At 34.3% G+C, this 52,126-nt stretch overlaps 4 protein-coding genes across 4 annotated transcripts; 1 reads left to right on the forward strand and 3 right to left on the reverse strand.

The window, feature by feature from the left end:
• Window positions 1-10,144: 10,144 nt before the first annotated feature.
• LOC145600842 (uncharacterized) lies at window positions 10,145-12,354 on the reverse strand. The gene is made up of 4 exons (XM_081656701.1): window positions 12,242-12,354; window positions 11,835-12,127; window positions 11,639-11,755; window positions 10,145-10,276 (listed from the first exon to the last, which is right to left on the reverse strand). The coding sequence occupies exons 2-4, from the start codon at window positions 12,045-12,047 to the stop codon at window positions 10,145-10,147; spliced, it is 462 nt and encodes a 153-aa protein (XP_081512827.1). The 5' UTR covers window positions 12,048-12,127; window positions 12,242-12,354.
• A 12,611-nt stretch (window positions 12,355-24,965) lies between these two features.
• On the reverse strand, window positions 24,966-31,349 carry LOC145601694 (uncharacterized). The gene is made up of 8 exons (XM_081657753.1): window positions 31,213-31,349; window positions 30,651-30,940; window positions 28,645-28,716; window positions 27,376-27,443; window positions 27,034-27,190; window positions 26,744-26,824; window positions 26,556-26,645; window positions 24,966-25,500 (listed from the first exon to the last, which is right to left on the reverse strand). Exons 2-8 carry the CDS (start codon window positions 30,909-30,911, stop codon window positions 25,381-25,383), a joined length of 849 nt encoding a protein of 282 aa, XP_081513879.1. The 5' UTR covers window positions 30,912-30,940; window positions 31,213-31,349; the 3' UTR covers window positions 24,966-25,380.
• A 1,610-nt stretch (window positions 31,350-32,959) lies between these two features.
• Window positions 32,960-43,434, forward strand: LOC145601152 (putative apyrase 6). Its single transcript, XM_081657103.1, has 8 exons — window positions 32,960-33,891; window positions 37,305-37,417; window positions 39,623-39,730; window positions 40,900-40,954; window positions 41,485-41,670; window positions 41,921-42,018; window positions 42,131-42,327; window positions 42,697-43,434. Exons 1-8 carry the CDS (start codon window positions 33,264-33,266, stop codon window positions 42,959-42,961), a joined length of 1,650 nt encoding a protein of 549 aa, XP_081513229.1. The 5' UTR covers window positions 32,960-33,263; the 3' UTR covers window positions 42,962-43,434.
• A 745-nt stretch (window positions 43,435-44,179) lies between these two features.
• LOC145602392 (salicylic acid-binding protein 2-like) lies at window positions 44,180-46,929 on the reverse strand. Its single transcript, XM_081658584.1, has 3 exons — window positions 46,531-46,929; window positions 44,831-44,971; window positions 44,180-44,645 (listed from the first exon to the last, which is right to left on the reverse strand). The coding sequence occupies exons 1-3, from the start codon at window positions 46,912-46,914 to the stop codon at window positions 44,319-44,321; spliced, it is 852 nt and encodes a 283-aa protein (XP_081514710.1). The 5' UTR covers window positions 46,915-46,929; the 3' UTR covers window positions 44,180-44,318.
• Between the last annotated feature and the right edge of the window lie 5,197 nt (window positions 46,930-52,126).

Consider the following 52,126-nt stretch of genomic DNA (forward strand, 5'->3'; position numbering starts at 1 on the left):
AGGATGTAGAAATTGTTTTAGAGATTAGAATGATTTTGGATCCGATACCATGTCACGAAACAATTTTTCGTAGTTTCATTAGAGTGTAGAGCAGAGTATATATACAACCTAGCAAATAGATTAGGGCTCATGAGATAGGCTCGATAACTATACACTATACACAATAATAGACCCTAACATAAAGGCTAAATTTAAAGGAAAATAAATGCTTAAATAAATGAATATAATCTTACAAGAATATAAGAGTTAAGATGAATGAGCAATTGAACATGAACCAAAAAAGAAACCAAAAACCATGTAGTTTAAATGTAAAGAACATGCCTAATCTTCACATCCAAACTAGAAAAAAATGTACTTCAAAATCAAAACACATGTTCATAACTTATTCAAAATTTAGAAGAACACGTGTTGTATTGAAGAAAAAAAAAAAGATGAAATGAACATATAACTATAGTTCAAAGCTAGTTACATATACTTCAAAACCAAAGAACATATGTTTGTTGTTATTTTGACCGGGTGCATCATGAGCACTATGCACCCGAGTGCACCAAATAATTAATCTGCCATAGCCTATACAATAATGGAAATAGATTACGGGCATTCGATAATGTGTAAAAAATAAAAATTCAAAGGGCTTTATCACCGTACGTGCTCTAAAGGTGCATTTTATTCACGTATTTCACAGTTTATTTACACTTATTTGAATTTTCATGAGCTTTTTGTCAAAGCAAAACTTACTTAATTTATCTAAACTTATTTCAATTGTAAATTGATGTGGATGATCCTTATATATTATTTCCTATTAATTAGAACTTATACTTTTTTTTTTTGAATAGATCTGGACTTATATAATAACTCTTAGCTCATTCATCAAACTTAATTATTCCAAAATAAGCCAATACAACAAGATGGACAAAACATAAGCTAATTGATGAAGAATGAGATAAGTCTTATAAATACTCAACGAATTCTTTTTCCTAGCTAAATTCCATATGGTACAAGAAACCCTTTAATTTTTTTTAAACCTCCTTTAAGTAAAAAAAATTAGTGGTCCTATATTCCAATAGAATAATAAACTTTAATAAGGGTAAGATAATTGTAATCTTTTGAACGAAGTTGTTATCTAGTACCAAAGGCTGATTTTTTACAAAGCACCTTCAACTAAGTTGATCCCCACTCTTATTATTTTTGTGGACATGAAAGAATTATGTAACACCAACAAGATCTTACCACCGCAATATATCTTAGTTGGATATTATTGCCTACGGCTGATCAGAATCTAATCAGAATAAAGCACTTGATCATGATTCTTAAGCTCAACGTTTTTCATTTTGTCATTATCCAACTATTTTCGTATTTTTATTATTTTGTTAATTAATTTAAGTAAATAGAAATAGCATACGCATGTTTGAATAGGTCAAATAATTGTTGTAGTAAAGGCCAATACGGATTAATGTCTCAGCTGTAGAAGGGATGTAATACATTAGTGGCGGGCTTAGAAAATATATATATATATATATATATATATATATATATATATATATATATATATATATATATATATATATTGTCTCTCACTCGAATACTCGATATAGAGTGATTCGTCCTTTAAATATATGGAGATGAACCTAATTTTCTTGAAGTTTTCTCAAAGGTGTAATTACTTGACAAAAAAATCAATACTAGTAGAAAAAGAAAAGGATGCGTAGGATGTTATGGTTGTGTGCATTTATTGCAAAATTAATTTATGCGTTGAAATGAAACTTGTAAAAATTTAAGTTGAAGCAGTACGTATACAACAGTATAGCACTATTTACAGCAATCAGACACTCCGCGTGAAAAAGAAAAACTGTAATAAAAGGTAAAATTATGTTAACATCAACAACAATCAAATTTGTAGCCGAGTCATCAACTTCATACAATTATTACCATATATTGCTGCTCCCATTATGTAACGTTAGTTTCATTTTTGTTGTAACTCTTGTGGGTGACAACATATTGGATACTCTTTTAAGTCTTGTCACTATTTACATTTTTAGAGGGTTTATGTTACGGGATAAACAGATTTTTCAACTCGCGTTGTAGACTTTATGTTCGTCTTTGTTTTTTAAATTACATTGGACGAGAAGAGAGAGGTGATGGTGGTGTACTGGTGTTGAATTGAAGGAGGGCATACAGTGAATTAGGGTGGAGGTACTGAGACAGTGGGGCTGGAAGGGTTAGCCAACGCCAACCCTAAAAAATATGAGGAAAAAGATTTATTCCCCTGCATATGTTCATTCGTGCATTGATATACATACTTTGTACTTCGTATGATGCAATGTTAATTGCTCCGTGTTTTTGTTTTGTTTTTAAAGTGATTGTTTTCATAATTTTCAAACTGATCATACAAGTTTATAGATTTTATTTCCTTTTTTTTTTTGAGAAACATTTTATTTCCTACTTTACAAAAACAGTGAAGATATGCACGCTTTTAAAATATTGGAAAAAGAAAAATCTTCTATTTCTAATACATTTTGTACTTGTATTTCAATGCAAATTTTGTCAATAACTATCTTTTATAAACAATGTCATTTAAATACCGTTCAAAAAATAATTGTCATTTGAATAACTACAATTTTTTTTAATTACTACATTTTTTTTATTTTTTCTTTGGCGTGATAATATACCTATTGATACTAAAGAGTAAAGACTAAAGTAGTGATTAGTTGGTTCCAAACAAACTAAGTATCAATCACTTCTTAATTAGTGTTAATTAGAATTTTGGCTTTGTTTGCCCTCAAAAAAAAGAAAAAAAAAAAAAAAAAGACACTAGGTACTCCGTAGTGAAATACGCTCCTTCACTATACAATACAACCGGAGCTAGGTACAACCATACTAATATTTTTTGCTCATATGAAAATATGTAACTTAATTAATCAAGGGGGTGTTTGGTATAAACATTGTTAATGAAACAAAAAGGATTCAAATAAATAGGGGAAAGGGTAATGATAAACGTTAGCCTTACTATGTGTTTGGTATCCTAGTAGAATGGAAACAAGTTGAGTAGATTGTGTTTGAGTAAGGAAACGTATTTTGTTTCCACTAGTTTGTCAAGGGTAACAAATAGGGGGATTTTGTTAACCTTAGAAAACGGTATTTGTTACTTTAAGCTCATACCAAACAACTAGAAATGGAAACACTTTAATTGAATCCGTTTCATACATCTAAAATCATTATATCAAACACTCCCTAAAGGTAAGACGCTCGAAGACAAACCTTGATTTTTTTTTTTCCTTATAATAATTTTAAAATCAATTTTTCTTGAAGACAAACCTTCAAATTGTGGTAGCTAAGATGTCGGTACAAAAAGGTAAAAAAAATTAAAAACGACATCTACCTGTATTAATTTAATTAATGGGTAATTTGGTATGTTTAATCCTTTTTTAATCCAGAAGTTGGTTGCTTAGAGATCTTAACTTTGATTCATCGGTTGTGGTAGAGTGAAGAATGTCACACCCAAAAAAGAAAGCGTAGAATCTCAATCCAATTTAGGTGCAAACTTTTTGGACCACCAATTTCCCATGCTAATCCAAATCCCGCTCATAATTTTTTGACATTATCAAAGTTTTGATTAGTATTTCGTATATATCTACAATGCTAGATTGCTAGGGCCATGTTAAAATTAATAAGAGTATAAAATACCCTTCATACTATATGTCTTATCAAAATGAGCTTATTTGTTTTTAATTGTTTATGAATAATTTACTCCTTAGATAGTGAATGAGCAATCGAACTTAACATAATATAAATTGACTTAGCTATATAATACAAATAAGTTATTTCAATCTAAAGTCTAAACATTAGCAATCTTTTATTAATTTTTTTTTTCTTTGACAAGGACGAAAAAAGAGCATAACTCCCAACTGATATGGCACTAAGGGACCGTTTGATTGGGGTTAATCATCAAAGGGAATGAGAATCGACTGCCCTCATTCCCTTTGTTGTTGTTTGCTAGACCATTTTCTCATTCCCTTTATCTTCTTCATTCCCCCAAATCCCTCTAAGTTCATTCCCCACCCCCCATGTATTTCCAATCCCATTATTTAGCCACCATTTCACCACCATACCACCATCCTCTTACTACCCACACCATCGGAAAATTAGCCACCGCACCGCCGCTCTTTCCCCAACTTCACCGCACCTCCTCCGACTGTTCGCTGCTCCTCCACCGCCCTTCCCCTCCCTCGTAAAACTTCCCCTAGCCCCACACAAAACCCTAAACACTATTCTCTCTTCCCATAAAACCGTCAACGACCCTCCCACCACCCTCAAAACCCTAGCACATAGGGTTTTGAGGGTGGTGGGTGGGTCGTCTGACGGTTTTACGGGGAGGGAAGGGAGTTTTTGATTTAGTTAGGGTTTTACGGGACTGGGGAATTTTTACGGGCGCAGGAATTGCTTTACGGGGCTGGGAAAGTTTTACGGGGTGGGGGCAGTGGAGGGGCAGCGAAGAGTGATGAGGGAGGTGCGGCGAGTGGTAGAGGGAGTGCGGCGAGTGGTGAGTTGGTTGGGTGGTGACTGAAATAGGTGGGAATCAAAAGATCGACATGGGTGGTTGTGATGTGGTGATTTGGTGGTTGTGTGGACTGGTGGCTTATTTTCATTATTTTTCAAAACAAACAACATGGCAAATGTAAGGGTTGTTCATTCCATTCTCTTTCTTTTCCTTTGATCATTCCATTCCGTTTACCCTGTGCAAACCAAACGATCCCTAAAGGTAATGCAATGAAGAAGTTTTACATTTTCACCATCCTATCTAACACAAGAAAATACGGAGTAAATGTTAAACACCATATTTGAACTACTTAACCCCTTAGTTTTACTTAGTTTTTAACTTTGCTTTCTCATATTTCTTCTTTTAGCTTCTCAGATCATTCCTTTCTTTTTAACTAGGCCATTATCTTATCATTGAATGCTAGCATATGGTTTAATGGTTAGTGTGTGACACTTGATATTTGGAAAAACTAAGGAAATTAAATTTACCAGCCTGCAAGTATTTTTACAGCCTTGCTTGTGTAATTTTACAAGTTTTTATTCAAGAACCTTTGACAATTATGTTTTATTTGCGCAGAATTAGAGGTATTTATTTGGTCTGGTTGTTGAATAACTTATTGAGGATTTAGGGCTTTGTAGATCACTCTCATTATCAATTTTTGATAATTTCGTTCATTTATCGTTGAACTTTGTTGTTATCGTTTGTTACGTGTGTGTGTTAAGGGTAGAAAATTACGGAATACCCCGTATATGTTTATAAGTGCGTGGAGAAATAAAGAATAGAAGAAGCCACATTTAAAAAAAAAAAAAGGAAAAATAAAGAAAATAATAGAATCAGTAACTTTTTCCGTAGTAATTTTTGACCTTTGACCTCTTTTATGTCGTTGTATGTGATAAAATATATAAAACGATTCTAAAGTTCAACTATCAATTTAAGCTTTTGGTTGACTTAGGCCCTGATCACTTTATATTAAAAAAAGAATATTCAGTAAAAATAATTTCAGTTCAATAAAATTAATTTCAGTCAAGTAAAAATAATTTTAATTCAGCAAAAATAATTTCAGTTCAGTAAAAATCAGTAAAGTTAAAGAAGAATTATAATAGAAATTTTTTCATTTCAGCAAAAATAATTTCAGTTTAGTAAAATTAATTTAATTTCAGTAAAAATTATTTAAGTTCAGCAAAATTATTTCAATTCAGTAAAAATAATTTCAACTCAGCAAAAATAAGGTGAAGTGAACGGGGCTACAGTCATTTAACATGGTATCATAGCCAACGTGATAAGTGGGTCACGAGTTCAAATTACATCTATTTTTATTTTTTAGTGGAATATATCACGCTGAGCATGCGGGGGTCTATATTGCATCCACATTTTAAGTTCAAAAGGCGCAAATGTGAAGGGATGCGATATACTCGAGTATATAAAATGATCTTGAGTTTCAATTAATCATCAGCTTAACTTTTTTATTGTGACTTGTGATTATCCTCTAATAGTATATCGTATACACCCATGGCTAGAGGTGGTGCAGTGGTGTAGAGTATCTAGCACATATATTGTGTTGTTCTATGCAAAAAAATCGACCAAAATTCACAATTAATATTAATTAGGTAACTCCTTGTCAAACATTACGCATATATAACTAATAAATAGAGATAATAGTAAATCAAAATTTACATAAGAAAACAAAGTTATAGTGGGATTAGAATATTGTTCTGACAGTATAGTATAAACTTCCTCACTGTCCATAATAGCACGCGTGATAATTGAGATCAATTGCAGCATATTGAAATTTGACTAACAAGGATAACTTCACTGCACTCACATTGTAGGGCATATCAAAGATTCGACCTAAATTACGTTTCTATACCATAATAAGTGGCCTAGTTTGCCTAACTAGAAGAAAAACAAAAAGCAGTTTTATGTCCATATAAATTCCAATAAATTTGGCTCGCAAAACCCTATATATACACCTCATTTGCGTATATCACAATTGAGTACATATGCGTGTTTAAAAGAGTTCAAGGATAAGAACGAGTTTCAAAAATAAGTTTACTAGTTAAGGGTTCGTTTGCCATTTTTTTTTTTTTTTTTTCAAATCCATATGATACATGTTATATAATGCATCCAAAAATGTCAAACTTATTAATATTATGATAATTTTAATAGAAGTGAAAACGCATTTTTCTTGTTTTCTGTTTTTGAATTTTTTATTTTTTTTTTTGAGAAAAAAGAAAACAAAAAACGATGTCAAACAAATCCTAGTTACTTTGGTGATATGAAATAAGATCAAACTTAACTAATTCTTATACTTTCAAAAGAAATTGAATTAACTCCTGTATTAGTGTTATTTTTTTCTTATTAGAGAAAGAAACTCTAAATTTTGGTTGTGTTTTTTGTTTTTTTTTTGTTTTTTTTTTTTTTTGAAACAATATTTTGGCTGTGATTATGACCATAAGTGTAAACAACAAGATTTTGAACTTGCAATTACATAAAAGGTAATTTCTTTCTTATCTAGGTTAAACAGCCAAGATGGTGGTATAATAATAAGGGCCTGTTCATATTTACTGAACTAAGTTGAACTGAACTGAACTGAACTGAACTGATTGGAGCTGAACTGAACTGAATTGAGCTAAAATGAATATTTTATGAGAGAGGGAAATTAAGAGCTGAACTGAACTGAACTGATTGGAGCTGAACTGAACTAAACTGAACTGAACTGATTGGAGCTGAACTAAACTGAACTGAAATTAAGTAAATATGAACAGGCCCTAAGTGCATAATTTATTTTTAAACCATACTAAGAGTGGTCAATTAGTTATAACCTACCCTAGCCCCCTTGGTTTCGACCATGCACGTGCAGATATAGAGCCGATGGAGAAGTGGCAAAAGTACAATGTGGAGAAAGAGGGGGGAAGCTAGATAGTAAGGGCCTGTACTATTCTCATTGACTAAACTAAACAGAACTGAGCTAAACTGAACAGAACTTATTAATTAGTGATTTTTAACTACGGATTAGTGATTTTGATTATTTATTATTATACATATGTGTATATACAAATATACATATTAAAATATTTAAGAAAAATATATTATTGTTATTATTTATTGATTATTATTATTATTTATTGTATTATTATTATTATTATTATTATTATTATTATCATCATTATCATCATTTATTGATTATTATTATTATTATTATTATTATTATTATTGTCTTGTAATAGGAGCTTAAAATAATGAAATTTTGCTTTATATCATTAGCAATATCATTAGACATGAACTGAACTGAATTGAGCTGAGCTGAACTGAACTGAACTGAACTTCAACGTATGAGAACAGGCCCTAAGAGAGTGTTTATTAAAAGGGATAAGAAAGACGGATAAATGAGGTGTAATAATGTTTGTTTTGGTGGATAGAGATTAGAGGAATGACAGGGATAAGGACAACCCCCCTATCCCTCTAAATTTATACTTAGGGGGCGTGGTATAAGAGGAAGGATAAAGGATTTTGATCTTAAAAGACTATTATACACTTATTGAAAGGAAAATAACAGAGAGAAGGGAAGGGTCGATAAGGGTATTTTAGTATATCTGCCCTTCATCCCAATCATATTCCCAATTCTTACCAAACAAGAGACACGCTTAAGTTTATTTTTATCCCTTCCATCAATTCCTTATCCTTATCTTTAGCCCACCATTTTATATTTTCTGTTCCTATTCCTATTCCTCTTGCCAAATACCTCGTTAAGATAGAAGCACGAAGAACCTATTCTGATTTACTGAACTAAATTAAAGCCGAAGAGGACAAGCCCAAAGGCAAGATATAAACAATATATCAATTTTTTTTTTTTTTTTTTTTTACAGAAAAAAGAAAGTGATTTCATTAATAAAAGATAGTCAAATATCACTTACAAACGATTTCTAATAAATCTAAAATTCCAACATACTTAGGGGTCGTTTGGTTCACCCGGGGTAGACGGAATGGAATGAACAAAGGGAAACAATCCCATCAACCCACCACCACACAACCACCCACGTCCGCCTTTTCTAGCCACCATCTGACCACCAAACCATCAGCCACACCTTCGCCGCCCTTCCCCTCACTGTCGCCTCCCATTCGCCAGCCTCCGCACAGCCGTCCCTTCCCCGAAAATCAGCCCCGAAACTCCCCTCCCCCGAAAAACATCATTCACTCCCCGAAAAACCCGCCGTCCGACCTTCCCCCACCCTCGAAACCCTAGGCGCTAGGGTTTCGAGGGTGGGGGAGGGCTGGCCGGCCGTGGATTTGGTTTTTTTTTATGGTTTTTTTCGGGGATGGAAAGAGGCAGCGAGGGGAAGGGGAAGGGAGGCGCAGTGACGTGGCGAGGGGAATTACACTACTAAAAAAACGTGTTTTTGCGACTGCCACAAACGGTCGCAAATATGTGGAAAAACGGTCGCAAACTGAAATTGCGACAGCCAACGGTCGCAAGACGCCAGTCGTTATTTTGATGGTCGCAAAAAAACAAATTTGCGACAATATGGCTGTCGCAATTATTTTTGCGACCGTTTTTTGTATTTTCAACGACAGGTTAGTTAGATGTCGCAATTTTATACTATTGCGACAGGTTTCTGACGGTCGCAAATTTCTGATATTTGCGACAGGCGTATGACGGTCGCAATTTTAGGTATTTGCGACAGGCGTATGACGGTCGCAATTTTAGGCATTTGCGACAGGCGTATGACGGTCGCAATTTTAGGCATTTGCGACAGGCGTATGACGGTCGCAATTTTAGGTATTTGCGACAGGTGTATGACGGTCGTAATTTTAGGTATTTGCGACAGGCCCTAACCGTCGCAAATATAGGGAAGCTGTTTTTATTACCATTTGATTTTACGTTGCCATCCTAACCTGAACTTATAACCTGTTTTTATATTTCATAAATTTAAAAATAATTAAATTAAAATGCATAATTCATACTAATAAGTCCAACTTTGAACAATATTTACAATAACAATGCTCAAGTTAATAATAATAGTAATTAGTTAGTAATAGTTTTATAAGGTAAACTAAAAACTAAGTTAGGCCTATATGAATTAGTAATGGCCTATGTTCTTTCAAAAATAGATAAGGCCAATATGCACAATATAATACTAAGTTAAGGACTATGTTCCCCCCAAAAAAAAGCTAAGGCCTATATCCCAAAAAAAAGCTAAGGCCTATATCCCCAAAAAAAAGCTAAGGCCTATATGAACAATACTAAACTAAGAGCTATATGAACAAATAAACTACGACACTGGAGTCTGTTGACCAACCCCACCACCACTCATGTCCGGGTCATCTTCACTACGAAGCTGAAATGAAGGACCACCTGATCAGTTAGAGAACAAGTTCTGCAACATCGTCTCCATTATTTGCTTACTCTCAATTGCCGCCTCCTCCCGCTCCTTCTTCAATGCTTCCTGCAACTACGTAGCAAACTGTGCCTCCATCTGTGTTTTCATCTGCACTTTCGCCTCCTCTATTCGCTCGGCAACCTCGGCTTGCACACGTTCCTCCAACTGTGAAGCTATAGAAGGATTGTACGTTTGCGAGCTTTTCTCAGAAGAGGGGCTGTAAAACAAACTAGCGCTTGCACCTAGCTAGGCCCTTCACTACACCCTTTTTCCTACCACCAACAACCTCCCAGTATAGCTGGTTAGGGTCCGGTTGTGACCCTTGAGTGGAAGACTCGTCAAGCTTCTTTTGGTAGGCATCCTGTAATCAAGACAAATCATATTCAGCATATTAAACATGTTTATAGGTTCAAATTGCTTAATCATAGACATTTCCATGCATATACAAGGCTATAGGGTCATAACTAGGCTAAAATGGCTTAAATGACCTTCTAACTTACCCATTTTCTTTGTTTTTGATATAAACTAAGATTTTATCAATCAAACATCTCAAATTCAGCATATTAAACATGTTTATAGGTTCAAATTGCTTAATCATAGACATTTCCATGCATATACAAGGCTATAGGGTCATAATTAGGCTAAAATGGCTTAAATGACCTTCTAACTTACCCATTTTCTTTGTTTTTGATATAAACTAAGATTTTATCAATCAAACATCTCATATTCAGCATATTAAACATGTTTATAGGTTTAAATTGATTAATCATAGACATTTTCATGCATATACAAGGCTATAGGGTCATAATTAGGCTAAAATGGCTTAAATGACCTTCTAACTTACCCATTTTCTTTGTTTTTGATATAAACTAAGATTTTATCAATCAAACATCTCATATTCAGCATATTAAACATGTTTATAGGTTCAAATTGATTAATCATAGACATTTCCATGCATATACAAGGCTATAGGGTCATAACTAGGCTAAAATGGCTTAAATGACCTTCTAACTTACCCATTTTCTTTGTTTTTGCTATAAACTAAGATTTTATCAATCAAACATCTCATATTCAGCATATTAAACATGTTTATAGGTTCAAATTGATTAATCATAGACATTTCCATGCATATACAAGGCTATAGGGTCATAACTAGGCTAAAATGGCTTAAATGACCTTCTAACTTACCCATTTTCTTTGTTTTTGATATAAACTAAGATTTTATCAATCAAACATCTCATATTCAGCATATTAAACATGTTTATAGGTTCAAATTGATTAATCATAGACATTTCCATGCATATACAAGGCTATAGGGTCATAACTAGGCTAAAATGGCTTAAATGACCTTCTAACTTACCCATTTTCTTTGTTTTTGATATAAACTCAGATTTTATCAATCAAACATCTCATATTCAGCATATTAAACATGTTTATAGGTTCAAACTGCTTAATCATACACATTTCCATGCGTATACAATGCTATAGGGTCATAACTAGGCTAAAATGGCTTAAATGACCTTCTAACTTACCCATTTTCTTTGTTTTTGATATAAACTAAGATTTTATCAATCAAACATCTCATATAAAGCATATTAAACTAGTTTATAGGTTCAAATTGCTTAATCATAGACATTTTCATGCATATACAAGTAAAGGTGATTATGTTTTGCTTTATTCCTAAAAAAATTATTTCATTAGTTTCCAAAGTTAGATGTGTTACCGAGATTTCTTGTGCCCTCTTGTTAGCCGCAACTTTTCCTTTTCCAGGAACTTCCTTGAAATGGGTCTTTAGGAAGACCTCAGGGGCACTTGGAAGCACTCCACCGGCTTTCTGAGCCTGCACAAATCAAATAACTCTTTTAATGCTTAATGTATGTAACTACTTAAATTTATAATTATATACCATTAAGTATTACCATTTTCTTTGCATGCTTTGATGCAGAGATAGAACCTTGGAAGTGTGACGGCTCAATTGGATTAGACAGGGAGCCGCCCCTCCTGTTCTTCTTAGCTTTTTCTGACCTCTCCTGAAAATCCTTCTCCTTTCTTTTCTCCATCATTTGCTGAAACGTAGTTTGCCCCATCCATTTTGGAACTGACTTGTTTCTGACAGAAGCATTGTATGCCATCTCTTTCAACCTCTTATGTGCCTTCTTTTCATACTCCTCTTCACAAGGGTGTCAAGATCAGCATTCCAAAGGTATAGTTTCTGCAAATTTTTTTAAGAAACAACAAAAATATTATGATTAATAATTTATTGTAAAAAGTAACCAACACACACCAAAGTTAGATAAGTAAATTAAACTTGGGGGTTATATAATACCGTAAACTGGTTCCACCAATGGGTCTTAGTACCCTTGTCAGCCTCATCATAGTTAAGCCATGGTTTGCGCCAATGTGCTTGAAAAATCTCTGTAATGGAGGTGCTCACGGTGTTATCATCGAACCTTAGTACCAATAAGCAAACAAATGAAGTCACTACATACATTTATATGTGAAAATGCAGGAAACTAATTTAAATGGCCAATGTACTTTAGAGTTTTACATGTGAAAATGTACAAAACCATCCACCAATTTTAAATGGAGAAAACTAATTTAAATGCTGAAAACTAATTGAAATGGCCAATGTAATTTTACATGTGAAAATGCACAAAACCATCCACTAAATTCAGAGTTTTGGCATAAATTAACTAAAAAAAAAAAATAAAAAAAAATAAAAAAAAAAAATTCAGCCACTTACCTGAGTATAATGGACGGAAAACGGAGGAGGGTAGGATAGAAGAGGAAACCGGCGACGATAGGCCTGCGAAGGAGTTGATTTGTGACCCAAATTTAGGGTTTTTGCCCAGATCAACTAAATTATTAAAAAAAAATAACCAAATTGCATGATTTACTTGGAGTACAGTGGACAGCTAACGTAGGAGGCTAAGAGAGAAGAGGACACCGGCGACGGTAGGCCTGCGAAGAGAAGTTTTTTACCCAAATTTTAGGGTTTTCCCTCAAATAAACTGAAATTCAAAAAAAAAAAAATAACATCGACTTACCTGAGTACCGTCGTCGGAAAACAAAGGAGGGAAGAGCAGGAGGGGAATCCGGCGACGGTGGGCCTGCGTGGTGTTGATTTGCGACCCTAAGTTAGGGTTTTCGCACAAAATAACGACCTTAATAAAATTAAAAGAAAAAAAACAAAATTAAAATGACATACCTGTGTAGCGTCGACGGCCGGAGCCAAGTCACCGGTGGAAACGACCTCCGGAGCAGCGACCGCTTCTTTTCGCTGTTCGTGGTTCACCCTCTTCCCCCTTCTTCTCTTTCTTATTTCCCTTTCCCCTTGTTTAACAAAAGCAAAATCGATTTTGTTTTAATTTGTTTTAAAAACTGTTACGACCGGTTCTACGACAGTCAGACCGGTCGTAATTATTTTTTTTTTAAAAAAATAAATTCATATAATTGTAACGACCGTTATAACGACAGGCTATAAAACGGTCGTAATTAATTTAAATTGCGACCGTTTTTAAGACGGTCGCAATAAAACAGTCGTAATATTCCCGAATTTTAGTAGTGGAAGGGGATGGGAGGCTCGGCTGGCCGTGGTGTGGTGGTGCGGGTTTCTGATGATTTGAAAAGGTAGAAGGGTGGTGATATGGTGGTGTAGTGGTGGCCAAGGAATGAAAATGGGAAAGTCTAGGGGGGGTGGAGAATGGAGTTAGAGGAATTTTGGGGAATGAAGAGGGGAAAGGGAATGAAAAATATAGTCTAACAAACAACAACAAAGGAAATGGGGGCAGTTGATTCCCATTCCCTGTGATGATTAACCTCAACCAAACGGCCCCTATATTTATAGTTTATAATTAGCGTTTTGTTTTACTGAAAAGAGCATTTGGGCGTTGCCGCCCAAAAAACAATGACAAGGACGATGAAGCCAAGGAAAGACAAATTGGAAAAAAATAATTGACGTGAAATTTCAACAAAATCATGAAAGTCAAGAAATCGTAGTCAACCATCACAATGACATCAGTATAGCTGTAATAAAAACATAATGCCCTTTTTTCGCAATAATACAGAGAGGAACTTAACCCATATCTACGACTACTGGCTATTGGCTAACCCAACTTAGCTACCTAGTCCTAGCTACCTACTAAAATTAGGCACATGAAAATATAACCCAATTAAATTTAACCACCTTTTGTAATTAATTTTTTTTTTTTTTTTTTGTAAAGTTAATGCCTACTCCCTATTATTTCCTTGTACGAATAAAACCTGTTCAAAGGATTACTCGACTTCCATGCAAGTAAGCGCACTGCGCACCCCCTTTTTATTTTTTTGAAAGAAATTTTATTTATTTATTTATTTTTTTCGCTTCGCTTAAATTCTACTTCATATTTGGTTACCTTATAGTACAACTAAACAAGTAAACACTAATGAGTTCAAGCAAAATTAATTTATGGAAAATGACTTTAGTTGGGGCTAACAAATGCTACTCAAATTTATAATTATATTAAGTTTAAAATAAGTTATGCAACAGAAATTTTACTACTATAAATAATTGGCAAAAATGACCTTTAATTAATTAATAAAATTGTCCATTGCTTTTGTCAATGAATTGGTTGGACTTGACTACTTGAGCTCATTATGTACTATTACTTGGTGCTAGTATTGAACGTACTTGTTACTAATAGTCATTTTTTGAAATGCAATATTAGTAACTTTTACTTCGTATAATTTAACTAGGCATTGCTTCTTAATTATGAAAGTTCATAGAAGTTACCAATGTTTTATACAGTACTAGCTAGTCAAGACTCAATTGCTAATGTAAATATTCATTATGCTACTTGAATTTGCAAAGCGTGTGTCAATCATAATCAAAGTTATCTCCTTAAATGAAATATTGCAAATGCGATTAATACTTAATAGAATGAAACAATAATGAGAGTATATATATTTTTTTCTTCTTTACTTTATAATCAACAAATTCTAGTTGAGGAAGTCAAGCAAATTGCTTGTATTTAAATTGTAAGAACCATTCAAAATATTCGTACAGTATGAAATTAGTACTAAAAAATTAATGAATAATTCTATCAGATCTTTGTGACACCCATGGATTAGGTTCATGAACTAACTTATGTACTTTTGAAGACAGATTTGAAGTACAACTGACAAGTACCCCATGTTTGATTGTCCCATGATTACCTATCTGATTAACTGTACTTAGTTGTAACTAACATTTAATTAAATTTTGATTAAACTCTAAATCTGTCATTAGATCAGGTGACACCAATTTTTTTTAAATAATGTTTTTAATTAAAACTAAGATCATCATTTTTATTTTGATTCTTTATGATACATAGCTCCTTTCTTGTACATGAAAATCATCAAAATATATAACTCAATTCTTGTACTTCAAAATCCTAAAATATGATATGACTTGTAGAATGATTGAAATTGAAAGACAAAAACTGAATAAGCCAAGGAAAAAGGGTTGGAACTGAACTGCACAAATTTTCAAAACTAAATGGCTTACTTTCATTTAGAAAACCCTAATATTTGTAAAACCTACAAAGAAGTGAGAAGGGGCAATTATTGATAGAGAATATCCATAGAATATTCTCATCCTAGGTTTAGGATATATTTTGTATAAGATTATCTTTGATATCTGTACATATCTTATAGTTACTTAATATGATTAGGTTTCTCATTGTAACCCTATAAATATTGATAAATGGAAATCACTCTAATCAAAGAGTTTATATTATCTGACATGGTATCATAGCTTAGGTTAGATCTTGGGATTGTTTAGATCTAAAATTTTCTCTTCCCCTGCCGGTGGGTTAGAAAATTAAACCCACCGGCGGGATTCACAAACAATTACACAAAACACATTGTTTTTTTTGCTTCCGCGATTTAATTATAGAGTATGATGGTTGACCATCACCGGCAACCCCCTTTTGTGCTCCAACTTTCCACCACACACAGGAGCTCTATGATCTACCTCTACCTCTTGGTTCTCCACCTAATACGCCATCTAGATCACTCATAGTTCTCCTTCTTTAGCCTAATCTGTGAGTGAATTGCAATCTTGCATAGTGTATCCAATGACTGATATAGTAGTCTTGGATGAGCCAGACCCGCGAGACAAACCACCCCTTTGATAGTCTTCTTTTTCTCAATGTCGTTGTTGGCCTCCACCACCTTAGTTACGTTGTAGTCTTGCTCCTGACCCCTTCCCAACGGAGGTCTTCTACTTGGCTGGAGCCTTGTACAACTAAACTATAATAACTTAAAGGGAGTGTTGGATTTTTGGCACTAACAACACTTTTTCTTACCTATTCAATTGTCAATTTTAATTATCACAAGTACATGCGGTGGAATTTCTTATTCTCTAAATCCAGCCACTACTTAGCTTGTTTTAATTTGGTGGAATTTATCTTGTTGTGTGGGTCAATTTTTTTTAGAGGTAAACAGTTCCTAGTGGTTAAGTGGTGTGGAATTTAGGCTATCTTATTTGTTTTTTTCTTCAACTGTGATTTCCCGTAAGTAGTTTAGTGTCTTCTACCCGATGATGGTTTGATCCCTTAGCTTCTTCTTTTTTGGATCTGCAACTTAGCCCAAGTCTGTGCGGCTCCTCTCCTTCTCCTCCGGCTTAGCAGTTCTTATCTCTACTCTACGTAGGTCGTGGCTGTTGCTTCTCATCATTGTCATCACCGGCACATGTCTACTACTTCTCTTTTGATCATGGGTTATCATACTATCCTTACCGTCCGAAGCGTGATTCAGTTTCAGTCTGAGCATCCGATTTTCTCCCGCTCTGACTGCGGGGGTGTGATAGAGAATATGCATAGAATATTCTCATCCTAGGTTTAGGATATATTTTGTATAAGATTATCTTTGATATCTGTACATATCTTATAGTTACCTAATATGATTAGGTTTCTCATTGTAACCCTATAAATATTGATAAATGAAAATCACTCTAATCAAGGAGTTTATATTATCTGACAATTATAAAAGTATACCACAAAAGTATTCATGTGAGTATAATTTTCCTAATGTGAATCACGATATGTAACCTAAATTACATATGTAAATTGTGTCGAAAATCCAATTGGTGCAATAACAAAAAACGAAAGTAGTAAAAATAGTTGTTTGTAACAAAGTAACACACTATACAATTTACCAAACTGAGCTTGGTCTAGTGGTACACTGGTACTAGAGGCATTTTAAGGGTGGGGATCCCTTACCATTTCCCCCTCACTCTCAAAGTGTCTGACTCGCACCGCAAATACCAGATCAAAAAAATCATGAGGCTTGAGGTTCAATCAAGATCCTTCTCCTTACCATTTAAAAAGATCTTTTAAAAAACACCCACACACAAACTATACAATTTATACTTCCTATATACTAGTATATAGTCATGTGAAATATTGTTAGATTCATCTCTTAAAATAGTTTCACAATATCAACTTTTTATAGATATTTAACATAAAATATGTTTTGAGATGCGTAATTTCACCCTTATTACAATATTAATATAATGGAGAAAGTATTATTTACGTACTTGTACATTAGGTATCGAAATTATACTATTATGTCTTGGAAACAGAAGTCTTCCAAAACCTTAGCCAAACCTATCATTCATAATTTCATATGGGCAAAGGCCCACAGGCAAAATGCGTTATTGGATCACATAATGCCAACTTGAAATGGATGGACTCTAATTGGGTTGTATCAAGTAATTAGGAAGCTTGATAAACTTCAGCCCACAATATGGGCTCTATTGAAAAAAAAAAAGCCCATTTAAGCCCATGCACTTGATTACGGAGTACTCCGTGTCTCTGTCTATCTTACTATCTTTTTAAATTTTTTTGAAATATAATTGATTCATAAATAAGTCATAAGACATCTACAAAGAGATTTAGATCTAAAAAATACATAATAATTGAATCAAATAAAGCTTGTAATTGTGTATTTGCTTTGTATGAAGTATTTGCGTACGAAGTATTTGCGTGAATTGCGTCTATCTGTAGTGAATATCTTTATTAACATAATACTCCTTCCCTTTATAAATACTTGCTCCACTTTTCTTTTGCGGCCATTTTTAAATAATGAAAATAAAAAATAAGGGTACTATTTATTAAAACACCAATTTATAAATGACAGATTAATATCAATATAAGTAATAAAATTTTAATGTTTATTTAAAGCCTTAAGCATTACATTTAACAAAATCCTTTAAAAAATTATGAAAATCTCATATTTGGTAGTACGAGTGAACATTTACGAAACTAATAACATCTCATTTGATAATTTATGAATAAGTGCACAAATGATGTCAAAATTTGTTCAAATCCTAAAATATGATGTAACCAGACCAGATTAGAATAGATCAAACCGAAATACAAATAAACAAATGCATCAGATGAAAAGTCTATCGCTTCAAACGCTTCACTTCCTGCAGCTCCATTGAAGAAGTTCAAATAAACCCTGCATCTCATCTATATTGCTCAGGTACACAAATTCATTTTCAAATGATTTTCCTGTTCACCAACCTGCATTAATCAAGCTTTACTATGAGCCATTCTTTACATATACACTTATCATTTATGCCTAATCTATCCACAAAATTGCTGCGAAATTTCGTAATTATGTTAATTGCTGTCTTTTTTCTGCCCCTTTTTAGTTGGGGAATTGTGGGGTGTCCTTTTCTTTTATTGGGGACCCTTAATTCCTAAGTTTGATGCTGAAATATGTAATTTTGTCCATGTTGAACTATTCTGTTGGACCATTTTGTTCTGAAAATGCTACCTTTTTTTTTTTTGCCTTATCAATATCACCTAGAAATTATGTACATAATTATAATTAAAATGTAGTTTACAATTTACAAAATGCATTTTTTAAAAATAAAATTCCTTGTGAATTTGTCATGTGGCTAGAGTTTGGTACTTGGATTTGCTGACTTAATGGGACGATTCCAACTTCTAGATACATTCAGCTGATTATAGAATGTGCTGGTTTACAAAATGTTTAGTGTAAAAAACTAATATCTGATTTTAGGCAAAAGAGTTTATAATTTTAAGTGTTTAGAAATGCTAGTATCTGATTTGCCATTGATGTTATTACAGATTATCGAAATTTGTAGACATGTGTACACATTAAGTAAGACATTTAATTTCGAAGACATGAGTACATTATCTGCGGCTTTTTGATGCCAATATCTAATAAAAAGCCGTGGATAGTGTACTTTTGTCTAAATTAGTTACTGGCATCAAAAAACCGTGAATAGTGTACTCCTGTCTATATTATATGTCTCATTTAGGGCCTGTTCTCATTGACTGAGCTGAACTGAACTGAACTGAATAATTTATAAGAGAAGGAAATTGGGAGCTGAACTGAACTGAATTTCAACGTATGAGACCAGACCCTTAATCATCCTTGACTTGAATTTCTGATTTGTGAAGCAGAAGTGTAGGCCTGTCAGCCCTTTTACAGCTTAGAATATGTTGTAAGCCTTAGATCCATTTGGTCTGCCTAGGCTAGAGTCGTGTTGGGAGCCATTCGTATTGGGAGCATTTATTATGATGATTTTTTTTCATTTAACGGTAGAATGCACCTTATGAACTCCAAATTTTAACCCAGAATGAAACACTTACTTCAAGACTGGAAAAATTTTGGTAAACAGGTAAAGAAAAAGGAAAGAGACTATGTATAAGTAGAACCTCCCATAAGAAAAGAAAAAAAGAAGCTAATACATGATCGTTTTTAACCCTTTTCTCTTTTAGATGGAGTGAAGGCGGTCATGAAATGTGAAAGCTGTAAGAATTAATAGAATCTTTAGATAAAAATGAAACTAGTGCATTGCTAATTCACTTATGCCATGTGTAAGATCATTTAGGTTTATCCTATATGCTTTGCATTTCTTAGTAGAGGTTCACGATAACAACATCATGAAGATGTACATGCCAACATGGTTAAGGATGAATGAGTGAATTAGTGAGCTTCACAGTTTTTCCTTTATCTTTCTCACTTGTTTCTTATTTATGTAAATCAAAAAACAGGACAGATAGGTGAGAACATTAGAATTCTGTTTTTTAAAAGCTAAACAAGATTAGTATCATGAAGAGGTATGCCAGGAAGCTTTGTTAGGTGTTGTACATCAAGGATGAGTCACATATTATGTAGCTCCGATCTCAAATTTTGCTGAGCCATTCACAAGTTCACAGAGAAGTCCTCTGCTTGTGTTCCTATATAGTACTTTCCGACATACATTATTTGTTTCCTTAAGTTCCCCATTCCAAAGAGTAAAGACCCTAGTAACCTTCTTGGCTTCTTGCTGACTTTTTGTAGGAACATAACCCTGTTTTGTGAAAATGATAGTTTTAGCCAATTTCATTATATTTGGTTGTGTAAGGCTTCTCCAAGCCTTTTTCTATTACCTATAGCTCCTCTGTCTATATCCTGCCCCATTTCAATATCTACTTTCTATAGATATGCTTTGGGATTGGTAAAGGATTATCTTATACTTTACTAATAATTCCTACTTCTAGTCGCGTCATCTAATCATTACTGAGTCAGTTTACTTATGCTTTCCTAGACGTTGGAACTTGTGCAGATATCTTTTGTACACCCCCCAAAACCCTTCGAAACACTCTGTGATGTGTAGACATCCTAATAGAAAGAACTCGTACATGGTCAGTAGACTCAATACTGAAATCCTTACCTATACTATACACCCACTTACAATGCTTGCTGTATAATAAAACTATTGTGTGAGGCTTTGCATCTGTTTAAATGTTTGTCCTTAATACAGAATTGATATATTTATGTATTCCTCTGAGGAATCAAATTTACTATGGAATTAAATTGAAAATCCTACTGAAACATGCACCAATTTATCTTAATCGGGGTTAATGGGATGAAATAGTGACAGTTGATATGACATGTTATTCCAACTACTAAAATATAGAATGGGCTGATTGAGAAGTTAGGAAATAGATGCTCTCTTAAGGATAGGTGTCAATTTTACTGCAACCATCAAAGATGCTTCAACCATTTGGCTGTGCATATGTCCAGAAAAGATGCAAAGCTTGTTGAAGAGCTCTGCTGGTCCTCTCATGTTAGCATCTTTTCCTGGTCCAATTTCTTGCACCGATTCTTCATTGAAAGGACGGAAATTCTAATATTTCTTACCTCCACTCCCTCTCTCGATTCTTAAGAACATGATCATGGGAAATTTGATTTGAGAAGTAGGAATTGGATAAGAAATTTAAAAAAAATATATATATTAGCCTGACATATTGACAGTCAGGAGTCAGGACTATGCACATGTCTTTGACACTGATGATCACAAACTAGTTGTCTTTCAATCAGAGAATTTTAGAAACAAATGGCATTGATTAGATTGCCGGAAAACCAAAAGAAAGAATCAAATTTAAACCTTGAGAAGCTTCTTAATTGCAAACAAAACTAAACTTCCAACAAAAACGAATCAAGATGTATAAAAAAGCACTATATATTGTCTTTTGTGAGAGCCGATAACATCATAATAACTGTACTCACTCCTTGTTTTTTTTTTAAAATAAGATATCAACTGCAAAACAAGAGATTTCATTGGCTCACTTCGTGCATTGCCGCTGTCTGCTCTCTGGTTTGTGTTTCACTTGCTACAACTGTACATATTTTGCTGACAGAACCTCCAAAAAGACCAAAAATTCAACAATCAAGCCGCATAGAATCCCTTGTAACCGCAGACCTTTAACTTATCTCTGGTTTGCTTCATCTTGCTTTGTCTGTCTCTTTGAGCTTGCTCCTCCCTTCTAAGCCCTATTGTGGATGGGATCAGAACCTCTTCGAACTCTCCGTTCACTTGACTGGGTTGGATCATATTTCTTGTTGTCCGGAGTTGATCTTCTGCTAGCATTGAGTTCCTGCCTTGAGACTCCCTGCAGGAATCGATTGTTTGGCGCATGCTGTAAATCTCCTTTGTTCGGAGCCAGGGTCATTTCTGCCCGCCTTAGACTACAACCTCTCTCTGGTTTTAATGCTAATAAACCAATACACAATAGAAGAATGAATATTTTATTAGCACTTAGGTTCATATTGCTCTACTAACACTCGAAACAGACTGAGGTCGGGAAAAATCCTAGTATTTCTCTGGAGAGTAATGAGAGAATGAGCAAAGTGTGAGATTGTATGTAATCCTTCTATTGCTGTGACACCATTCCTGTAGAAACAGGAGTGTAATATATCTGTTATAAGATTTAGAGGATGCTTTAAAGCATAAAGCAGAGGGACCCAAAACTGGCAGAAGAAGTTTTAGATTCACCCGAAATTTAGACTAGTGTGAGATATGCAAATTTAAGGCTGTTATGGAAGAATCTAAATAGGATGAATAAAGGGGGTTGGAACAATACCCTAGGGAAGCCAAGTATCTTTTTCATCTGTATCCTACATCCCTATCATTTGCTTAGCTTTTTTTGTCTTGGTGACCAGACATAAAGTTCTCTTGGTGTCCCCCCTGCCTTCTTGCCATTTCACCTGGCCATGCTTACTCGTGATTTGAATTTGAGACTGATGGATTATTCTTTCGTTATTGGCCATTCTTTGCCTGAATTATCGTTAGATCATTACTAAACTACGTCATCTGTCTAGAACTCTATAAACCATAGTGTCATTTAGTACTAATTTTGGATGTCCGGAAAAACTGTGATTTATCTCAAATAGAAATATGTTACAGTTGTAAGGAGAAGATGTATTATTCTTAGTTATTGGCCATTCTTATTCGTGAAATAATAACCAAACACTGAAACACATCCACACCCCAGTGAAGTTGTAAGGAGAAGATGGAAAGGAGACCTATGTAGAGTGTATTTTAGTGAAATCATGGTAAAGCCTGAATTATGAAGGGTTAGGATGATGTAATATGTGATTATTATTCCAGATAAAGGGAGTCGCGCCTTGAATGGCTTGGAGAGTGTTACTTAGGTCACTTTGTGATTCCTTTGTTGTTAAGAAAAGGAAATATATAAGTTAAGTGAGTGAGGGACATGCCATGAGCCACCCAACAATATAACTAAACTGGTACAGTAGTCTGGCATATAAAGAATAAAATGGAAGGGAAAAGATTGGGGGAATGTAACAGCCCCCCCTAAAAAACACCAAACTGCTGCTTTATGCCACTAAGATCTGCTTCTTGTCACTTTAGAATTCCAAGCTCTTTTCTCTATGCACCAAAAATTATGGTTTCTTGTGCTAAATGTGTTTCTTTTATGCTTTTCTTCTTCTTTCTTTCTGTTTCCAAATCCTACATTCTTCATATTATGTTTGACAGACCCACTTCCCGCTCTTTTTTCATTTATATTAATTTCCAATTATCCATTTTGATTGTAGACCAACTTAATCTTTTAAATCCTATTTATCAGTTCAAAATGTTGAAGAAAATGATACACACAGCCCTAAGGGGCAAGTTCTAATTACAAGAAACTATAACTAGAGTCTAGAATACAATATTAAGTGTTTTTATAACACTTATAACCGTGATCAATACACGGATTATTAAAGAACTCAAGTACTAAAGGTAGCTCGTCTTAGGGCTGCATATATCAATGCTGAAATCCTAATTACTAGTAAATGGCATGTAATTTAAAAACATTCTAAAGTACAAAATGTGATGCTTTATGAAAATGAGGTGATTATATTCTATTGTGCCGTAAAATTAAAGGGAGACTGGTCATAAACTCTTGCTGAGATGTAGTTATGATGTGCTGATTCTCTGCTTTTCTTTATCTACCAAATCAAAGTTAAAATAAAGAGGGCCATTGGATGGGATGCTTTGTTACATTGATTATTTCATGTAATCTTCAGCACAAACTTTTAAAAGCTTGGAGCACTTAAACATGCTTCTATCATTCTGGTTGGTGGTCCTCTTGTAACTCAGGAAACTGTTTGTTACCTAGGCATTTTTTTTCCCCGGGAACGATCGCCTCAATTTCAACCCATAATTTTTTTTTTTTTTTTTTTTTTTTTTTTTTTTTTGTATAAATATAAGAAATTCTAATGTCATTTTTTTTCAATAGAACTTGTGCATTGTGCCTAGATTGATATATTGAATTGGCCGTAAATATTACTACCTTTATTTGTTTTTTCTTTTGAATATTTTGATTCTACTAATCTCAAGTTTCACCCGTTTTCCTAAAATAATTTCAGGTTTTGACTATGGCCGTGAGAAATGCAAGAATTAGCTAGTTTTATTAGATGAGATTTGCTCTAATTTGGATAGATAACCTCACAATTAAGCAATTGTCCTTGGTTATAACCAAAGAAGAGATACTTAAAATGGGTGTGTTTATGAGATTTTTGTACGGGCATTTAGTACTATTTTAAGGGTTGCATTAAGTACTTATTAGATACCCTTTTTGCTTTAATTAAAGTTTCTGTGTTCTCGGGATAAGAGTTACCCATCCATCAAAAATGAAATTTTGGGTTAAGGGAATTATAAATTTTGGACTGTCTTTATCTTTTTTGATTCTCAAGATTGGTCTTAAAGGTTAGTTTTTTTGCTACTTTAGTTTGAATGTAAAGAGCTTCGTTTGCCAGCCGCCTTTGATGACAGGATGGACTCATAATTATTTTCTTCATGGTAAATTTGTTGCATAAAAACCATAGATTAACAACAAATAAATCAGTGTATAATATTGTTAAGAAGTTGCTTTTGTTACATAAGATAATAGATTACGCAGTTTAGCTGTCACGATGTCCTCGAAGGATTAGATTAGTAAGTTAATCATGAAGAAATGAACCTGATTCACAGCGGATTAGATTAGTAAGGTAATCGAGATGAAATGAACCTGATTCACGGCTTTTACAAAGGTTAATATCCACCACAATCATGTAGAATATATTCTTTACCTGCTTTAACTTTTTATTAGCATAATTGGATTAATCCTGGAAACACTACCCCTAAACCAAACATATTAAACAATTCAGTTTTGAGGATTGTATAAAAGTGAGATTTATGTGTACAATCTGAACATTGTACAGAGTTATAGCCTATTTCATCAATATGCAGCACAGCTCCATTAATTTTCAAGCTACCAGGCCCTAAACATCTCGGAAAATTACTGGAATATGCCGCCACTGTAGCAGTTAGATTACAGACACTTTGGTTTAAAAAAGGGGAAAAAAATGGTTTCTGGTGCAATTCTATATTATTTCTAAAATACATATATTTGCCTGGAGAAAACCAAGGACTCAAATGCGAAATGCCCACGATTTTCTTTACCAACTCAAGATAAGACTTATATACAGCATCAAGCCGATGAACACAAACGCTTGCAAAGAATAGATGGCTTCTAGACTCTTAAGACGAACAGATAATCACAGACGATGGTGAAATTTAGGTTACAGTAATAACAATTAAAAACAAATAGAACATGACTTGAATAGGGGTGATGTAGTAATAACAGAGCACTAAACAGCTTCTTGAGCCACAGCTGAAGGAGAACGTGGAGCTATCATAAACTGCAAGCCCCTGCGTTGCCCTGATTGAAGCACAAAAGCGACTTGAGTTGCTGCCAACGCTGCAGCTTCCTGTATACAAATAAGCTTTTCTGGTTAAGCAAACCAAAGTAATAATAACAGCTCATTTACCATGCTGCCAGTCACTATATACAGTATGAAACAATAAAACAGGCTTTGTAGTTGATAAGTAATAAAAATATCTTGCTCATATTAAGATATGAAATCATGTCTACCTTGGATGCCAATATGGCTTGTAAGCAAGATAAGTTAGTTTTATTAATGCTATTTATGAAAGAGTTTGTGTCGTGCCTTAGGCCAAGTCCACATGTCTTGAGTCTGGCTAGCTCGGCCATCCCACTACTGGCCCAAAATTTTCAACTAAGGCCTACATAGCCTAAGCCAAATTTCACTTATTTTAGCAGGCTTTGTCATATCAGGTTGTATCGTGTCTTTCCCTGTGCTTTTCCAAAAAAAAAAAAAAAAGTGGCCCAGGCCAGGCCAGGCCCGACAGGCACAGTTATGTGACGTGTCATTTTTTTTTTTTTTTTTTAGGTAGGTAGTGCCTTGCAACTGGCCAGTCTAGGCCAGTGCCTCCACAATTCACTAACCAATATAATAAAGGTGGTAAAGGTAGAATTTGTAACCAGAAAATTGTTCACAACACAATAAAGTAGACAAATCAATTTATACTATCTTTAAAATCAGATTGCATATGTAGTTCCACTTGTATTCAGCAGTTGGACTACAGGGAGTTCAGAACCAATGGGCCTTATTCTAGAAGTAAAAACACCAAATCAAGGATACAACTGTACATGAGTACAAGACCATCCAACTAAAAATATTAACCACCAAAACAAAGAGGGATATAATCTCATATAAGCCTTGAACCAAAAGATAAAAATGATTAATAGTACTTCCTTTGTCCCTCAAAGATATCCCCCTCCCAATTTTCACTGTTTTAAGGGTTGTATTGAGTGGGTAGATAGATTTGTATGTTAGTGTGGGGTAGTGAATATAGCGGAGAGGTATCGTGGAGACATGTTAACTAAAATGGGAACGGAGCACTCTTTAAGGGACAGATAGAGTATCGAATAAAGAGAACGGGAACACTATTCTCTGCCTACCTGTTGTTGTCTTCTACGCTGCAAGATACTGATGGCCCACGCCATAATGTAACAGGGCAAAAGAAATCCAGCAGCTCTAAGCAAGAAAAGCTGCAAAGGAAAACAATCAACACAAAGTATTATAAGACTTTGCGCAGCTAAGTATTAATTATGGACAAAAAATATTATCCAATCCACAGCTTACTTACCGAGAAAAAGGCTGACATATCATCTTCACTGTCAGCATCTGGTGAACTCCAAGCATGCCTTAAGAGCAGAAGAGCCATCAACTGCCAGAAAAAATAAGAGTCAGCATGTTGTGAGCGTGTTCAGTTTTAAACTGCTGACAAGGACCTTAACAATGTGCATAATGCCATGCTTTAGCATATTTGTTCTAGACACAGAAGACAAGTATAGATATTGTTTATGGTATCTGCATCTATTTCTATATCTGATAGCTCTATTTCAAATTTTTCACACATTGGCTTTTGAAGCTTACAATGAGCGCAGCTGAACGACAAAATGCAGCTCCACTAGCACTAGTAGCAGCATAATCATCATACTCAGCTTCCAGAAACTGTCGCTCTGCCTCAGCGATTGCCAGAAGACGAGGATCATGCAAATCCAAAGGAGTGCCAGATATTGTCCAGCCTCCACTGCAAATGACAATTACCAAGCAGCATTAGATGGTAAGTAGGAAAAAAATAATAAAAATAAGTAGGAGAGAGGTACGAATTTTGAAATATAAAAAATGGTGTAGCCAATGGACATATGAATATTGTACTACTCTACTCAATAGAGTGGGAGCCACAACAAGAATTGCTCAAGAAAAACTACATACCCAATATCAATTGCAGTGTCTTCAGGATGGGGTGGTGGTGGTGGAGCAGTGTAATTGGGTTGGTAAGACTGAAATTGTGCAGAATTCCATCATCAGATAATAGCATAAACAAATAAACACATTCAGACAGACAGAAAGCAGTTAACTAGCGATCACAGATACATCAGTTGATCAGAGTCTCAGCTAAAACATTAAAAGAAAAAAGAGAGTACATGACAGTGGCCAATTCAAGAACAAAAACCAACATGAGTAGCACAAAGATAGCAGGGTATCAGATGTAGGAGGTGATAAAGAAATTTGGCTTCTAGCAGGTCCCAAGATTTAACATGCTAACCCTTTGAATTACCCAGTCTGTATTTGCAGCTTCCTTCATGGAAAACATGGGATATAGCAACTTCTCAAGCACTATGGAGGAAGCCAGTGCAACTCATCAGTGCTTGGCTGCTTGGTCCCAACTCTAAAATATTAACACAATGGGAGAAAGTTTCCATATTTCATACCTCACAAGCAAAAACCTTCAAACATATTCTCCTTCGTCTTAAAACAAGCTCTGTACTTCATATATGGCAGAGTTTGAAATGGGAGAAGGGGGAAGAGGGAAGGCATGAAAGATTACAAAAGAGATGGAAGCTATACATACACAGGACAAAAAGGAAAAGTGAGACCAATTCTTCATAAAGTACTTTAATAATCAAATAGCCTTTTCCCAGAAATTAGAGATTGTAAAATGCCACTGTCTCAGCTAGTAAACATTCTTTTATTTTCCAAAAGCTATCTGAATCTTGAATATGTGCTTTGAAGCATACACTCAGTCACATTGAGCTACTGGACAATCTATGGACCACAACAAATAGCAAATTCCAGCGAGCTCTAGACACCTCATTTAGTTCAGACCCTTGTAAGAAATTAAACGTTATAACTTTGTTTCAAAAGTTGAGACTCCTCTCAATAAACGAACAGTCAATAAACATACACCACAAAAGCAAACCACAAATTGAAAATCAAAATCTTATAACTGACATGGACCACCTAAAAACACATTCAAGAAATCACACTTGACAAGAAAAAGGGGCTATACAAAATCTTGACATATTTATCATAACTTAATCCAAAAGATCTCCTAAACATAGTACTCTGTACTTTTACTCTAAAGGTTAAAGGTTATATGAGCAATTGCCACAACCAAAACAATCAGCATGAATTATGGAATACTCCAATTAACAGCCATCTGTCAGATGAAACGTATAAAGAAGAAAACTTTTAGCATACCTGGTGGCAGATCTCACATGTTATGTCCCCTTTCTCATTGCACCAGCGCTGAACACATTTTCTATGTGCATACTGTACATACGAAACCAGGAAAGGTCAGTTCTGTGTTGTGTAAGGGTATAAGAAACTAAGAGCTGCTTAAAGATGAGCTAACAAGTCAACAACACTAATACCCACATCTTAAAATCTGATAGCTGAACAAAGAGACATAAAATAATAATTTATACACCTTCAATGAAATACTGTAGTTTCAAGCCAGAGTGATAATCTGTCATTGACTGGCATCAACACAATAATACTGGTTTTTTTTTTGTTTTTTTTTTTTTCCCCAGGCAAGTAATCAATTAAGACTACTGATATAACCAACAAGCATGTCCAGCTTGCTTCTCTTCATATATTCTACTTCTTTCATACAACCACGTTCAAAAATGTATCCCACAATCATCAAGGATATCAAAAAGTTAAATCTAGTTTTTATTTTTATTTTTCCAGGCAAGTATAATCAATTAAGACTACTGAATACTGATACAACCAACAAGCATGTCCAGCTTGCTTCTCTACATATATTCTACTTCTTTTATTCAACCTCATTAAAAAATGTATCCCACAATCATCAAGGATATCAAAAAGTTCAGTCTCTGTCATCAGTTTACTTCCACAGATCCCTTGTGACTCTAGCTCTTAACACTTTATTACAGTATCTAATTACATATCCTGGCATACCTTAACTAACATAACATATCACATACATAAGAATAACACAACAGCCTAATACACAGCAAGCACCTGCCACTGAAGAAAAGTACAAAAATTTTAAAAATCCTGCATAAAGCTTTACAAAACTTACATCTCTGGAGTTCCCCCCCCCCCCCCCCCTCTCTTTTGTTACATGTAATATTTGTTAATGATCATCTTTTGCGTTAAACAGTGGGAAAAAAACGCAGCTTATTCAAACAATATACAAACATTAATGATACCAATACATGGGCAAGCGTGATATGGTAACAGATAATCTTGACTTATAAATTAAATCTTAGTGGGTCTTGATTTTTTTGTAACTTGATGCTACATTTGTTATAAAACCACAGTTAGTACTTTGTAGCAAAGATGTTATGTTGTATATATTTGGAGGTGTAATATTTTGTTCAAATCAACATGATAATGTAACATAGCTACTGCGCTAGTTTCCAAATGTTTAATCATTAATTGAATGTTTACTACGAAGTATGAAGTATACTGTAAGATCAACAACCAATGGCTGATACCAGGTGTCTCTCCAAGCAAGTATAATCCCTCACATTGGATTCAAGTCATGAGATTAAGAAATAATTGATAAAAAATTTCAATTTCTTAGTTTGTTGAGGGTAGTTAATAACAAAAAATTTTGACCACATTTACTAAGGCTTAATGTAAATTACTATGCAAGATAAAAGGTGTTTATCTTAAATGGTAAGACTTCAATATAGTTATGTGTTCCAGATGTTGCTAACGTGCTTAGAATCAAGGGTACCTCCTAATTAAAAATTTACAATAAATTAACATCGGAATTCCCCTGAAGGAGCATAACTAAACCATAAAAGTATAAAACATAATATAAAAATCTTAAAATTGATAATCTATTACCCACCAAAATAATTAAAATCATTGAATAAAAATCTTAGTATTCTCAAATTTCTCTAAATTCTTTTTAACAAATATTGAGCAAAATTGTCAACTTTTAATTATTTGAATGATCAGGATTAACCATTCAAACACATCAGAATCATGTCAAACCATATCACAAATTACCAATGATACAAACCCAAAATTAATGTTGGCTACCAATATTCATAAAAACTATATAGAAGAATAGAACCCCAAAAGTTAATTGCAAAATCCAAGCTTCGTGCAATTAATCAATGCCAATCAAGCTATAACAACATTCGTCGCAAATGGTGTATTATGGTTAGTCTAAAATCTTTATAATGTGCATAGGAAAGAAAAAAGTTGATGATTGAATAGAATACCTTCAAGCTGCCACTACAACGACAGGGGACTTCCAAGCTAGCAATGCAATCTTCTTCCTGGCAAATACGACATTCGGCGAGCTGAATTAGGGGTTCATCTTCCCCTCCAGCTGAATCATCTTCAACCCTCTCCTCAATTTTCTCCTCCAACCCCGAATTCGACGAAGAAGACGACGCCGCTGATGTCGACGCCCCCTCAGCCTCTTGCGCACTTGTAGGATTCATCAAGCGGTCCACATACAACACCAAATGCTCTCCCATTTAAACAATTAATCTGATTATCCAAATCCCTAAAATTTACCCCAAATAGTGATAAATCAATCAATTCAACCCCAAAAAACAATTAAATGCAATCACATCACCAACATTATAACAAAAATTGAACATAATCGAAAATGGGGGGGATTTATCAAAGAAATCCAAGATCACACTGAAGAAAAACCAGCGGATCGGAGGATTTCAAAATGCAGAAAAATAAATTGGAAGAAACAAAAAAATAAAAAATTGGGGAAAAAATTGGAAGAATGCAGAGAATAAGAGAGAAAGGGGTGAGAGAAGATACCTGAATCACGGAAAAGTTGACAATGGCGAAAGAAAGAGAGAGGCTAAAAATGGAGGAGAGAGAAAATGGAGTACAATGAATTTACAGATACAAAGGAGAAAGAGAAAGAAAGTGTCTTGGATAACAGCAGATCACCGCGTTTTGGTAATAAATCTCATTACTATAACTAAAAACATCCTTTCGTTACGGCTATTTTCCTTTTGTTTTTTTTTTTTTTTTTTTTTTTTGTCAAGTGTACGTTATTGCGACTTGTAATTGATTGATGTCATTTCTATTAACGGTCTTTTTTTAATAGTCATGCTCATGCTAGCTAGGTGCCTAGTCGACTAGTCGTGTAGGTGATAACCAAATTATGGGAGGTCCGAAGGGGTATTCGGAAGGTTCCGCGCCCTTGGGTTGTCCTTGTTCATTGATTTGTTACTCGGGTTCATTGCTGACATTTGCTTTACTCTGTTTTCTAGCTATTCCTTACTGGTTTTTTGTAGTTTAATTCCTTTTTTTTTAGATCTTTTTGTCCGAAAAAAAGAAGTATGGGAGGATATCATATGTAGTTATTTTAGAGCTACTCCATTGGTCTCAATATATATGGGATATTAAGATGGGCATGTGTTTTAAGAAAACTTAGAGTTAGACCATTCCCAAAACCAGTTACCGAAATTAAAAAAAACCACCGCTTTCCGCGTGGCGAGGGAAGGTGGCGGGTTATCATTGAGGGGGATGTGGTGGGTTGCTGGTCAGGGTGGTGATGGTCGTCGCTGGAAGGGGTGGTGAAGTAGTAAGGGCATGGTTGTCTATTCACACCAATTGTTGGCGATGGTGATAATTTTTTATGGCGGTGTTTAGCAATCCACTTTTTTTTATGTAGACGAAATTGTTTCCCAAAAATTAGTGGGTCTTGAAAGAGTAGTTTTCAATTAGTGGTTCATGCTATATTTAGTAATGTGTTAGTTTTTTTAGGATGGATGAAATAGAAATTGTGACAATTATTCTGGGACGGAGGGAGTATCAAAATTTAACTATACGTGGCAAACTGACAATGGATCATCTTGAACTTGCATTTGTTTGGCCATCAATATAACCAAAAATTGATTTTAATCAATTTGACAAAGATCCAAACCCAAACTAACACCTCCCCCAGTTGAAACTCAAAACCGTTTATAACCCGACTCACACATCTTATTGACCTAACTCATGGTGACTCGTAACTCAATTTTATTTGACTCATCATCGTTAATCTGACTCAACCTATTTCTTACCCAACTCAAAAATTCAACCAAAATTAATCTCGAGTACTATTCGATTACAATCTATGATAAATTGTTTTATTAATATAGGTTTTAATTTGGCTTGCCAACATATTGATACATTTTCCTTTCTCAAAAAAAAAAAAATAATAAATAAATAAATAAAAAAAATCATATGGATACATTTTGTTTGCAATTTTTCGAGTTCAATAACATGTAGGTTGAACTAACTTAACTAGAAAAATATTAAATTGACTTAAACTAGACCCTAAAACAAGAAAGACACAACTTAAAGATTACCCAATCTCGAATAAACCTACCTCAAACTTGACTCAATTCAGCTAGCCTAAAAAATTAAGCCTTGCTAGAATTTGACTTGAATCGAACCTGCCTTGAACCAAACTTGACTTGATTCGAAGTTGAACGCAATTTGGAGACTAGATTCGAACTCGATTACAAATATGATTAACCATCCTAATCCTTGATGGCATTCTGCTAACGAATCCAAAAATGAAACTCAGATTTTCAAAAACTTAAACAAAACATCTTTTCTGCAAAAGTCGGCACTCAGAAATTACACCAGCAATCAAGAGAGAGAGTGAGCGCGCGTTAACGCCGTGGGAAGGAAGAAACGCAGAGAAGACGCACTAAATTCTTCTCCATTTTCCTCCTTCCCCCATTTTCAATTCTTAATCTTCTCTGCTCTTTTACACAAAAAATCCCTAATTTCATCTTCAGTTTCGAAATTCCAGAAAAGGGGGAAAATCGGAATTCCATGATTTTTTCAATTGATCATCTTCTTCTTTGATGCGCCGACCTAATGCCCGATCTCCGAAGCCCAATTCCGAGATAAAATCTGACCCAGATCCTAAAATGGAGCCCCTTTCCATCAAATCGTTTCAATTTAAGCAAAACCCTAATTCTAGATCCAGTTCCTTTTCAAGAATCCCAAAAGCACAACCTAAATTTAATTGGGTTACTGTTTTTTTCTTTTCTGTTGCATTTGTTATTGTTTTCTACTTATCAATTGTGTTTTTGGGGCAAAGAACACCGGTAAATGGCCGGAAATTTGGGATTATTATTGATGGTGGGAGTACTGGGTCGCGCATTCATGTTTTTGAGTATAAGGTTGAAGGTGGGGTGCCAAGGTTTGATTTTGGGCCGGAGGGGCATTCGTCGATGAGGGTTAATCCGGGGTTGTCGTCGTTTGAGGACAATCCGGAGCGAGCTGGCGAGTCGTTGCTGGAGCTGTTGGATTTTGGGAAGAGGATTGTGCCCAGGGAGTTGTGGGGAGATACTGAGGTTAGGTTAATGGCTACTGCTGGGCTTCGGTTACTTGATTTGGATGTTCAAAGTCGGATTCTGGAGTCTTGCCGGAGACTTATGAGGTCGTCGGGATTGAAGTTTCGTGATGATTGGGCGTCGGTGATCACAGGTATAATTTCTGTGAGTTGAGTTGCAATTATGATTAGCTTTGTTTGTTCTTAATTATGGACTATCTATAATCATTCTGTTCACTGATCCATTTGTTGCAATTAGTCTTGGGGAGGTTTATTTATTGAGTGGTGTGGGGGTTTTAAGGGTAGAGTGGAGTGTTACCTAATCTAATGTGGTGCTTTTGTTAGGGATTCTTGTTAATGAGTGTGTGATCACAAGTGTTTATATCTTTCCTGTTCACTTGCTTGGGATAAATGGGGTGTGGGGGGGGGGGGGGGGGAGAGCTGGGTGGAAATAGTGGTGATTTATCAAAGCAAGAGGTTGATAGTTTGACTATATCGTAAAATAGGATGAAGATGTTATTGTAATCAACTATATATGAAAAGTTTTAACCTTTCCTCCATTATACCCAATTTGAGGGGTAAAGAAGCATGATGCTAAAAATAAGGTGAAGTATATGCGAACAATTTAGAAAGTGGAAGTAGAGAAGGCATGGAAGAGAATGAAAATAAGGAAATTTGCTGGCCAAATGTATGTAGATGTTGTAAGGTCATGATTTAGAGGATTAACAAGATAGAGCACCTTGGCTTTTATAGACAAAGGGGATGATTAAGTTGTAATCTAATGTGGAATTATAAATTTGATAAGGCAAATGATTGAGTATTATAGGGAGAGGAAGAAGGATCTCCACATGATTTAAGACAAGGACCTTGTGGAAAGATGTGATTTGATGGGTAATGATTAAGTCAATTATTTCTCATGATTATATTGATTTTGATTCTATATCGAGACATAAAAACTAATGTTTGGACTTGTGGTGGCCAATTGTAGTATCAAAGGATTTCTTTGTTATGATTAGACTACACTGAGGTTTCACATTTAGTCCTTTCCTCTTTGTAGCAGCATAAGGTGAACTAACAAGGTTTTCCCATGATGAGATACAAGGGTGTATGCTGTAAAATATATTGGTGGATGAGATCAAAGTTTGGGTTAATGCTAAATTGGAGCAATGGAGGCAATCATTCAAATCTATAGGGTTTTAGATTAAGCTCAAGCAAAATTATGTACATGGAATATTATTTTAGCACTAGGGGGGAGTCAGGCAAGGATGTAACAAACTAACAACATTAATTGTTAGAGTTGCCTAAGAGTGATTGCTTTAAGCACCTTAGGTGTTCTTAGGTCAAATCTGTAGAAAAATGGAGAAATTGACCAAGATGTTATCCGAAAATACTTTTAAAGTTAAAGTGAAAATTCTATCAAATGATTATTAGACTAGCATTGTTGTATGGGTTAGAATGTTGAGGTTTATGCTAATTTTCAGCAATAGAGGTAGTCGTTAAGAGTCTAGAGGGTTTAGATTAAGTTGAAGCAATTGAGGATGTGAATATGGTTTTAGCGCTAGAACGGAATCAAGCAAGGATGCAATAGCATTAGATTATAAAGAGTTGCCTAAGAGTGAATATTTTAATTTTAGGTGTCCTGTCAAGTTTGTAGAGAAATTGAGAAATTGACCTAGTTATTCCCAACATAAACTTTTGGTGTTAAAGTGAAAATTTTAGCAGACGACTATTAGACTAGCTTCATTGTATGAGTTGGAATGTTATGATATTAGAAAGATAAGATCAAGGTTTCAAGGTACGGGGTATGACTGGTAACGTGGTACATATATGGATACGTGGTATGTTATCTTGTGTGAATTCGGTACGATGGGTCTATATTTTGAAATTGAAATCCTTTTTGTATGTGGGGGCCTGTGGTAGTAGATTAGTACAGTATTTGAAATACTTTGTACGAAGTATTTGAAAAAAGAGAAAGAGAAGAGGTGGGGGTCACGTGAGATGTGAGAAAAAAAAATAAGCGGAGGGAGAGATAAGGGGCGGGATCAGGTCAAAATTTCAAAAGAGAATAAAAAGGGATGTCATGTACCCATCTGTACCCCTTTTTATTTAAAAAAGAAAATCTTTTATCCGCCTAGAGAAACCAATCGACTTTTGGGGAGGGAGAACTCAGATTCCCTAGTCGGAAAAGTATGCATAGAACTTAAAGCTTAGTGTTTTTTCTTCGGATATTTGCTTGTAACGTTTGACGTGGCCGAGTTTCAGTTCCAAACCTTACTGCCATAGATCTACGGAAGAAAACTTCAAGTTCCTAGCTATGAAATCGGGTTGCAGACTCAGGCGACCTGAATTGTGTCTGTACCGTGTTCCTGTACGACTGAATAAGGTCACAATTCGTGCCAACGTCCCGTGAACCTTGTTACCTTGAATAAGATTAGCAGGGACGTGTATGTTGGGAATTTTGAGATAGCTGTGTAGGGACACCTTAAAGGATAGCATTAAGAATGAAGATATTAGTAGGAAAGTTGGAGTTACATATGTGGAGAATATAATAAAGGAGAAATTATAACATTGGTTTACACGTGAGGTATAGATTTGAACATGTGCTGGTATGGAAAATGGAGAGGTGATCATGAGGATCAAAATATGACTGAGATAGAAAGAGTTAAGGTGTATATATCATTTGATAGAAGGGAGTGGAGGGAAGGGATTATGGCTGACGACCATTGGAAATAAAATCTAGCTTCATGCAAATGACTCCATCATTGAGACTATGCTTTGGACATTGTTGTTGGTATGTTATGAGATAGGTTGTATACAATATGGTATAATGTGAATTATATAGTAAACCTTGTGTAAATTGATGTAACATACCAACTATTGTCTATTAATGTTATATATTTGCTTTTATATATTTTTTTAATAGTAAACAATTTCCTTATTTTAGAATTATATAAACTGTAGTCCTATTGCTGTATTTGCTTTCAACGAGTTGCACGCCATTTAGTTTCATACTGCATTGTTTGAACAAATTTTAGTTAAATTGGTGAGTTGTAAGCCAGTTGATGTATAATTTTGAACTTTGAGTAGGTAGATTTTTTTCACTTAGCTATATTTTTGCTTATACCTGGCTTTCTAGTTTTGTAGCTGGTAGGTTTCTATAGATTTGGACTTTTTGAGGAGGTTTCTTTATTTCAACTTTATGAAAATGGGTGTATTATGTTTTAATTTTGTTGGAGAGAGGAAATATCACATAATTGGGAGTGGATGAAAGTGCAAGGCTTTTAATGGGTAAGACCTCTTGGAGGCATCTTGGGCCTATAATCCATGAGGAGTTAGCTCTGTTGATAGCGTGTTTTAGGAAGTCTGTGTTTTATATATTTTATTTTTTATTCTGATTCGAGCGAGTCACATTGAGGCTCTTTTAAGTTGCAAGGAGCTCCAAATCATCTTGTTGTGCCTTTATCTTTTATAAATTTTTTATGTTTATTTTTATAAATTGATGATACATCAATGGGAAATGTTTTTACTTATTGGCAATGATCACTAATTGATAGTTGTTGCTTATTAGGCTCAGATGAAGGTTTGTATGCTTGGGTTGTGGCTAATTATGCCCTTGGTACTCTTGGAGGCGATCCTCACTTAACGACTGGTATCATTGAGCTTGGCGGGGCTTCTGCTCAGGTATGATAGTTGTTCTTTACCTTCAATAATTAATTCCTTCAATGCTGGTCAAAGTTAATAGTTTGTTTTCATTACTACATTTTTTTGGGGGTGGGGGGTTGTTTTTTGTATTGTGTGCTAGTGAAGTATTTGTCATTAGTTGAAAGGTTATAGTATTTTCATATATAATAAGCATTGTATGTTAATCTTTGTAAAACAGGTGGTTGTTTGGTTGATGATCTAGTAAATTTGGATTATAAAGCAATTTGCTCTATCAAAGTCTTTCAAAGGATCCTTAGGTGGGGTTTAATTTTAACCAAACTAGCTCTCTATGCATGCAATGCATGAGTAGAATTTCACGCATGTAACATCTTTTATGCAATGTTTGCGGTAATTATATATTTGTAAGGGTTTGTGTGAATTTTTCAAGCTTGCATTAATAAGTTGAAGTGATATTTTAGGGGAATAAAGGTAACATGATTAATTGTAAGAAGATATTAAGGAGGCGTTTGGTTGGGTGGGGGAAAGGGAAAAACATTAAGAAAAGGAATGAGAGAGGAAAGAAAGAAACTCCGGTTTGTTTTATTTTTTTTAAAAAAGAAAATGAAGTCTACACTTCCATCCACAACCACCACCATTGTTCTCCACCACCTCCATTGCAAAATATCATTCTTATGCCTCCAACACTGTCGCCCCCCCTCCCCACCTCCTCTATCGCCGGATTGACGCTGATGCCCAACTCCCAACACCAACGCTATTGTCGTCCCTCTTCTCTTTTTGCTTTTTTAGTAGACTTTTAGTAGATCTGGTTGCTTGGTTGTTTTTAGGGTGTTAAGGGTTGTTTTTGGGTGTTTGGGGGTTGTATAAGGGGTGTTTATATAGATGGATTGGGTTATTTGGTAGTTTTTGTGGTGGGTAGGCTGGTTTTTGAGGGTGATGGTGGTGAACATGGTGGGTGTGGGGCTATTTTCGAGTGGAGTTGGGTGGTGGGTGTCTTTTTTGTTTTTTTTTTTTTCCTCCCGGTGAGTTTTGATGGCTTTGGGTAGGAAAGGGTGTTTGGGTGTGGGTGTGGTTTTTTCTGGGTGGATTTAGGGTGAATTTAGATGGGCAGAGGTTCTTGTGGCGGCTAGGCAGAGGTTCTCGTGGTGGCTGGGCGGTAGTTTGGGTGGTCGGTCGGTATTTCCAAAGGTGGTCAAGGTATATATGAAAGTGGTCAAGGTAGTTGGGTGAAGAGGAGTTTGAGGGTTAGAGACTTAGAGTAATTCCCTTTGGGGGGGGGGGGGGATTGAGAGTAGAGGAAAGTGGGGTAATCGGAGGGGTAAAGGGTATGATTGAATTTGATTACCAAACATTATCAAAGGGATTAGTGGTAGTTGATTGCCTTTCTCTTTGTTGAATACCCCCAACCAAACGCCCCCCAAGATATTATTAACATACTTTAGAAGCGTAGTTGGCCCTTGAATACGTGTATCCATACACACCTCTTTTATATGTAAATATGTTTTACTATCATAGCAGTAGCTTTTCAAATGACTGAGGCTAATTGTTATCGTCAATTTTTTTGGAAAAATCGGGTGCACATGTGCAATAGATCTTGTGCCAATTATAAGATCTTACCCTTTCCAAAGGAACTGAAGTTCCATCTCTACTGATAGTTATTTTTTTTTAATCATCTCTCAGTCTTAAGCTTTTAGTTGTTTTTGTTTTCTTGTCTTCCTTGTAGAATAGCTGTTATATTTGTTAAACCCCTTTGAAATACCTCTGCTGACGGTTTGTGTCAGAGAATCCTAAATTGTCTTGTGGGGCTTAGAAACTCTCAATATCAATGACATAAAGATATAACCTGAACCAACCTTTAGCATTGTTTTAAATATTGAGCCTTGGTAGTTCTGAATAAGTAATGGTCAACTGAATATTTGGTAACTTTTTCTCGCTTACGTTGTTGGGTAAGCTGTGTATTCTTGGACCTTACCAGACCTATCCTTAGTATTGGGTGGTGGTGATTGTTGCAATGGTCAATGGCTTAGTGCTTAGTCTGCTTACAGATGTTGAATTGCAGTGGCAGGACTTATCTTTTGAGTTTATCTGTATACATTGATGTTACATTTTATTCCGTGTCTTAGAAGCTTGTAATGTCTGTGACATACTTACATAGGTACATGTGAATGATCATTATATTATCGGATTGATGTTCTGACTAATCTTCATGCTGATGCTCTTACTTAGGTCACTTTTGTCTCAAGAGAGCCAGTGCCTTCAGAGTTCTCTCGTTCGCTTAATTATGGAAATGTGTACTATCATCTCTACAGTAACAGCTTGCTTCACTTTGGTCAGGTATCTTTTAAACCATTGGAGTTTGGTAATTATGTTTGAATTATCTAAGATAGAACAAGATTTGGTCCAATGCGAAGTAGGTAAACATCTATTCCCTACAATGTGCATGTATGCTGAGTTTTTGTTGTGCAACATCAGAACTTATTAGTGTGTCTTATGAGCTTAGTAACGGTTTCCCTTTAGCTAAAGACTTAATAATTCTTGTGTTGGAGCTTTATTTGGTTTCACTGTTACATATGAAGTATTTAACTTATAGTACTGGGCACTAGCTTGTATAGGTTTTCAATATCTATTTTAATTTTTAAATCTCTAAAATTTTGAAAAGAAAAATCTTTTGTTTTGTTTTGTTATATATATCAATTTTAATTTTTAAATCTCCTTTTGTTGAGACATGTCACTCGTAACAGTAGATCTGGTAAAAAAAGGCTATCAGAATTGTGAGAAACTCAAGATTTTGGCCTTTCCCACCACCTGGGGGGGATCTGCTCCTTTCACGGCAGAAAAACTCCTCATCCCTCCCACCTCTGATTTGTCTCTTGATTTTTCCTCTGAAAATATTTAATTATGCAGTTACAACCCTATATGCTCTTTTTATAATTTTTTAAATTCATTTATTACTCGTATTTTATTTTATTTATTTCTGGCTGCTGGGAGCAATTAAAATTGTGGAGTCCTCTTGTTTTTGAGGACCTTAAAATTTTCAACATTATTTATAACTAACCAACCAAAATATTCTTTGGAGAGACTGGAACAGTAAAATATTACCCCTCATTTTTGGAAGGGAAATCCTCTTTAGGGATTGTGTTTTTGTTTATTGTATGGCTCCTGCTTACGTTTTTGTTTTTCAAACCTTGGACTTAGACTGTTAAGTTGCCATTGCGCATCCCCATGTATGTTTTAAATCCCTGTTCTATTGTTAGCTTGAATTGTTTCTTAAAATCAACACTCCTTTGACCTTAATTAAAATGGCATTGTGCTACGTATTTGATGTGTGGAGCTTAAGTGTCTGTTAGCAGCTCATCACTCTAAATTTTCTACACATACGGAGTAGATATGCTCTACTAATATATTAATTGGAAGGAACATCTCTATTAGCTCAAAGATAGCATAAATATATTTGTAGCCATATGTTTAACTTCCTCTGCTTTTTATATTTTTATCTTTTTCAGAATGTAGCTTTTGATACACTGAAGGATTTACTAGTTTCAAGTGACATAACCTTGGGTAAGTGACTATGTTCCTTAATCTATAGATGCCCAAACATGGATACTAAAAAAAGTTTAAAGGTCTCATTACAACTGGTTATAAATTGTACATTGTATGAACAAAGCTGTGAAGTGATTTGGGCATTACATTTGAAAGAAACCCATTTTACAAAGTAAGGTCAGTGAAACTGATAGAACACACTATTTTAACGCCTTTTCTTAGTGGTAAACAGTGATGTGTTGGTACTATATGATGAGCTAAGTGACAAATGCCTTGTGCAAATTTTTGTGAATGGTGCTCTCCTGTGACTAAGTATGTCAATTGAATAGTGTGTTTGAATGCAGAGTAGGTTATTTGTTAGCTTTTGGATTGATAATTTTTAACCCAGAACTTCATTTATGTGATTGTTAGGAATTAGGATACAGAATTGCATCTTATATGTATTATGCCGTTGTAAAAGGCCATGCAGCTTAATGGCTGTGTTTTGTTATTCTGAATTTATGGTATTAATGTAGTATGACAAGTTCTTTATAAATTTCCTTTTGCAGCTACTAAATCATCTGAAGTGGAATTAACTATGGACCCTTGTACTCCTAAGGGATATGCTGAGGGCATTAATTCATTTAATCTTGCTCCTGATTCTTCAGCCAAAAAATATTTATCCACTTTCCATGCAGCCGGGAACTTCTCAGAGTGCAGAACTGCTGCCTTGAAGCTGTTACAGAAGGGAAAAGGTTTTCATTTGTTCCTTTCTGTCTGAAATGATACTATGTTTGATCTGTTCTGCATGCATTGACCATGATTTTCTTTCTTCTTTTTTTTTTTTTTTTTTTTTTTTTTTTTTTTTTTTTTTTTTTTGATAATTTAATGCTATACTTTTGGAGTTTTGGTAAGAATTTCAAATGTGGTGTATCAATTTTGTTGATAATACTTTTTTTATTTTTGGGTAATTAAACACTTACACCAAGTTTATTTTCTTTCTAGAGGGTTGTGCCTATGATCATTGCAGTTTGGGAGCTACATTTATGCCTAAGCTGCATGGCAGATTCTTGGCTACTGAGAATTTCTTTCATACATCACAGGTTTGAGATTCTCTCTTTTGATGGAGCTGTGGGAATGAATATATGCTAAAAACTTATTGCTCATATGAATGGATATTACATTCACAATGATTCTGTTTCATTTTCTGTTTAGTTCTTTGGCTTGGCTTCAAAGGCAGTTCTCTCTGATCTAATGGAAGCTGGTCAAGATTTTTGTGAAGATAACTGGCCAAATATTCGAAAGAAATATTCTTCGCTTGCTGAGGAAGATCTCTTACACTACTGCTTCTCATCTGCTTACATTGTGGCCCTTTTACATGACAGCCTTAACATTGCATTGGATGACACAAGGTAACTTTTCTTTTTACTAATCTTACTATTCAGATTTCTTACTAGCTGTCAATCCCCTGAACCCCTGACCTAAACCTAATTTGAGGTTAAATACAAATTCTGGATCAAAATTTGTTATTCCTATTCTAAGCTGTTTCAGGCAGTCTTGCTCACTTAGTGGTTGTTGGTCACCTATGTTCCAGTGACGTGATATCTTTCGAATGCTTTTCTTATAAGTCTATTTTATGATGCCGTTTAATTTTGAGTTGATTTAGTGAAGAAGGAAATGTTGTTATTTCTCATTAAGTTTAATCCATCTTTCCCTTGTTTTATTATGCTTTGGTTACCTATTCTGCTAATTGCTGATTGACGGAAATACTTTTTTCACAGCATTAAATATACCAATCAGGTGGAGAATGTACCTCTCGATTGGGCATTAGGTGCTTTCATCTTACAGACAACAGCTATAAATGGAGCAGACTATGGGTGGATTTCTTTGATTAGTGAAAACTTCCCTAACTCTTACTTGATTATGGGTGCCACAATCTTGTTAACCTTTGCAGCCTGTTATGTTTCCCAATGGAGGAAACCATACTTCAAAACTATTTATGATTTGGAGAAAGGACGTTACATAATAACTCGAATCAATAGGTAAAGTTCACAATTCTTACCAGCATTAAATCAAATACCTCGCCTGGTTGGCTGCACAACAAAGGAATGGGTCTATGTTCCTTTTTGGTGCCCTATAAATCTTTCGTTAAGGTATTCTGGGATGACTTGTAGTATTTTCTCATGAAGTTGATCAAGAGTACCATTTTTAAAGGGGGCAAATTGTCGGAGTCAGATTTTCCGCCTTAGCATTCAGTACATCCACACGTTTTGTCTGTAAATCATTAGTTCTCCATGTAAATTAGGGCGAGGTGAAGCCCTTGTCCTGGTGCAGATATTAAATACACACTGTCTAGTTGAGTTGTGTGAAGTTCTGGCACTAAGTTTAGCTTTGGACTGTTAGGAGTTATACTAATACAATCTACTGTAAGAAGCCTGTTGTGTTAAGAGCTCAGTACTTCAAATCTTTACGAAGCTTTTAAAAGCTTTCTATACTCAATTTTTTTTTTTTTTTCCCCAGTCAATTATGTATTCAGATTGAATTTAATATAGTATGGATGGGATATAATCGTCATGCTTTCAGTATGAACAAAAGAGGGACATAGACCATAACAGTAAATTAGTGCAACATTAGGAACTGTGTGTGTGCGCACGCGTGCGCCCATACACCTTGTGCAGGCGGTCACGTAGCACAAAGGACACACTTGATGGAGCCCAAGACTGACCTTTTGAAGCAGATATTAACCTTCATTCAGAGACCTGTTTTCGAACAACGTGCATGTAAGTACTTCTACAGAGTATTAAATCAACGACTATTGATGATTTGACAACTGAATTCACAATCGAGGGATGCTTGGCAAACAAAGTTGTGCAAATTTGGAATAAGCCTATCTTATTCATTCTCAATTTCAGTAACCTCACTATATGCCTATGTATAATGGTCGCTAAGAAGGTATAAAAACATCCTAAACTACATTCACATTTCACAGGCCACAATGACAATGTATATAATCTCTCCTAAAATGCTTATTCAAAGTAAACTGTACTATCATATTTTTACTATTCACCTTTCGAAAAATATAAAAGACAAATAAGACTTTTTTTTGGGAACGGAGGGATTTCAAGAACACGGGGAACCTAATCTAGCCACAACAAAAGAGGATTTAGAGTTACCATGCACAATCCAAGGCAAATTAATAGAGTAACATACGTTCTTTAGGAAACTTTTATCTTGTACACCATATATATCAAGCATTAACGGCATAGAGCTTACAGTAACATTAAACGATCATAACAATGAAAAGGCGACAAACATAGTTAATTAAGAGCTCAAAAGTACCAAGAAAATGAGTCATTAAGAGACAATAATCCACTAATTACTTAGCATAACATATAGTTTTGACTTAGTTGGGATCAGAAGTTGGAGTACAGTCGTCAGAATCAGCAGCATAATGTATCAGAGCTATCTCCAAAAGACAGTAACAAAGCTGTTTTGGCATGCAGAACATGGGCATGTGATCTGAGTGTTTAAGCATCCTCACTTCTTTCACCTCATCATTCTTGATCATCCATGATTGGAATGCTGGTGGTATTGCTTCATCTTCGTCGCACATCACATAAACACGCCGAACTGATCCATATCTCTCCTCAGAAAGCTTACTCTCTGGCCTCGACAGATCCTCAAGGAACATCGATGATGGCCTTTTCAATGTCATAGCAAGCTCATAATCCTTAAAACATTTCCACAAATTAACACTTAGTTTAAGTATATAGGAAAAAATGTAATAACGTTTCGACATAATTATATGTTGTCCTGTATACATAATAAGTACATGATTAAACATTTTGTGCATTAGCACGACTACATTTTAGTTTAATTTATATTGTGAAAAAACGGAGTAAGAATAAAAGTTACCTCAGGAGGGGACAACTTATAAAGCTTAGAAATGAAACGAGGACCAAATAAAAATGATGCAATTGTGCCTTTTGGGTCATCGGAGCTCTTGAATTCTGTGTCCAACCAATATTCTTCTGCTGATGGCATACTTGCCATAAACTTTTCCAATATCAAAACAAAACATAAAGCATGTATTAATTATTTTGATTCAAAATCAATACGACATCTACAACTGTTATAAACAAACCAATGTGAATTCCTCAAAACTAAATTTTATAACCAATCTTACATATGTTATGTAACAAAAAAAACATATTCTTGAGAATGAGGTTCATCTTGGGATTCTATGTGAATGGAATCCACTTCTACTTGCATGCCCTTGTTAGATTTATTATTTGAAGGGTGCGCTTAATAAATTCAATCGGCTTTCACTTATATGAACTTACTCAAACTTATTTGAACAAATTAGCTAGCCTTTACTTATTAATAAACCTTGTTTAAATTAATTATATAACCTTTTCCCCCTTGAAATAAGCATTAATAAGGGTTTATTCACTTCAGCTTAATTTTAGTTCAGTTCACTTCAGTTTTACTCCTAATTCTCTTCTCTCATAAAATATTTATTCAGCTCTATTCAATTCAGTTCAGTTCAGCTCCAATCAGTGCAGTTCAGTTCAGTTCAGTTTAGTAAATGTGAGCAGACCCTAAGTTACACAATTATAAAGAGTATTCATACTAGATCGGAATGCATGGGGTTAGCTTTTAATTCAAAAGATATTTTGAAAAGAGCATAATGAAACAATCATGTTTCTAGTCATGGATGGTTAGGTATTTTTCCAGGGTAGTTTCAATGTTTCATATACTTTAATGTGTTGTTTTGTTTAATTACAGTAACATTTAGCTAATCAAAACTTTCTTTTATTGAATAAGCTACAAGGACTAAATTTGTATTAAATTGTTTGTTTGTAACAAAAATAAGGCCTACTTTTTGCAGGTTAAAGAAATTAAAATAGCACCTGGAGGTTAATATTTCACGATCATATTAGAGTATACGAAATCGATTTTCACAAAAATGAAGAATTAACGTTTCGGAGTGTTGTGATTAAGAAAATGACATAATTTAATTTTTTTTTATTTTTTATATTATTTTTACAGAAAATTACGTACATTAATTATATATGTCAAGAAGAATTAGACTTTTTTTTTTTTTTTTTTTTTGTTCTGTGATTAATTAAGAAATTGACATTTTTATTAGTATATAGTATGATTTTACAAAAATCTACATTGTATTAGATAGTATATTAATCAAGAAAATTTAGAATATTTTTATTTCATAGCGCATAATACTCCCTTATATAGTTCCTTTAATGTGAAGATAATTATAATTTATTAAATTTTGAACAACTACCCATATACGTAATTATTAAAGGACCAACTCAACCAAAAAGTTAACCGATGGTTGAAGCTCATGATTAGTTTCTCGGGTGTCTCTCACTACAATGAATTTGATTTTGTAAATATAACTAATATCTTCTATCATTATAAACTATTAAAAAAGTCTATATTTTGAAGATATAAATTAAGGTATCCAAAAACATTTTACACCATAACATGTACTTGAATTGTACAACAAATCAAAATAACAAGAGTAATGTAGTTATTAATATATACTTCGTAGCATATAATTAAAATTGATTAATTGAGAGATGTATGAATACCTGATCAAAAATAAAAGAAGGGGTGTGACGAGAATCAGGCATAAAAGCAGTGAGAAAAACAGCAACATCAATTTTTTGAGGGAACATATCCATAACCAAAGCAATGCTAAGACCTCCAAGACTATGCCCAACAACAACAACTTTCTCATCATCAGGAATAGATGTCATCAATTCAATTAATGGCTCCGTGTAATCACGAAGAGAATGAAGTTGAACGATATTCGTCGGGTTAATCCCTGCGGCCGCCAAGTCGAGCACCGTTACACGCTGCCCGGCGTGCTCTAGTAGAGGCTTAAGCTTGTACCAGCACCATGCACCATGACATGCACCATGTACTAGTACAAAATGTTTTTTGCCAAAGATAGTTTCTTTACTTTCTTCCATTTTTTTTTTCTTCTTTTGGGTGTGGGATTTAATTGGACATGTAGGGGAATGTGTACCTCATATATAAAGAATTTTTAATTAGTGTATTTTGGATTTTTTTTTTTGGTTTTTTGTTTTTTGATAAGGTGTATTTTGGACGTTTGGGCACATATATTTTTCTTCATTCTCTTTTGGGCAATTAGAGCTGAGCAAGGTCATTAGATGACCATAATTTTGGCCATCTAGTTATTTATTACTCCTTTTGTTTTTTAAGCGACACTTAAAGATACATTTTTTTTTTTTAAAGACACTTTCATTCTGAAGAATTTCTTTATTGACCATTTATTTTACACGTTTTATTTTTATGTTATTTCTAGATAACAGTTGATTATTTTAGATTTTTAGTGTGACCTTACTTTTTAATGTACGGTATATATATAGTGGCCTTGCCAACCCGATCCAATATAAAGTGTATACATATACAAATGTACAATATACCCGATTTATTAAGGTTTGTGTATTTTCTTTTACACTTTATCCATCCATGACCAAAACTCAAAACCTCATTTATAATATCCCAAATCGCAATGGGTGCACAAGCAACCTTAAAAACTTCGTCTAATAAATGCAACGTCAATACCAATGAAACAACCAAGGCCATGAAAACATGAAGGATGTTGGCCGTTGGATTTGCATGAACACATGATAAATACATCCATTGTCCATTGATACTCTCTTTGACTTCTCGCAACCATTTCCATGAAATCATGCATGGGGAAGCTTTTACCAAGTGGCGTTTTTAGTTGGTCTTCTAACACATTGCCAAGTAGCTTTGCTATGTTGTTGGTATTAAAATTAAATCAATTTAATTATTACGAGTATTATTTTTTGAATAGTTAAATCAATCAATTAACAAAATGATGTACGGCGTATACAAGAAAACCCTATTTTTCGAGAAAAACAATTCCCACTAGAAAGGAGGAATTATTACAAACTTAGAAACATACAAAATTAAAGATAAAAGCACAAGGAAAAAAATAAAATAAAATAAAAAATCGTGGATTTCCACTCTTCTAAAATTCAACAATGAAGGTAAAGATTTTACAAAAAGGATAAGGAGGTTAAAGGTATAGTTAAAATCAATATCATAAGTTTAACACCTAAAATTATCTCAACGTTTTTTTTTTAAAAAATTAATTAATTAATTTTTTTTTTTTTTTTTTTTTTTTTTTTTTTTTTTTTTTTAATTAGAGGTCCAATCCCATGATGTCAATTAGAGTGACTGAGTTGAGCCCGACGAGATCCGCTAGGGTTAGATTTATTTTAAATTTGAGTCATGTTACATGTAGGGCTGTCAAACGGGTCGTGTTCGTGTCGAGTTCGAGTTCGTGTCGATGTTAAACGGGTTGAAAAACCCTTGACCCAAATCCAACTCGTTTATTAAACGGGTTGAAAACTCTTATCTTGACCTAAACCTAACGCGTTTATTAAACGGGTTACCCGTGTAACCTTTTACCCACAAATTGTAATAAAGTAATTTATATATAATTTAAAAATAAAAAAGTTTGACGTCATTAATTCATTAAAGATACTACAACAGTTTAAAGCTAGTGTTTTAAAAAAAGATACCACAAGGGTTTAAAGCTTTTCGCCAAATTAACCACCATAAAATTATCAAAATGTATAAATGGAGTCAAGGTAATTTTACAAAATTATAAGTTTTGAATAAATAAAATTCAGTTTTTTTTACTACTTAATTAATAGACTAAGCGTGTCGGGTTTGGATTGACGAGTTGTCGTTCAACCCATTTATATATAATTGGGTTATGCGTGTCGGTTTCGGGTTGAAAATTTCAACCCAAACTTAACCGTTTAATTTCGTGTCATATTCGTGTCGACCCAATTATGTAAACGGGTTGAGAATTCTTAACCCAAACCCGCTTAATTATTTCGTGTTGGGTTCGTGTCGGATTATCGTGCCGTGTCTGACAACCGTTACATTATTGTGTCCAAACTAATGAAAACTTGAACTTTTGTTTTAAGGCTGATTTTGATTGGGTCGGCCAAATCAGTTAAGTATGCTGTATGCTCCCTGTTATTGTCACATTAGGCCATGTAAAATGTGTGCAAACCAATTCATGATCTCATGTAACTTTATTTTTACTAACTCTTATTTTTGACGTGGGATATGAATCATATGATCCATATCTTGGCAAACAAAAATTCTCTTCTTTTTCGAATTCCTACTGTCGAGAAATGGATTAAAAAAATTATTCCTTCGTCATGTTATACGTAGTATTAATTAACATATTTCATTATATGTACACTCTGTATGTATTTGTCAATGTGTAACGTGATTACTCTTCGTGTTTAAATAATAAGTGTATTCTCACTTTGTCTCTAAGTATTAGACTTATTAATCCATCTCTTAAGTTTTCTCCATGATTCTATGATAATCATCCTTAAATGTTAAATTGACTATCATAATACTAATTTTTTTTTATTGGCTAATTTTGATTTCTTTTTTTAATGTCAATATTAATTATTAATCATTTATCTAATTCTATCTTAAAATTCATTTATTAAATTTGAAATAATTTCTAAATTTTTTTACAGTTATCCTAATTAATTATTAGTACTGAAATTAAAAAAACAAAAATCATAAATTAATTATGAAAATACTAAAAAGAAAGTAAAATAAATTTTTTTTGAAAGAAATAATTCTTTAAAATAAGGAAAAACATGTATAAAATTTTGACATAAAATATAAATAAAAAATCATCCAATAACAAATTAGTATAATGATAGTCATTTTAAGGATGAGTACCGTAGAATTTCTATACTATTTAGCCTTTTTGGTTGTGAAATGTGAATACCATAAATTTAATCCCATAACCATATTACATTTGACCCCACCACTTAACACCAAATATTTAAGAAGTAATTTCACATTTTCACCCCTTTAGACACAAATAAAAAGGGATGGAAGGAATATTTTGACTGATATATGTGCCAATGCACAACTTTGATTAACAAATCTTTAATTTTATATTGGTAGGTTTAACTTATAAAATTTTGATACTTCGTATTATGAAAATATGTAGCTAATCCAACAATAAGTTAAACGAAATTATTCAATAAAAAAAATTTAAGCAAAATGCTTTTTAACTTTTTTTTAATTGGGGGAAATATACAATTCATTATTTTTTTTTTAAAACAAAAGATCCAATTCATTTAAAATGGACAGAAATTATTCAAGTGTTAAAAATACAGGGAACAAATTTTATTGAATACTTGGGCCACTGATAACATATGGGCAAATTGGGCTAGAGAGAAAGTTTAAGGGCTTAAAGTTCTTCTGGCTAAACTAAAGGGCCCTAGTATCCTAATCTCCAACTAAAGATTGGCACATTTCCATTGCGATTCTTTATTTCAACTATTGTTCTTTAGGAATTTCAAGTCACATGGGTATTATTTATTTATTTTTTTTTTTTAACGGGAAGTACTAATATCATCAAATAATAGCCATATGACATCTACAATAATAAAGATCTGAACCACAGATTTAGACTAAAATATCATAACTTTTACAATCAAAATCATAACTAAGTTGCATATTTGGCATAGCTCATACTCCACCGCTTCAAGTTTGACGTGAGCAATGATTTTCGATGTCTTTGCATCTTTTCAAGTTGAGACCTTCGCAATCCGTGCTAATGTTTTAATTGACCAGTTGATGAAAAATTCCAAACCCATAGGAATCCAAATCACCTTCTCAATTATTATAAAAACCCTAAAAATAAAATTCTCAACCATGAATGAGAATCAAAATCCTAGAAAATTGGGACAAACCCAGAAAATTGGATCTCACAGATAGAGAAAACAAAATAAAACATAGTTATTAGGAAAATTTGTCAAAAAAAACCTTTTAAAAGCACCATTTTGCGAACATAAAACCTTTTAAAATCTTTTTAGTTAAAAAGAACCACCACGTTCATTTTTTTATGAGAGGAAACCTATTCCTCAATTACCCTCTAATGTACTTAATTAAACTCTAATTTCTTCTAATTAACCTCTAACCCACCAAATTACTTAATAAATTGATTTAATAATATACATAAAAAAAAAAAAAAACCACCACCCCCTCCTTAGCTTCTCCCTTTCCCCCTCCCCTTCCTCCTCCCATGGAATCAACCCTTTCCCCGCCGGACCCGCTGTTTGCCTGTTTGGATCCCCCCACCTTTGGCGACCTCCTTTACAACCAGACAAACCTCCCTTTCCCCCTAATCACAGCCCAACAACCATCTCCTTTATTTTGAAAAACCCTAGAAAATTGACTTGGGAAGGGGTTTTTAATTTTGTGCATCTTGCTTGTAATTGTTGCTTGTTTTGGCTTTGATAGTGTATATATGTGATGCTAGGGTGATTTAGAAGCAAATTGCAATTGATTTGGACTTGATTTGAGCATGTTAGAGTATATAAGATCCAAAAATTTGAAGGGAGGTGGTGGTCACCAACGTGGAGGGGAAAGGGACGGTCCTCCAACGGTGGAGGTAGGTCGCTGAAGGTAGGTCCGGTGGGTGAGGGGGTTGCTTCCAAGGGAGGGGGTAAGGGAGGAAGAAAGGAAAGGGTTGGTTGGTTGGTGGTTGGGGTGGTGGTTTTTTCATGTATAAATTAAATATAGTTATTAAGTAACTGGGTGTGTTAGAGGTTAATTAGAAGAAATGGGAGGAAATTAGAGTTTGATTAAGTTAATTAGAGGATGATTAAGGAAATAGGTTTCCTCTTGCAAAAAAGTTTATTTAGTGGTTTTTTTTATAGCCAAAAAGCTTTTAAAAGGTTAATTTTTTTTCCCGCAAAGTTGCGCTTGTAAAGGTCTTTTTGACAAATTTTCCTAGCTATTATTATTGTCACTTTCTATGGGAAATCAAACAAAATCTAAGTACTTCGTATCAAACTTCATTTTTTTTTATTAAGAAGATAGCTAAACGACACTTACATGTAATTCCTAAAAAATCAAGAATTCCAACATAATTACACACCTTAAAACTAAATTCATCGGAGATTTGATTAACAATCGCCTTAATAAAAAAACTTCATTTGAAGCAATACAATTTGTGAGTTCGCACTGATTCGGCTTGAAATCCACTGATGCATAGTCGTTTGAGTGAAAATACATATGTGGTCCTTTGGATTCTTGTAGAGATTATGAAACCCTAGATCTTCAATTCTC

The sequence above is a fragment of the Chenopodium album genome, chromosome 21, assembly GCF_948465745.1.
Source record: "Chenopodium album chromosome 21, dcCheAlbu1.1, whole genome shotgun sequence".
NCBI lineage: Eukaryota > Viridiplantae > Streptophyta > Magnoliopsida > Caryophyllales > Amaranthaceae > Chenopodium > Chenopodium album.

What these genes read in the sequence shown, in the direction of transcription:
- LOC145601152 (XM_081657103.1), top strand. Translation starts at nt 33,264, where the DNA reads ATGCGCCGACCTAATGCCCGATCTCCGAAGCCCAATTCCGAGATAAAA. An exon ending in ATTTCTTTCATACATCACAG is followed by an intron (nt 42,019 to 42,130) that starts GTTTGAGATTCT and finishes TTTTCTGTTTAG; the next exon opens with TTCTTTGGCTTGGCTTCAAA. An exon ending in ATTGCATTGGATGACACAAG is followed by an intron (nt 42,328 to 42,696) that starts GTAACTTTTCTT and finishes CTTTTTTCACAG; the next exon opens with CATTAAATATACCAATCAGG.
- LOC145602392 (XM_081658584.1), bottom strand. Translation starts at nt 46,914, where the DNA reads ATGGAAGAAAGTAAAGAAACTATCTTTGGCAAAAAACATTTTGTACTA. An exon ending in CTTCTTTTATTTTTGATCAG is followed by an intron (nt 44,972 to 46,530) that starts GTATTCATACAT and finishes ATATTGGAAAAG; the next exon opens with TTTATGGCAAGTATGCCATC. An exon ending in ATAAGTTGTCCCCTCCTGAG is followed by an intron (nt 44,646 to 44,830) that starts GTAACTTTTATT and finishes AAATGTTTTAAG; the next exon opens with GATTATGAGCTTGCTATGAC.
- LOC145601694 (XM_081657753.1), bottom strand. Translation starts at nt 30,911, where the DNA reads ATGGGAGAGCATTTGGTGTTGTATGTGGACCGCTTGATGAATCCTACA. An exon ending in GTTGTAGTGGCAGCTTGAAG is followed by an intron (nt 28,717 to 30,650) that starts GTATTCTATTCA and finishes TCGTATGTACAG; the next exon opens with TATGCACATAGAAAATGTGT. An exon ending in ATATGTCAGCCTTTTTCTCG is followed by an intron (nt 26,646 to 26,743) that starts GTAAGTAAGCTG and finishes TTTCCTTTGCAG; the next exon opens with CTTTTCTTGCTTAGAGCTGC.
- LOC145600842 (XM_081656701.1), bottom strand. Translation starts at nt 12,047, where the DNA reads ATGGCATACAATGCTTCTGTCAGAAACAAGTCAGTTCCAAAATGGATG. An exon ending in CAAAGCATGCAAAGAAAATG is followed by an intron (nt 11,756 to 11,834) that starts GTAATACTTAAT and finishes TGATTTGTGCAG; the next exon opens with GCTCAGAAAGCCGGTGGAGT. An exon ending in AGAGGGCACAAGAAATCTCG is followed by an intron (nt 10,277 to 11,638) that starts GTAACACATCTA and finishes TCTTGATTACAG; the next exon opens with GATGCCTACCAAAAGAAGCT.